At 38.2% G+C, this 72,089-nt stretch overlaps 1 pseudogene; it reads left to right on the top strand.

Annotated features, from left to right (window-relative positions):
- The first annotated feature begins 51,563 nt into the window (after positions 1 to 51,563).
- Positions 51,564 to 53,320, top strand: LOC102177607 (annotated as a pseudogene).
- Positions 53,321 to 72,089: the final 18,769 nt, after the last annotated feature.

The raw sequence follows: 72,089 nt of genomic DNA, 5'->3' as shown, positions 1-72,089 counted from the left end.
AACCCTTTATTGTACAAAGCAGATTCTAAATATATGCTAATCCACCACTCCCTCCCCTTGAGACAGTTTTAGTGTGCCTAGTACATCTTTTACCTAAATTTACATATACTAAGAAGACAAAAAAGCCTGCTTAGCAATTCCTTTCCTAGCGATTTGCTTTCAGTTCCAAAGAACTTTTCCCTATGTATGCTCAGTTTAGTAGGGAAATATTCTTTCTTTTTTTAAAATTGGTATATAGTTGCTTTACACTCTTGGGTCATTTTCTGTGTACAGCAAAGTCAATCAAGCATACGTATCCATATATCCCCTCTATTTTGGATTTCCTTCCCATTTAGGTCACCACAGAGTATTGAGTAGAGTTCCCTGTACTATACATTCTGTTCTAATTAGTTATTAATATTTATTTTATGCACAGTAGTGTATATATGTCAATCTTAATCTCCCAATTCATTCCACTCCCACTTTCCCCCTTCGCACCCGTAAGTTTGTTCTATATGTCTGTGTCTCTATTTCTGTTTTGCAAATAACATCATCTATACCATTTTTATAGATTCCACATACATGTGTTAATATATCATATTGTTTTCTCTTTCTGACTTATGGGAAATGTTTATTTCTATTGCATAAATTATTGTATTTTAACATCACTAAGATTTAGAAAGTATTTTATTTTGGTGAAAGTAATTTCTGGCAGCCAACATTATTACAGAAGGTGTTGTGTGTGAATGAACTACAGAGATTTCAAAAGTAATAGCTGTAAGGGTTCAGATATTTGAGAAAATTATGTTTTCTGAGAGATGGAATATATTGACAAGCGCTTTCCAACCTACCGATCTTTACTACTCTGAATTTTGAAGTAACTGCCAACGTTGGTGCCGCAGATTCTATTGGGCTTGAGTCCATGTTACTTTAGTCTCATGGATAAAAAGCCTTTAGACACCTTATAAAACATGTTTAAAGTAGAAAAACACAGATAAAATTTAAAAAAAAAAACTTCAAAGGCATATATTTCTGGGTACAAAGTTTTCTGAAAATACCTCCTCACCTGCATGCTGCAGACTTAAAATACTTTTACTGTGGAAACTACATATTTTTAGGTCCACAGGGATGATGCTCCATAATTCCTAAGGAAAATAACATATGAGGGGCAATGGGAATCATAAGTAACTAATGACAGATCTATTCTTGGTACCAGGAGTGGATTATAAAAAGTTATAAAGTGTTAAGGCACTTTAACTCAATGGTTGAGAGTACAGATGCAGGATCCAGATCCACAAGCAAGGGAAAGTTATTCAGTGTCTTCCCAGCTCTGGTTTCTCAAATGTAAATTAGAGATATCAGTAATATCCATTTCTTATGAGAGATACCAAGGGAACATTTCACGCAAAGATGGGCTCGATAAAGGACAGAAATGGTCTGGATCTAACAGAAGCAGAAGATATTAAGAAGAGGTGACAAGAATACACAGAAGAACTGTACAAAAAAGATCTTCACGACCCAGATAATCATGATGATGTGATCACTAATCTACAGCCAGACATCTTGGAAAGTGAAGTCAAGTGGGCCTTAGAAAGCATCACTACGAACAAAGCTAGTGGAGGTGATGGAATTCTAGTGGAGCTCTTCCAAATTCTGAAAGATGATCCTGTGAAAGTGCTGCACTCAATATGCCAGCAAATTTGGAAAACTCAGCAGTGGCCACAGGACTGGAAAAGGTCCGTTTTCATTCCAATCCCAAAGAAAGGCAATCCCAAAGAATGCTCAAACTACCACACAATTGCACTCATCTCACATGCTAGTAAATTAATGCTCAAAATTCTCCAAGCCAGGCTTCAGCAATACATGAACCGTGAACTCCCTGATGATGTTCAAGCTGGTTTTAGAAAAGGCAGAGGAACCAGAGATCAAATTGCCAACATCCGCTGGATCATGGAAAAAACAAGAGAGTTCCAGAAAAACATCTATTTCTGCTTTATTGACTATGCCAAAGCCTTTGACTGTGTGGATCACAATAAACTGTGGAAAATGCTGAAAGAGATGGGAATACCAGACCACCTGACCTGCCTCTTGAGAAACCTGTATGCAGTTCAGGAAGCAACAGTTAGAACTGGACATGGAACAACAGACTGGTTCCAAATAGGAAAAGGAGTATGTCAAGGCTGTATCTTGTCACCCTGCTTATTTAACTTATATGCAGAGTACATCATGAGAAATGCTGGACTGGAAGAAACAAGCTGGAATCAAGATTGCCCGAAGAAATATCAGTAACCTCAGATATGCAGATGACACCACCCTTATGGCACAAAGTGAAGAGGAACTAAAAAGCCTCTTGATGAAAGTGAAAGAGGAGAGTGAAAAAGTTGGCTTAAAGCTCAACATTCAGAAAACGAAGATCATGGCATCTGGTCCCATCACTTCATGGGAAATAGATGGGGAAACAGTGGAAACAGTGTGAGACTTTATTTTGGGGGCTCCAAAATCACTGCAGATGGTGACTGCTGCCATGAAATTAAAAGATGCTTACTCCTTGGAAGAAAAGTTATGACCAACCTAGGTAGTATATTCAAAAGCAGAGACATTATTTTGCCAACTAAGGTCCATCTAGTCAAGGCTATGGTTTTTCCTATGGTCATGTATGGATGTGAGAGTTGGACTGTGAAGACGGCTGAGTGCTGAAGAATTGATGCTTTTGAACTGTGGTGTTGGAGAAGACTCTTGAGAGTCCCTTGGACTGCAAGGAGATCCAACCAGTCCATTCTGAAGGAGATCAACCCTGGGATTTCTTTGGAAGGAATGATGCTAAAGCTGAAACTCCAGTACTTTGGCCTCCTCATGCGAAGAGTTGACTCACTGGAAAAGACTCTGATGTGGGAGGGATTGAGGGCAGGAGGAGAAGGGGACGACAGAGGATGAGATGGCTGGATGGCATCACGGACTCAATTGGCGTGAGTCTGAGTGAACTCCAGGAGATGGTGATGGACAGGGAGGCCTGGCATTCTGCGATTCATGGGGTCGCAAAGAGTCGGACACGACTGAGCGACTGAACTGAACTGAATATTTTAATATTTGCTTTAATATTTGTCAAAAATTTAGAACAGTGCCTTCGACAACAAATGTCAGTAAAATTTAAAAAGATAATAATGCGTAAGGGAAAGTTATTGATACAAAAGGAACTGGTGCAGGAAAATAACTTGGGGGTGGGGTGGGAGATATCACTGCCTCAAACTGTGATGTAATAAGGACAAAAAGTAGGGAAATTCACAACCGTATTTTTTTCCCCAGGTCATTTCTACCTCATTCTAGCTACAAGTACAGCCAGAATTTCTAAGATGCTTAGTGTTAGATTAATTCTATCCCTTTCTTCAGAATAGAAATTTTGTTTTCCTATCTCAGAGCTTTTAGCATTATTATTTAACTTTTTAAAGCAAACATTGCATGACTTCAATGTGTTATGTTGATCTTCACTGGTATCAAGTAAACTAGAATGCCAATAACTCAGTTATTTTTTTATTTCTATTAAGAAATGGTGGGAACGTAAATTGATACAGCCACTTTGGAGAACAGTATGGAGGCTCCTTAAAAAACCAGAACTACCATATGACGCAGAAAACCCACTCCTGGGCATATACCCAGAGAAAACCATAATTCAAAAAGATACATGTAACTCCAGTGTTCACTGCAGCACTATTTATAATAGCCAGGACATGGAAGCAACCTAAGTGTCCACTGACAGATGAATGGATAAAGAAGATGTGAGATATATATACACACACACACACAATGGAATATTACTCAGCCATAAGAAGGAATGAATTATGTCATTTGCAGAGACATGTCCTAGAGGCTGTCATACAGACTGAAGTAAGACAGAAAGAGGAAAACAAATATTGAATATTAATACATATATGTGGAATCTAGAAAAATGGTATAGATGAACTTATTTGCAAAGCAGAAATAGAGACACAGATGTAGAGAACAAACATGGATGCCAAGGGGGGAAAGTGGGGTAGGATGAATTGGGATATTCAGATTGACACATATATACTACTATGTATAACACAGATAGGAGAAGGCAATGGCACCCCACTCCAGGCCTCTTGCCTGGAAAATCCCATGGACGGAGGAGCCTGGTAGGCTGCAGTCCACGGAGTCGCAAACAGTCGGACACGACTGAGCGACTTCACTTTCACCTTTCATTTTCATGCATTGGAGAAGGAAATGGCAACCCACTCCGGTGTTCTTGCCTAGAGAATCCCAGTAACTGGGGAGTCTGGTGGGCTACCATCTATGGGTTCGCACAGAGTCGGACACGACTGAAGCGACTTAGCAGCAGCAGCAGCAGCAGCAGCAGCAGCAGCAGCAGCAGCAGCAGCAGCAGCAGCAGCAGCAGCAGCAGCAGCAGCAGCAGCAGCAGCAGCAGCATAACACAGATAATTAACGAGAACATACTATATTGCTGTTGTTTTGTTGTTCAGTTGCTAAGTCATGTCCAACTCTTTGCAACCCCATGGGCTACATCATGCCAGGCTTCCCTGTCCTTTACTTTCTCCCAGAGTTTGCTCTAACTCATGTCCATTGAGTCCATAATGCTATCCAATCAACTCATCCTCTGCCAATCCCTTCTCTTAGGGAATTCGACTGGGTGCTCCATGGTGATATAAATGAAAAAGAAATTCAAAAAAGAGGGGATGTATATATATACATACACACACACACATATATATATAGCTGATTCACATTGCTGTATTGCAGAAACTAACACAACATTGTACAGCAGCAACTTCAATCAAAGAAAAAATAAAACAAGAAATTTGACTAGATTGTACTGAAACAATTTATCTGATCCTGTTAGGAAGCTGCACTATTAGAGAGGTCCATTAACTCTTTCAGGATGTTGTGGAATCAGTAGGGAAATCGCTAATTGCTATAGGCACAGGTGAGTGCCATGAGTACCAAATTATGCATGGCAGCAGCAATTTCCTAAAAGACCTGTGATTTCTTAGTGGTTAAAAGCTTTAATGTGCCTCCAGTGCCTAAGTCATTAACAGTGAATGATTTAGGCACAGGGAGTATCTAACCAAATGTGAAACCGTCGGGCATAACAAGTAATAGTGTACCCAATAAAAGCACTTGTGTTCATGTCAGATGTAAGCATTTTCCCCATTAACGCTGATATGTCATGAAAGATATAAAGCAATTGAAAAGCACAAAGAGAAACCTTATCATAAAATGGGATAAGAATAATGGGAAACAATTTTTAAAATATATTTTCATTATATATTTGCATCTTCCTCATATTTATACAAGCTTCATTTTTTAAGAGTTTAAAATAATGCCACAGTCTCTGTGTATCACTGGTTTTCCAACCTTGAAGCTCCTTTGGGAGATGCGTCTTTCAGTTTTTAAAATGGGGGAAACTGAGACTAGATGTTGGCTGTATTAATGAGGTTATAGAACCTGTAATATCTAATTATTTTATTTCATTTTAGACTGCATTTATCACAATAATTTAAATGAAAATCTTTTAAACTTTTTATTTTGTATTGGGGTATAGCCAATTAACAGTGCTGTGATAGTTTCAGGTGAACAGTGAAGGGACTCAGCCATAAATATATACGTATCCATTCGCCCCCCCCAAATATTTTCATTCAGTATCTTTTTTTCTTTTTTTTTTTCTTTAGTTGCAGCATGTGAGATCCAGTTCCCCGACCAGAGAGCAAACCCAGGTCCCCTGCATAAGGAGCACAGAGTCTTAGCCACTGGACCATCAGGGAAGTCCCTGAATTTTTAAATATATACTTTTCCATTTCCTTAAAACAACTATTTGTGAATGCATATGCTCCCCTTTTAGTTTCTTTTGAAATGTGTGATTTTTTTGGAATAGTTTCAATCACAGCATACCAACCATGTATGATTCCAACTATCTGTTAAATTCTATCATTCTCATGAGGGCATAATAGTTCATTCAACTGAAATGTCTTAATGTAACTATTATAAAATATTCTATTTGTACTTTCACAAACAATGCTCTAATTAGCATTTTTTCTCTAGCTTCCTTGACAGTTTACATACAATAAAATACATCTACATTAAGTGTATAGTTTGATAAGTTTTGCAATTATATATGTTTTTCTAGCCATTCTCATGAATATGATAGACAATTTTTAAATCAATTCAGAAAGTTCCCTAGTGACACCTTGTATTTGTTTCCGTCATTCATGGCCCCAAGCAACAACTACTGCTCTGCTTTATATCACTAATTTTTTTCTTTTTTAGAATTTGATATAAACAGTATCATATACTATGCAGCCTTTTGTGTTTTACTAAGTTAGTTTAGTAAAACTTAGCATCATGTTTTTAAGACTCGTCCATGTTATAATCAAAATATTGTAATATTATATATCGGTATTTTCCTTTTTTATTACTATTATTCCATAGTATGGATATACCATAGTTTGTTTATTCAATCACCAGTTATGGAATACTTAGTCTTTTTCTTCCAGGTTGGAGCTGATATAAATAATGCTACTTTGGAAATCTGTGCGTTAGTCTGTGATGGTTAATTTTTGTGTGTCAACTTGACTGGACCATGGAGTGCACAGATATTTGGTGAAACATTATTCTGAATGTGTCTGTGAAGGCATTTTTCAATGAGATTAATATTTGAATCTGTACACTAAGGCAGATTGTCCTCCTAATGTGTGTGGCTCTCATCCAATCAGATGAAGGCCTGAATATGACAAAACTCCTGTCCTTCTCTCAAATAAGAGGGAACTCTGCCTGCCTGATTGAGCTGAAACATCGGTCTTCTCCATCTTTGGACTCAGAGTGAAACATCAGCTTTTCTTGAGTCTCAAGCCTGCCAGCTTTCCAGCTAGAACTTATACCTTCTGCTTTCCTGGGCCTCCAGCTTGCTGACTGCAGGTCTCGAGCTTTTTCAGACTCCACAATGATGAGACAATTGCTTATAATAAATATCTATCTATCTATATACACACACATACATATACATACTAATGGTTCCATTTCTCTGGAGAACCCTAATACAAAGTCTTTTTTCACCTATTTTTTAAATTTATCTTGGATAAATACCTAGAGATGGGATTTCTGGGTCATAAGTGTATGCTTAATGCTGATGCTTAACTGATAATTTTTTTTAATGGCTATAACAGTTTGCATCCTTACTAGCAATGTATGAAAAATGCAATTGCTTCATATATTTGTCAAAATTTATTATTGTTTTTTTAAGTTTTAGCAATTCTAGTGAGTATATCATTCTCACTTTAATTTTAATTTCTCTGATAACTAGTGGTATTGATAATTCTTTCATATAATTATTGCTCATACATATATTTTCATTTGTTACATATTTCTTTAAATCTTTCACCTAATTAAACAAATTGGTTTTTCTTCTTAGTATTGCTTCAGATTTTCTGAATACAAGATGTCTGTCAAAAATAAGACTTGAAAATATTTTCTCCCATTCTGTGGCTGACAATTTCATTTCCTTAACCATGTCTATCAAAGAACAAGAGTCTATTTTTGTCTTTTATTTTCTTTTATGAATCATGCTTTTTGTACTATTTAAGAAACTTTATCAAAGCCAATATGACAGAGATTTCATCCAATATATCCTTCAGGAGGTTTTACATACTTACCTAACATTTAGGCCTATAATTCCTTTTAAGCTGAATTTTGTATATGATGTGAAGAGTAGGCTATTATTTTTTTTTTTTTTACCATACAATTGTTCCAGTAACGTTTATTGAAGTGTATCCTTCTCCCATTCAATTGCCTTAACACCTATGCCAAAAACAAACTGTCATATATATGTGGACCTATTTCTGAAATCTTTATTTTATTCAAAAAAACTTGACGTAACAAGATTGTAGCTCAGTCGGTAAAGAATCTGCCTGCAATGCAGGAGACCTGGGTTTGATCCCTGGGTTGGGAAGATTCCCCAGGAGAAGGAAATGGCAACCCACTCCAGTATCATTGCCTGGAAAATCTCATGGACAGAGGAGCCTGGTGAGCTGTGGTCAATGGGGTCGCAAAGAGTCGGGCACGACTGAGCAACTAACACTTACTTACTTACAAACAAGATAGTGGAGGTGATAGAATTCCAGCTGAGCAACTTAACATAATAAAAGACGATGCTGTTAAAATGTTGCACTCAATATGTCAGCAAATTTGGAAAACGCTGCGGCCAGGGGACTGAAAAATCTCAGTTTGCATTCCAATCCCAAAGAAGGGCAGTGCCAAAGAATGTTCAAACTACTGCACAATTGCATTCATTTCACAGGCTAGCAAGGTAATGCTCAAAATCCTTCAAGCTAGGCTTTAACAGTATGTGAAAGAGAACTTCCAGATATACAAACTGGATTGAGAAAAGGCAGAGGAACCAGAGATCAAATTGCCAATATCAGCTGGATCACAGAAAAAGCAAGGGAATTCCAGAAAAACATTTACTTCTGGTTCATCAGTTCAATCAGTTCAGTCACTGAGTCATGTCTGACTCTTTGCGACCCCATGAATCACAGCATGCCAGGCCTCCCTGTCCATCACCAACTCCAGGAGTTCACTCAAACTCACATCCATCAAGTCTGTGATGTCATCCAGCCATCTCATCCTCTGTCGTCCCCTTCTTCTCCTGCCCCCAGTTCCCTCCCAGCATTAGAGTCTTTTCCAATGAGTCAACTCTTTGCATGTGGTGGCCAAAGTACTGGAGTTTCAGCTTTAGCATCATTCCTTCCAAAGAACATCCAGGACTGATCTGCTTCAGAATGGACTGGTTGGATCTCCTTGCAGTCCAAGGGACTCTCAAGAGTCTTAAGCTGTGGTACATATACACAATGGAGTATTACTCAGCCATTAAAAAGAATACATTTGAATCAGTTCTGATGAGATGGATGAAACTGGAGCCAATTATACAGAGTGAAGTAAGCCAGAAAGAAAAACACCAATACAGTATACTAACACATATATATGGAATTTAGAAAGATGGCAATGACAACCCTGTATGCAAGGCAGCGTAAAAAGACACAGATGTATATAACAGACTTTTGGACTCAGAGGGAGAGGGTGGGATGATTTGGGAGAATGGCATTGAAACATGTATACTATCATGTAAGAATCGAATCGCCAGTCTGTGTCCGACGCAAGATACAGCATGCTTGGGGCTGGTGCACGGTGATGACCCAGAGAGATGTTATGGGGAGGGAGGTGGGAGGGGGGTTCATGTTTGGGAACACATGTACACCCGTGGTGGATTCATGGCAATGTATGGCAAAACCAATACAGTATTGTAAAGTAAAATAAAGTTAAAAAAAAAAAAGAGTCTTCTCCAACACCACAGTTCAAAGCATCAATTCTTCAGCGCTCAGCTTCCTTCACAGTCCAACTCTCACATCCATACATGACCACTGGAAAAACCATAGCCTTGACTAGATGGACCTCTGTTGGCAAAGTAATGTCTCTGCTTTTGAATATGCTATCTAGGTTGGTCATAACTTTCCTTCCAAGGAGTAAGCGTCTTTTAATTTCAAGGCGGCAATCACCCTCTGCAGTGATTTTGGAGCCCAAAAAGATAAAAGTCTGATACTGTTTCCACTGTTTCCCCATCTATTTCCCATGAAGTGATGGGACCGGATGCCATGATCTTCGTTTTCTGAATGTTGAACAGACTATGCTAAAGCCATTAACGGTGTGAATCACAACAAACTGTGGGAAATTCTTCAAAAGATGGGAATACCAGATCATCTTATCTGTCTCCTGAGAAACCTGTATGTGGGTCAAGAAGCAACAGATAGAATCTTACATGGAACAATTGACTGGCTCAAAATTGGGAAAGGAGTACAACAAGGCGGTATATTGTCACCCTGCTTATTTAACTTATATGCAGAGTACACCATGCAAAATGCCAGGCTGGATGAATCACAAGATAGAATCAAGACTGCCAGGAGAAATATCAACAATCCCAGATATGCAGATGATACCACCCTAATGGAAGAAAGCAAAGAAGAACTAAAGTGCCTCTTGATGACTGTGAAAGAGGAGAGTGAATAACCTGGCTTAAAAGGTCAGCATTCAAGACACCAAGATCATGGCATCTGGCCTCATCACTTCAAGGAAAATAGATGGGGGAAAAATGGTAACAGTGGCAGATTTTATTTTCCTGGGCTCCAAAATCACTGCGGATAGCGGCTGCAGCCATGAAATGCAGCCATGAAAGACGTTTGCTCCTTGGAGGAAAAGTTATGACAAACCTTGACAGCGTATTAAAAAGCAGAGACACTACGTTGCTGACAAAGGTCCATATAGTCAAAGCTATTGTTTTTCTAGTAGTCATGTATGAATGTGAGAGTTGGACCATAAAGAAGCCTGAGCGCCAAAGTACTAATGCTTTCAAACTGTGGTGCTGGAGAAGACTCATGAGAGTCCCTTGGACTGCAAGGAGATCCAACCAGTCCATCTGAAAGGAAATCAGCCTTGAATATTCATTGGAAGGACTGATGCTGAAGCTGAAACTCCAGTACTTTGGCCACCTTTTGCGAAGAGTTGACTCACTGGAAAAGACTCTGATGCTGGGAGGGATTGGGGGTAGGAGGAGAATGGGACGGCAGAGGATGAGATGGCTGGATGGCATCACTGACTCAATGGATGTGAGTTTGAGTGAACTATAGGAGCTGGTGATGGACAGGGAGGCCTGGCATGCTGCGATTCGTGGGGTTGCAAAGAGTCGGACACAACTGAGGGATGAAGTGAATTGAACTGATTCATCAGGGAGGGAGGATAGAGTTCTTAAGGTGTTAGCCTACTCTATTCTTTGCATGGCAAAGGAATGAAGCCACTCTTTCCTTCTCCTCCATAACTGTCTCCATATTTGAGTTCAGCATCAGTGCACAGAGAGTCAAGATTTTGGCAGCAAAACTAAACAAATCGTAGGTGAACAGCAATAGCAATTAACTGAGTGAATATATGTACGTAAAGCACGTTCATGCTTGTTCAGTTACTAAGTAATATCCACTTCTTTGCGACTCCATGGACTGTAGCCCATCAGGTTCCTGTGTCCATGAGACTTCCCAGGCAAGAACACTGGAATGGGTAGTCATTTCTTTCTCCAGGGGATCTTCCTGACACAAGGATCAAACCCGCGTCTCCTGCATTGACACAAAGACCCAGTAATACTGTATATTCATTACCCCAGAGACTCCACTAACTTTTCCTAAAAGATAATGACTATCCAACAAAAGATTATGTGCCTGTTTTTTCACATAGAATCATACAGTATATATTCTTTTATATCTGGTTTCTTTTGTTCCATGTGTTCCGTGTTTTCCATAGTAGCAGTCCCTCTTTCTTTCCTGTATATGCCATTGTATAAAGAGATAACTCATTTATCTACTCATTGTTAAGTGGCATTTGGGTTGTTTCCAAGTTTGGGATATTATGAATAATGCTTTTACCAATTTTCTTTTCTACATGTTTTACTAAATATACATGTGCCTTTCTGTTGGGTATGTATAACAGTGGTACTGTAGGATCAATGGATATGCATATAGGCAAATTTGTTAGATACTGACAAATATTTTTCCAAGGTAGTTGTCCTATCAATATACACCTTAATAAGGAGCATATGAAAGCTCTATTTCTCTATATCCTTGCCAATAATATTGTACATTTTCAGTCTTTCCAGTTGTATTCTAGGGACCACCTACATCATAGATTTAATCTGAATTTCTGTAGTTACGAATGAGGTTGTGCATCTTTCTATAGGATTATTAGGTATTTTTATATTCACATTTATCAAGGTTATTACAAAAATCTCTTGTCCCTTCTTGAGCTTTCAATCCTTTCTCTTTAATTTATAGGTACTTTTCACATATTCTGGATACACTGCTTTGTCAGTTATATGGGTTATAAATATACTGGCTTTTTGAATCTTAAACTAGTATCTTTCAATGAAGAGAATTTCCTACTTTTAATATAGTCCAACATGTCAATTTTTTTTTCCTTTGCAGTTGGTAAAATGTTCCCCTTTAAGCTCATGAAGATATTCTTCCAAGACCATTTTAGTGACCACTTTTTCAAAACTTGAACACTGTTACATGCTTGTGTATGCTTCTGGACTTCCTGTGTTGTTTCACTGATCTATTTGTCTCTGTAGCAACACCAGAGCATCACAATCATCAATTTGATATCTATAAGCATAAATCCTCCTATTTTGTTTTTCAAAGTTTTTAGCTGTACATGAATTTTTTATAAATTTTAGAACCAATTGTCAATTTCCACATTCCCCTTACTCCCTACACATACTGATACACATCTTCCAGGGAATTTTATATAGATTTCATTGATTTTACACTTCATATTTAGGAACATTTACATCTTTTAAAAAGTGAGTCCTCCAAACTATGAACATGTATATGCCTTCATTTATTATCTGTCTTTTAAAATCTCTTTTCCTAGTGTTTCATTCAGTTATAGATTTCTCTGTAGAGATTTTGAATATCTTTAGGTATATTTTCCTAGGTATTTGGTACCTTTGACACTATCATAAATGGCATAATTGTTATATTTTATATTAAAATTGTCACTTGCATATAGGAACACAATTGCAATGACCAGTTTTACCTGGGATCCCACCAACTTCATGCAGCAGCAATTTGTTAGCATTTCATTTCATATTTACTCAGTGTATCCCATACCTCCTGACTTGGGCTTCTCTATGAAATCCTGGCACGGCATGCAACAGTAACACACAACACAAATATGCAAATGACTTAATACCCTTTTAGAGAAGTTCAACCAAGAAATGGTATAATCTCAGGGACAAAAGGTTTCCACTTTGGCCCCCCAGAGAAGACCTCTGAGAAACACTTAACACAGTTTTAAGATGATCTCATGGATGAATTAACCAGTCACTCGTAGCAGTGGCCAGCTCATATATATATATGCATATTTTACTTTTTTTTTGCTCTCCCTTCTTCTCTGCTTGGACCACTCTGTTCCTCACCACTGCTTCCTGAGTCACATTCCCAATAAAGAACTCACACATAAGCCTTTCTTTCCCCCAAAGTCTGCTTTCTTTTTGAGAAATCTCACCATCACATTTAAGGGAAAGTCACAGACCTTTCAAATGGGCCATATGGTTTTAAATATTCTGACATTCTGCTACCTGCCTGACCTCATCTCTACTTACTCTTACCTTTTGCAGAGGGCTGGTCCAGTCATTCTTGATCTTGTGCTTCTTCAATCATTCCAAGCATCCCTTCTACTTGGAAAAGTCATACTTGCTGCTTTCCCTGGAAAAGATAGATAGATGATAGATAAATAGGGATATATCTCTATGTACATTATTCTCCCCCTTAAAATCTATGTTCATTTAGTATATCCTTCATGTCTTTTTTTGCCCAGACTTTGCAAAAAATACCTAACTCTTATCCCACCATTCTGATCCTTATCTCCTGCAAATTTTTTCTACTTATCATATCATCTAATATTAACATATCAGGACATGTTTGTTTGTTTGTTTTATCTTTCTCCTCTTTTATCTTTTATGCCTATAACATTGTTTGACATTTACTCTGTTGAGTGATTTTTAAAAAGTGTGAAGAGCATGCTTCCATATATGCAGAGGGAAAAATGAGAAAATATCTGAGTTAATAAGTATTGAAAGGTCAATTTATTAAATTTAAATTAAAACATAAATGTAAAAATAGGTGGAATATAAAGCTCCCTGGACATACGAGGAGAGATCTACAGCACACTTCAGGTTTAGGAAGATGAAAATGAGAAGTCTGGCTCTCTAGGGTGAGGGAAGAAAGAAGAATGGGAAGAAGTAGCTTTAGGGAGATGTATTTCATATGAAAAGTAATTCATTCATTTTAAGTGTACAGTTTTCTGAGTTTTAACAAATGTATCCAATCATATAACTACCACAGCAATCCTGATAGAGATTATTTCAATGATCTCTCAGAAATTCCCTAATGCTACTTTTCATTCATTTAATCCTCTCCCATGACGCCAGCTCTAGGCAAGCAATGACTAATCTTTTTTTAACTTTAATTTTTTAAATTACTGTCTTAAGCAAGTTTTGGTGCTATATCCCTAGCTGGTCTAGGATGAAAAAAACTACCTACTTCTGCTTTACTGACTACGCCAAAGCCTTTGTGTGAATCACAACAAACTGTGGAAAATTCTTCAAGAGATGGGAATACCAGACTACCTGACCTGTCTCCTAAGAAATCTGTATGCAGGTCAAGAAGCAACAGTTAGAACTGGACATGGAACAACAGACTGGTTCCAAATTGGGAAAGGAGTACATCAAGGCTGTCTGTTGTCACCCTGCTTATTTAACTTATATGCAGAGTACATCATGTGAAATGCAGGGCTGGATGAAGCACAAGCTTCCCATAACTTCACTGCAAATAGATGGGGAAACAATGGAAACAGTGAGAGACCTTATTTTCTTGGACTCCAAAATCACTGCAAATGGTGACTGCCACCATGAAATTAAAAGACACTTGCTCCTTGGAAGAAAAGCTATGACCAACCTAGACAGCATATTAACAAGCCAAAACATTACTTTGCCAACAAAGGTCCGTCTAGTCAAAGCTATGGTTTTTCCAGTAGTCATGTATGGATGTGAGAGTTGGACCATAAAGAAAGCTGAGCACCGAAGACTTAATGCTTTTGGACTGTGATCTTGGAGAAGACTCGAGAGTCCTTTAGACTGCAAGAAGATCCAACCAGTCAATCCTAAAGGAAATCAGTCCTGAATACTCACTGGAAGGACGAATGCTGAAGCCGAAACTCGAATACTTTGTCCACCTGATGGAAAGATCTGACTGCTTGGAAAAAAACCCTGATGCTGAGAAAGAGTGAAGGCAGGAGGAGGAGGGGATGACAGAGGATGAGATGGTTGGATGGCATCACTAACTCCATGGACATGAGTTTGAGCAAGCTCCAGGAGTTGGTGATGGACAGGGAAGCCTGGCATGCTGCAGTCCATGGGGTCGCAAAGAGTTGGACACAACTGAGTGACTTAACTGAACTGAAGAAGTATATCCACGGGTACTCAAAACAGAGCAATCCATGGGTGAGCTAAGTACTTCAGGAATGAATCTGCCTCCCTTGAAGATTCTCACTAGTGGCTTTTGTAAGATTTTAATTATTAAAATGTCCTCAGGTGGCAGGGTTAAAACAAAACATTAACAAATTTATCACATAATCCTTACTGGGGTTTAGAAGTGATACTGACCTTCCTTCCTCATGACATTTGCCAACATTTAAGTCTATATAAGCAATGTGTTTTCAACAAACTGAAATGTGAGAGGTGGTTAGGGCATGGAAAGAAATGTTGGATTTTCTGCTAATTTAGTTCTATGATATATGAAACTGCATACCTTATTTTTTTAAGAAAATCTAAAGTTTGTTTAACTGTATTTGCAATTCAAGCTGTGTAACAAATCACAGCATGATACTCATACATTTAAAGTAAATACATAATCAAAGTGAAAGTCATCTCCGACTCTTTGAGACCCCACGGACTGTATAGGCCATGGAATTCTCCAGGCCAGAATATTGGAGTGGATAGCCTTTTCCTTCTCCAGGGGATTTTCCCAGCCGAGGGATTGAACCCAGGTCTCCCACATTGCAGGTGGATTCCTTACCAGCTGACCCACAAGGGAAGCCCAAATATATCTTAATGCTGGCAAATATTTGTCTCATAAACCTTTGCTTTTTTGAGCCTAAATATATTTTATTTCATAGGCTTTAGCCTGTCATTAGATTTATAACTCCTGATTTTATGTCACTGTCCTTTAATGTCATGATTCAAGTCGTTGATACAAATGTTGAAATGCATAAAATCAAGCAGAGATCACTCACTGAACCTTGTGACCACAGAATTTACTTTACGCCAGCACCAATAATAATGACAGCTAACGTTTACATGGTGCTCACTATGTACCATAAAATGTTCTAAGCATTTCAAAAGTGTAAATTTATATAAAATTCGTTAAATATTGGAGATGCTGGTTCAATCCCTAGGTGGGGAAGATCTCCTGGAGAAGTGAATGGCAACCCACTCCAGTATTCTAGCCTAAAAAAATCACATGGACAGAGGAAACTGGAGGGCTACAGTCAAAAGGGTTGCAAGGAGTCAGACACAACTAATTGACTAAGCATGATTAAATATTTAGTATCAATTTTCACTAATTTTTTATCACACAATTCTGAGATAGTTGCAATAAATAATCCCACTTTATATATAGGGCCATAAAAGCAGAGAAATGTCAGCCATCATGCTCAAGATTATATAACTAGAAAAGGGCAGGGTCAGGAGTCCAACTCAGCCCTAGATTCCAGTTTCAAATCTGACAGCACGTATCATTCCATTGTCTTAGCTCCTCCATCTTAGTTCAGGAATAATTTGAAGATGCTGTGAAGTGCTCTATTGAGATTAATATACACAAACATCAGCACAGTAGTTTCCTACTAAAGCTGTAATAAGTCACCACAAGTTTAGTGGCTTACAACAACACACATTTATTATCCTACAGTTTTGCAGGTCAGAAGCCTAAAATGAGTAGCCAAGGCTGCATTCCTTCTGGAGGCCCTAGTGGACAATGTATTAATATTTATTTCCATTTTCCAGCTTCTAGAGGCTTCCTACACCCCTTGCCTCATGGCCCCACATCACTCTGACCTCTGTTCCCACCAATAAGTCTCTTTCTCTAATTCTGACCCTCCTGCCTCTCTTTCTTGCAAGGTCCATTTGGATAATCCAGGATAATCTCCCTATCTTAAAATCTTTAATTTAATCACAACTGCAATTCCCTTTTATTATGTAAGTTAACAGTATTCACTGATTTGGGGAAATTCCAAAGGTGTAGTATTCCACCTGCTACAATTCCCCTGTTCATATGAACAGAGACTTCATCACTCACAAAAATCATGTTCCATGGTCATGCACTTAAAACCTTTGTTTTGAATAACAGTGCATTGTTGGGTTTCCCTAGTGGCTCAGTCACTCCAGTACTCTTGCCTGGAAAATCCTATGGATGGAGAAGGCTGGTAGGCTGCAGTCCACGGGGTCGCTAAGAGTCAGACATGACTGAGCGACTTCACTTTCACTTTTCAGTTTCATGCATTGGAGAAGGAAATGGCAACCCACTGCAGTATTCTTGCCTGGAGAACTGCAGGGACAGGGGAGCCTGGTGGGCTGCCATCTATGGGGTCACACAGAGTCGGACACGACTAAAGCAACTTAGCAGCAGCAGCAGCAGCAGTGGCTCAGTGGTAAAGAATCTACCTGCCAAAGCAGGAGACTTGGTTTCCTTCCAGGGTCCGGGAAGATCCCACCTGCTTAGTGGAGCAACTAAGCCCATGCTCCAAAACTACTGAACCTGTGCCCTAGAGTCGAGGCCGCAACAAGAGAAGCCATCACAAGGAAAAGCCCATCCATTGAAACAATGAGTAGCCCTCCCTCACTGCGACTACAGAAACCCTGCGCCCAGTAAGAAGGACCCAATACAGCCAATAAATAAATAAATAAAATTATATTTTAAAAGTGCATCATCTCTCTATAGCTTCAAGAATATTTAACATTGAATAATCTCATCTTCATATGACTTTTATTGTTGTCCTTATAAGTGAAGCACCAGTCTTATGAAAAAGTGTCTGTTCCTATTCTGAAAGAAACAAGCTTTGTGTGTTCTGTCTTGCGGCTTTTCAACCTTTGCCAGTTTTGTGTGGATCACAACAAACTATGGAAAATTCTTCAAGAGATGGGAATACCAGACCACCTGACCTGCCTCTTGAGAAACCTGTATGCAGGTCAAGAAGCAACAGTTAGAACTAGACATGGAACAACAGACTGGTTCCAAATCAGGAAAGGAGTACATCAAAACTATATATTGTCACCCTGCTTATTTAACTTATATGCAGAGTACGTCATGCAAAATGCCAGACTGGATGAAGCACAAGCTGGAATCAAGATTTCTGGAAGAAATATAAATAACCTCAGATATGCAGATGACACCACAGTAATGGCAGAAACAAAGAACTAAAGAGCCTCTTGATGAAAGTGAAAGAAGAGAGTGAAAAAGTTGGCTTAAAACTCAACATTCAGAAAATGAAGATTGTGGCATCTTGTCCCATCACTTCACGGCAAATAGATGGGGAAACAACAGAAACAGTGAGAGACTTTATGATTTGGGGCTCCAACATCACTGCAGATGGTGATTGCAGCCATGAAATTAAAAGACGCTTGCTCCTTGGAAGAAAAGCTATGACCAACCAAGACAGCATATTAAAAAGCATTACTTTGGACATCATTTTGAGACATTATTTTGCAACAAAAGTCCATCTAGTCAAAGCTATGGTTTTTCCAGTAGTCATGTGATCTGGATGTGACAGTTGGACTAAAGAAAGCTGAGCACTGAAGAATTGATGTTTTTGAACTGTGGTGTTGGAGAAGACTCTTGAGAGTGCCCTGGACTACAAGGAGATCCAACTAGTCCATCCTAAAGGAAATTAGTCCTGAATATTCATTGAAAGGACAGATGCTGAAGCTGAAACTCCAATACTTTGGCCACCTGATGCGAAGAACTGACTCATTTGAAAAGACCCTGATGCTGGGAAAGCTTGAAGGCAGGAGGAGAAGGGGACGAAGAGGATGAGATGGTTGGATGGCATCACCGACTCGATGGACATGAGTTTGAGTAAGCTCCAGGAGTTGGTGATGGACAAGGAAGCCTGGTGTGCTGCAGTCCATGAGGTTACAAAGAGTCGTACACGACTGAACTGAACTGAACTGAGTTGTTCAACTAGTCTCTTTCTTTCAACTCTTTCAAGTTGTTTCTCAATTCTCCACACCTTTGGGACCCTTCCTTATTCTGGCTCTCTATTTATAACTTTCTTTACAGCTCACTCAGTAATGAATATATGCTATTTGAGTAACTTCCCCTTAGGATGTAAATGGTGTAACTAAAATGAATGACAATATGTACTAATTTTTAACAAACTCACTAAATACTTTCTGTTCCTAATGAGCACTACCCTTCTAAGTAGTCACCATGAAAGCAATACATTTATTTCAAAGAATATGATATTAAGCTACATTTGTAGTCTTATTTCTGAAATTGACTTTAGGGTTTATTTAGAAGCCATATAAGAAAATCAGCAAATTCCCTGGTGGTTCAGTGGTTAGGACTCCACACTTTCACTGCCAAGGGTCTGAGTTCAACCTCTCATAGGGGAAATAAGATCTCACAAACCGCATGGCTTGCCCCCCCCCCCCAAAAAAAGGGAAAAAAATCAGCCATGTTGCTTCACAGCTTCACCTTGTGTTTGGTTAAAACTGGCCATTGAAATTGTGTATTCTAGCCCTCTCTTTTGCATTTTATCAAACTGAATCCAAGCAACCAAATCCTACCATTCACCTTTTTCCCCATCAAATGGGTTCATTAATTTTTAAAGGACTTTATAACCACCATTCTCCCAAACCCCAGAACAATATTCTCAAGCAAAGGTGGACAAGAAAACATGGTTAAAGTTGGAAGCTGAAGTGGGGATCTTTTAACTCACCCAAAATCTCTATCTTTGAACTGAATATTCATGGAAAGTGGATGGGTTGGTGGAAGGAATGGAGAGAAAGGGGGAAGAAAAAATATATATAAACAGAGAGTTGATGTGACCCACAGAGTATTTAGTCTATGTCACCAAACAGTGCATAGACAAGGATGCCAGATCCAACTAACACAGAGATTTAGTGGTGAAAGAAAACACTAGCAAGAAGGATGGCCAGCATTTCTATTAAAGACAGGCCCTCCTCACTGTCCATGCATACTTAATACCTATTGACAAGAAGCCCAAGAGTGCCCACCATGTCTGAACAAGGAGGCAAAAGTTTGGACAACAGCACGTGTCACATGTGAGCAGTGAATTTGCTCAGCAGTGAAATGTGGCCTGCCGTATGTTTCAGAGTCTGAATTATCACAGTAGGAGTAAAGGCAGAAGTATTTCAAGAACAGAGAAGCATAGAAATTCCCTTCTGCATGTAAATGAGAAGAGAAATACATAGTGGCACTACTCCCAAGAGTATGTTTAATAAAGTATATATCTTTGATTACTTTTAGATCTCTTGTGCTTAGTTCTCTATCATGGGGAAGGGTAAGAATTCTATGAGATTACAACAGAATCTTTCTGTATTTTAGTTTTATAGCTTTATTTCACACATTATCATGAACAACCATTTTACAGATGCTTAGAAATAATGTTCTAATAGCTTCACTTAAATTATATTTCTGTTGAGATACATGGATATTCAGTGTTCTACGTTGACTACATGCTTTATTAATGGATAATAATTGATGAAAATAAAAGATTATCTAGCTTTCAATTTATATATATACACATATGTGAAAAGTGTGTATATATATATTTTTTGAATGGTACAATGTATATATACACATTTCAGTTTATATATATTTATATATATATATACACACACACACACACACTTTTTTGAATGGTACACTTTCTGTAACTCACTGAATTATGCAACTAACAGAAATATCTGATATATACCAAGAGACAAATCTTCACCAATGTGATTTTGCTTTCATTTGAAGCGAAGAAAATAATTAAGAATTAGGGGGCTACATTCAGCTTTTAGGCAGGTGGTAGTCCTTCATTTTTTGAAGTTATTGATACATTTCTGGCATAAGTAAAAGAAAGACAAATATACTAATTATAATTAAATGACTGCCATTTTGTATCCATGCAGATTCTTCCCTTTCTAACTTTAAAATCATTCACATTCTCCTGGGAGAGGGCAACAATTAGGCTTGCAGAATAGATTGCAAACAAAACGTAAAGACAGGATGTTACTAAACAGGAAAGTACTGGATAAAATAGCAACTCTGGCCAGATGGAAAGACAAGCGGGCAAAAAAGGAGATGAGAATTGAATCCCTTTAGTGTTTAAAGTGTTCTTCCCTGTCTGTTGGGGCTACTTTCTTGAAAATATGAAGCCAGATTGTTTTGTCACGTTCTGAACTCATTTTAAGTTGTTTAGAACACATTCTTTGCATGATGCTTCTTCATTTTCAATCACATGATGTCTATTTAGTGAATTGTGACTTACAAAAATCCATGCTTGCTGATAGGCATACTTTTAAATTTGTCATCAACCCTAGTTGGGGACTACAAATTAGGAGGATGGTGAAAAGCAATCTTATTAGTTTCTGTGAATAAGTCAAATGCTGTGTCTCCTGATTTCTACGAGGCATTCAGACTCAATGTGGGGTCAGCAGGTTCCCTCACAGAGCTGTAAGGGTAATTCAACTTCCCACATTATGGATGAAATTTAGAAGCAGTGAATTCGAAAACAAGCCATTGTGCAACAGCCAAATTAATCCCACTTGGTTGGCAGTAAATCAGCATCCACTAATAGAACTGGAAATTTAGGACAGCAAAAATCCAAGAATTCTGATTAAATATTAAAATACTAAGACATTAAAAATAAACATTAAGACATCAAAAGTATTAAAAACATACTAAAATATTAAAGCACTGAAAACATATTAGGATATACTGTGATCCTGGCTTAATTAAATAAGACATTACGTAGCCTTAAAACTGCTTAAGGAGTTAGGAGAGGCTCAAATCCCACAAACATCATATTCAAAATGAAACCAGAAATCATCCCTTCAAACCTCAACTCATTCTATCTTTCCTATCCTCCCTCAATCAGGGTCACAGAAGGTAGATGAACCAAATAATGATGTTCCTTATCTTTCTTTCACAGTCCTTATTCAATAAGTAGCTACACAGCATTACCAGTCAGTAAACAGTAAACTAAGTGTATCTCTCAAATCTACTTCATCTTTAGTGCCACCACCTTCAAGTTCAAGACTAGATCATCATTGTTTCCATTGTTTCCCCAGCTATTTGCCATGAATCGATGGGACCAGATGCTATGATCTTTGTCTTCTGAATGTTGAGTTTTAAGCCTGCTTTTTCACTCTCCTCTTTACTTTCATCAAGAGGCTCTTCAGTTTCTCTTTGCTTTCTGCCGTAAGGGTGGTGTCATATGCATATCTGAGGTTATTGATATTTCTCCCAGCAATCTTGATTCCAGCTTGTGCTTCATCCAGTCTGGCATTTTGCATGATGGACTCTGCATAGAAGTTAAATAAGGAGAGTAACAATATACAGCCTTCATGTACTCCTTTCCTGATTTGGAACCAGTCTGTTGTTCCATGTCCAGTTCTAACTGTTGCTTCCTGACCTGCATATAGATTTTTCAGGAGGCAGGTCAGGTGGTCTGGTATTCCCATCTCTCAAAGAATTTCCACAGTTTGTTGTGATTCACAGAGTCAAAGGCTTTGGCTAGTCAATAAATCAAAAGTTTTCCTGGAACTCTTGCTTTTTCAATGACCAACATATGCTGGCAAACTGATCTCTGATTTCTCTGTCTTTTTTAAATCCAGCTTGAACATCTGGAAGTTCTCAGTTCACATACTGTTGAAGCCTGGCTTGGAGAATTTTGAACATTATTTTGCTAGCGTGTGAGATGAGTGCAATTGTGCAGTAGTTTGAACATTCTTTGGCATTGCCTTTCTTAGGGATTGGAATGAAAATTGACCTTTTCCAGTCCTGTGGCCACTGCTGAGTTTTCCAGACTTGCTGGCATATTGAGTGCAGCACTTTCACAGCATCATCTTTTAGGATTTGAAATAGCTCAACTGGAATTCCGTCACTTCCACTAGCTTTGTTCATAGTGATGCTTCCTAAAGCCCACTTGACTTCGCATTCCAGGATGTCTGGCTCTAGGTGAGTGATCACACCATCATGGTTATCTGGGTCATGAAGATCTTTTTTGTACAGTTCTTCTGTGTAATCTTGACACCTGTTCTTAATATCTTCTGCTTCTGTGAGGTCCATACCATTTCTGTCCTTTATTCAGTCCATCTTTGCATGAAATATTCCCTTACTATCTCTAATTTTTTAAGAGATCTCTAGTCTTTCCCCTTCTATTGTCTTCCTCTATTTCTTTGCATTGATCACTGAGGAAAGCTTTATCTCTCCTTGCTATTTTTTGGGACTCTGCATTCAGATGGGAATAGCTTTCTATTTCTCTTTTGCCTTGTGCTTCTCTTCTGTCCTTGGCTATTTGTAAAGCCTCTTCAGACAATCCTTTTGCCTTTTTTGCATTTCTTTTTCTGGGGATAGTCTTGATCACTGCCTCCTATACAATGTCACGAACCTCAGTCCATAGTTCTTCAGGCACTCTATTAGATCTAATGAATTGAATCTGTTTGTCACTTCCACTGTATAAGCGTAAAGGATTTGATTTCGGTCATTCCTGAATAGTCTAGTCATTTCCCCCACTTTCTTCAATTTAAGTCTGAATTTGAATAAAACAAATTTTCTTGGGCTTATTTTCTTTCTTATTTTCTCTGGCTCCAATTTCACTGAAGACGGTGACTGAAGCCATAAAATTAAAAGACACTTGCTCCTTGGAAGAAAAGCTATGACCAACCAAGACACCATATTAAAAAGCAAAGACATTACTTTGCTGACAAAGATCCATCTACTCAAAGCTGTGGTCGTTCCAGTAGTCATGTATGGATGTGAGAGTTGGACCATAAGGAAAGCTGAGTGTGGAAGAATCGATGCTTTTTGACTGTGGTGTAGGAAATGACTCTTCAAAGTCCTTTGGACAGCAAGGAGATCCAATCAGTCAATCCTAAAGGAAGTCAGTCCTGAATATTCATTGGAAGGAGTGATGCTGAAGCTGAAGCTCCCAATACTTTGGCCACCTGATGCAAAGAACTGACTCATTTGAAAAGACCCTGATGCTGGGAAAGATTGAAGGCAGGAGGAGAAGGGTTTGACAGAGGATGAGACGGTTGGATGGCATCACTGACTAGATGGACATGAGTTTGAGTAAACTCCAGGAGTTGATGATGGATAGGGCGGTCTGGCATGCTGCGGTCCATGTGGCCACAAAGAGTCAGACATGACTGAGCGACTGAACTGATACTGATGTGAAGAACACTTCATAATTGTCAGGGAGCAACTGAACTGAACTGAGATAATTTATCTGCAATATTCTGATAATCATTTAGTTAGTTATTTTCTTTATTTTTAACAAATCTTTACTGGGTTCCTACTCTGTATACTCTACCAAAAGCTGTAGTTACAAAGATGAGTCAAAGTAACTTACTTTTGAGTAAAGGAAATGAAACACATCAAAAACTATAACCAGTATTCTACATAAGTTTGTAAAACAGCCCTTCTAGATAGGATGTGGGAAATTTCTCAAATTTAATTAATTTCCAAACATCTAACCTTGCCTTTATCCAACTTATTTCCCATACTGGGAGTAACGATTTTAAAAAGCCTAGAAGCCCACCTAAACTCTATGTCTACCCTGAAGCAGTCTCTCCCATCATTCTACTTTCACTGGTTCCTCTGTTAATTCAATCAAATCCTTGATTAAATGATTTTTTTCTACATATCATCTACTAGATAAAATCCAACTTGTTCTCTATATGCCTTTATAAGAAAGCAGCAGAGGAGGCGGTCCTAAGATGGTGGAAGAATAGGACAGGGAGACCACTTTCTCCCCCACAAATTCACCAAAAGAACATTTGAACGCAGAGTAAATTCCACAAAACAAATTCTGAATGCTGGCAGAGGACATCAGGCACCCAGAAAAGCAGCCCATTGTCTTCAGAAGGAGATGTTTTATCAATGGTGTTGTATAGATGGAGAAGTCTTGAGGCTACTGTAAAAATAAGACTGAAAACCAGAAGCAGGAGGCTTAAGCACAAATCCTGAGAACATGAGAGAACTCCTGACTCCAGGGAACATTAATCAACAGGAGCTCATCAAACGCCTCCATACCTACACTGAAACCAAGCACCACCCAAGGGACAACAAGTTCCAGAGCAAGACATACCACACAAATTCTCCAGCAACACAGGAACACAGCCCTGAGCTTCAATATACAGGCTGGCCAAAGTCACTCCAAACCCACTGACATCTCATAACTCATTACTGGACACTTCATTGCATTCCACAGAGAAGAAACCCAGCTCCACCCACCAGAACACCAACACAAGCTTCCCAAACCAGGAAACCTTGACAAGCCACCTGTACAACCCAACCCACAGTGAGGAAACTCCACAATAAAGAGAACTCCACAAACTGCCAGAATACAGAAAAGCCACCCCAAACACAGCAATATAAACAAGATGAAGAGACAGAGGAATACCCAGCAGGTAAAGGAACAGGATAAATGCCCACCGAACCAAACAAAAGAGGAAGAGATAGGGAATTTACCTGATAAACAATTCTGAATAAAGATAATGAAAATGATTCAAAATTTGAAAACAAAACAGAATCACAGATAAATAGCCTGGAGACAAGGATTGAGAAGATGCAAAAAAGGTATAACAAGGTCCTAGAAGAAATAAAAAAGAGTCAATATATAATGAATAATGCAATAAATGAGATCAAAAACACTCTGGAGGGAAAAAACAGTAGAAAAATGGAAGCAGAAGATAGGATTAGTGAAGTAGAAAATAGAATGGTAGAAATAAATGAATCAAAGAGAAAAAAGAAAAAGCAAATTTAAAGAAATGAGGACAATCTCAGAGACTTCTGGGACAATGTTAAATGTCCCAACATTTGAATCATAGGAGTCTCAGAAGAAGAAGACAAAAAAAAGACCATGAGAAAATACTTGAGGAGATAATAGTTGAAAACTTCCCTAAAATGGGGAAGGAAATAATCACCCAAGTCCAAGAAACCCAGAGAGTTCCAAATAGGATAAACCCAAGGTGAAACACCCCAAGACACATATTAATCAAATTAATAAAGATCAAACACAAAGAACAAATATTAAAAGCAGCAAGGGAAAAACAACAAATAACACACAAGGGGATTCCCATAAGGATAACAGCTGATATTTCAATAGAAACTCTTCAGGCCAGGAGGGAATGGCAGAACATACTTAAAGTGATGAAAGAAAATAACCTACCACCCAGATTACTGTACCCAGCATGGATCTCATTCAAATATGAAGGAGAAATCAAAAGCTTTACAGACAAGCAAAAGCTGAGAGAATTCAGCACCACCAAACCAGCTCTCCAACAAATGCTAAAGGATATTCTCCAGACAGGAAACACAACAAGGGTGTATAAACTCGAACCCAAAACAATAAAGTAAGTGGCAATGGGATCATATGTTTCAATAATGACCTTAAACGTGAATAGGTTGAATGCCCCAACCAAAAGACAAAGACTGACTGAATGGATACAAAAACAAGACCCTTATATATGTTGCCTACAAGAGACCCACCTCAAAACAAGGGATACATACAGACTGAAAGTGAAGGGCTGGAAAAAGATATTCCACGCAAATAGAGACCAAAAGAAAGCAGGAGTAGTGAAACTCATATCAGATGAAATAGATTTTAAAACAAAGGCTGTGAAAAGAGACAAAAAGGACACTACATAATGATCAAAGGATCAATCCAAGAAGAAGATATAACAATTATAAATATAAATACACCTAACATAGGAGGACCACAATGTGTAAGACAAGTATGAAATGTGTAACAAGTATGAAAGGGGAAATTAAAAATAACACAATAATAGTGGGAGACTTTAATACCCCACTCACACCTATGGATAGATCAACTAAACAGAAAATTAATAAGAAAACACAAATTTTAAAAGATACAATAGACCAGATAGACCTAATTGATATCTATAAGACATTTCACGCCAAAATAATGAATTTCACCTTTTTCTCAAGCATACACGGAACCTTCTCCAGGATAGATCACATCTTGGGCCATAAATCTAGCCTTGGTAAATTCAAAAAAATTAAAATCATTCCAAGCATCTTTTCTGATCACAATGCAGTAAGATTAGATTTCACTGACAGGAGAAAAACTATTAAAAATTGCAACATATGGAGGCTGAACATGCTGCTGAATGACCAACAAATCACAGAAAAAATCAAAAAAAAATCAAAATATGCACAGAAACGAGTGAAAATGAAAACACAACAACCCAAAACCTGTTGGACACTGTAAAAGCAGTGCTAAGGGGAAGGTTCATTAGCAATACAGGCTTACCTCAAGAAACAAGAAAAAAGTCAAATAAATAACCTAACTCTACACCTAAAGCGACTAGAAAAGGAAGAAATGAAGAATTCCAGGATTAGTAGAAGGAAAGAAATCTTAAAAATTAGGGCAGAAATAAATGCAAAAGAAACAAAAGAGACCATAGCAAAAATCAACAAAGCCAAATGCTGGTTCTTTGAGAGGATAAATAAAATTGACAAACCATTAGCCAGACTCATCAAGAAACAAAGTGAGAAAAATCAAATCAATGAGAGATCACAACAGACAACACAGAAATAAAAAGGATCATAAGAGACTACTATCAGCAACTATATGCCAATAAAACTTTGGACAATGTGGAAGAAATGGACAAATTCTTAGAAAAGTACAACTTTCCAAAACTGAACCAGGAAGAAATAGAAAATCTTAACAGACCCATAGCAAGCATGTAAATTGAAACTGTAATCAGAAATCTTCCAACAAACAAAAGCCCAGGTCCAAATGTCTTCACAGCTGAATTTTTGGTAGAATTTTGGTAGCTGAATGCTACCAAAAATTTAGAGAAGAGCTAACACCTATCCTACTCAAACTCTTCTAGAAAATTGCAGAGGAAGGTAAACTTCTGAACTCATTATATGAGGCCACCATCACCCTAATACCAAAACCTGACAAAGATGCCACACACACAAAAAAGAAAACTATAGGCCAATATCACGGATGAACATAGATGCAAATATTCTTAAAAATTTTTAGCAATCAGAATACAACACATTAAAAAGATCATACACCATGACCAAGTGGGCTTTATCCCAGGGATGCAAGGATTTTTCAATATTCACAAATCAATCAATATAACAGACCACAGTAACAAATTGAAAAATAAAAGCCATATGATTATCTCAATAGATGCAGAGAAGGCCTTTGACAAAATTCAACGTCCATTTATGATAAAATAAAAATGTTTGGGAACGCATGTAAGAATTAAAGATTTTAAAATTAAAAAAAATAAAAAATAAAAAAATATAAAAAATAAAAAATAAAAAGAAACCTCTCCAGAAACCAGGAATAGAAGGAACATTCCTCAAAATGATAAAAGCTATATATGACAAACCCACAGCAAACATTATCCTCAATGGTGAAAAATTGAAAGCATTTCCCCTAACGTCAGGAACAAGACAAGGGTGCCCACTCTCACCACTACTATTCAACATAGTTTGGGAAGTTTTGGCCACAGCAATCAGAGCAGAAAAAGAAATAAAAGGAATCCAAATTGGAAAAGAAGAAGTAAAACTCTCACTGTTTGCAGATGACATGATACTCTACATAGAAAACCCTAAAGACTCCACCAGAAAATTACTAGAGCTAATCAATGAATATAGTAAAGTTGCCAGATATAAAATCAACACACAGAAATCCCTTGCATTTCTATACACTAATAATGAGAAAGTAGAAAAAGAAATTAAGGAAATAATTCCATTCACCACTGAAACGAAAAGAATAAAATACTTCAGAATATATCTACCTAAAGAAACTAAAAACCTATATATAGCAAACTATAAAACACTGGTGAAAGAAATCAAAGAGGACACTAAGAGATGTAGAAACATACCATGTTCATGGATCAGAAGAATCAATATAGTGAAAATTAGTATAGTACCAAAAGCAATCTATAGATTCAATGCAATCCCTATCAAGCTACCAACGGTATTTTTCACAGACCTAGAACAAATAATTTCACAATTTGTATGGAAATACAAAAAACCTCAAATAGCCAAAGGAATTTTGAGAAAAAAGAATGGAACTGGAGGAATCAACCTGCCTGACTTCAGGCTCTACTACAAAGCCACAGTCATCAAGACAGCATGGTACTGGCACAAAGATAGAAATATAGACCAATGGAACAAAATAGAAAGCCCAGAGATAAATCCACACACCTATGGAAACCTTATCTTTGACAATGGAGGCAAGAATATACAATGGAGAAAGACAATCTCTTTAACAAGTGGTTCTGGGAAAACTGGTCAACCACTTGTAAAGAATGAGACTAGAACACTTTCTAACAGCATACACAAAAATAAACTCAAAATGGCTTAAAGATATAAACATAAGACCAGAAACTATAAAACTCATAGAGGAGAACATAGGCAAACACTCTCTGACATGAATCACAGCCAGATCCTCTACGACCCACCTCCCAGATTATTAGAAATAAAAGCAAAAATAAACAAATAGGACCTAATTAAAACTAAAAGCTTCTGCAAAACAAAGGAAATTATAGGCAATGTGAAAAGACAGCCTTCGAAATGGGAGAAAATAATAGCGAATGAAGAAACAGACAAAGGACTAATCTCAAAAATATATAAGCAACTACTGCAGTTCAATTCCAGAAAAATAAATGACTCAATCAAAAAATGGGCCAAAGAACTAAACAGATAATTCTTCAAAGAAGACATACAGATGGCTAACGAACACATGAAAAGATGCTTAACATCACTCATTATCAGAGAAATGCAAATCAAAATCACAGTGAGGTACTATCTCATGTCTGTCGGAATGGCTGCTATTAAAAAGTCTACAATCAATAAATGCTGGAGAGGGTGTGGAGAAAAGGGAACCCCCTTACGCTGTTGGTGGGAATGCAATCTAGTTCAGCCACTATGGAGAACACTGGGGAGATGCCGCAACAAACTGGAACAGAACTGCCATACAACACAGCAATCCCACTGCTGGGCATACACACCGAGGAAACCAGAATTGAAAGAGACACGTGTACCCCAATGTTCATCACAGCACTGTTGATAATATTCAGGATATGGAAGCAACCTAGATGTCCATCAGCAGATGAATGGATAAGAAAGCTGTGGCACATATACACAATGGAGTATTACTCAGCCAATAAAAAAATACATTTGAATCAGTTCTAATGAGGTGGATGAACTGGAGCTTATGATAGAGAGTAAAGTAAGCCAGAAGGGAAAACACCAATACAGTATACTAACGCATATATATGGAATTTAGAAAGATGGTAACGAAACCCCAGTATGCAAGACAGCAAAAGAGACATTGATGTATAGAACAGTAGTTTGGACACTGTGGGAGAGGGAGAGGTTGGGATGATTTGGGTGAATGGCATTGAAACATGTATAATATCACACGTGAAACGAACCGCCAGTACAGGTTTGATGCATGATACAGAATGCTAGGTGCTAGCGCACTGGGATGACCCAGAGGGACGGTAAGGGGAGAGAGCTGGGAATGGGGTTCAGATGGGGAACATGTGCATGCCCGTGGCGGATTCATGTTGATGTATGGCAAAACCAATACAATACTGTAAAGTAATTAACCTTCAAATAATATAAATAAATTTATTTTTTTAAACAAAACATAACAAAATAAAAATAAAAACATGTAACATAATTAAAATTAAAAGCTTCTGCACAACAAAGGAAACTATAAGCAAAGTGAAAAGACAGCCTTCAGAATAGGAGAAAATAATAGCAAATGAAGCAACTGATAAACAACTAATCTCAAACATATACAATCAACTCCTGTAGCTCAACTCCAGGAAAATAAATGACCCAATCAAAAAATGGGCCAAAGACCTAAACAGACATTTCTCCAAAGAAGACATACAGATGACTAACAAACACATGAAAAGATGCTCAACATCACTCATTATCAGAGAAATGCAAATCAGAACCACAAGGAGGTACCATTTCACACCAATCAGAATGGCTGCGATCCAAGAAAATGAAACCCTCTTACAATGTTGGTGGGTATGCAAACTAGTACAGCCACTATGGGCAACAATGTGGAGATTCCTTAAAAAACTGGAAATAGAACTGCCATATGACCCAGCAATCCCACTGCTGGGCATACACACCAAGGAAACCAGAACTGAAAGAGACACATACACAAATGTTCATCACAACACTGTTTATAACAGCCGGGATATGGAAGCAACCTACATGCCCATCAGCACACGAATGGATAAGAAAGCTGTGGTACATATACCCAATGGACTATTACTCAGCCATTAAAAAGGATACATTTCAATCACTTCTAATGAGGTGGATGAAACTGGAGCCTAATACACAGATTGAAGTAAGCCAGAAAGAAAAACATCAGTACAGTATACTAATGCATATATATGGAATTTAGAAAGATGGTAACGATAACCCTGTATGTGAGACAGCAAAAGAGACTACGATGTATATAACAGTCTTTTGGACTTTGTGGGAGGAGAGGGTGGGATGATTTGGGAGAATGGCATTGAAACATGTATAATGTAACATGTGAAGGAACCGCCATTCCAGGGTTGATGCATGACAGGATGTTTCAGGCTGGTGCAACGGGATGACCCAGAGGGATGGAACGGAGAGGGAGGTGTGAGGGGCATTCAGGATGGGGAACACGTGTATAACTGTGGTGGATTCATGTGGATGTATGGCAAAACGAATACAATATTGTAAAGTAATTAACCTCCAATTAAAATAAATAAATTTATATTAAAAAACAAAAATAAACAAATGTAACCTAACTAAAATTAAAAGCTTATGCACAACAAAGGAAACTATAAGCAAGGTGAAAAGACAGCCTTCAGAATGGGAGAAAATAATAGCAAATGAAGCAAGTAACAAAGGATTAATCTCCAAATTATACAAGTACACCTGTAGCTCAATTTCAGAAAAATATACGACTCAATCAACAAATGGGCCAAAGAACTAAACAGACATTGCTCCAAAGAAGACATACAGATGGCTAACAAATACATGAAAAGATGCTCAGCATCACTCATTATCAGAGAAATGCAAATCACACCCACAATGAGGTACCATTTCACCCAGTCAGAATAGCGGCGATCCAAATGTCTACAAGCAATAAATGCTCTAAAGGGTGTGGAGAAAAGGGACCCCTCTTACACTGTTGGTGGGAATGCAAACTAGTACAGCCACTATGGACAACAGTGTGGAGATGCCTTAAAAAACTGGAAATTGAACTGCCATATGACCCAGCAATCCCACTGCAGGGCATACACATCAAGGAAACCAAAATTGAAAGAGACACATGTATCCCAATGTTCATCACAGCACTGTTGATAATAGCCAGGACATGGAAGCAACCTAGATGCCCATCAGCAGATGAATGGTTAAGAAATCTGTGGTATATGTACACAATGGAGTATTACTCAGCCATTAAAAAGAATACATTTGAATCAGTTCTACTGAGGTGGATGAAACTGGAGCCTAATATACAAAGTAAAGTAAGCCAGAAAGAAAAACACCAATACAGTATACTAATGCATATATATGGAATTTAGAAAGATGGTAACGATAACATGGTATGCGAGAAAGCATATGAGAGACCGATACATAGAAGAGTCGTTTGGACTCTGCGGGACAGGGAGAGGGTGGGATGATTTGGCAGAATGGTTTTGACACATGTATAATAACATATGTGAAATGATCCGCAAGTCAAGGTTCGATGTATGATACAGGATGCTTGGGGCTGGTGCACTGGGATGACCCAGAGGGGTGGTACAGGGAAGGAGGTGGGAGGGGGGTTAAAGATGGAGAAGACGTGCATTCCTGTGGTGGATTCATGTTGATATATGGCAAAACCAATTGAATATTGTAAAGTAATTAACCTCCAATTAAAATAAATTTATATTAAAAAAATAAACAAAATGTAACCTAATTAAAATTAAAAGCTTCTGCACTACAAAGGAAACTATAAGCAAGGTGGAAAGATAGTCTTCAGAATGGGAGAATTAATAGCAACTGAAGCAACTAACAAAGGATTAGTCTCCAAAATATACAAGTTCTCTGGCAGCTCAAATGCAGAAAAATAAAAGGTCCAATCAAAAAATGGGGAAAGAACTAAACAGACATTTCTCCAAAGAAGACATACAGATGGCTAACACACACATGAAAAGATGCTCAACATCACTCATTATCAGAGAAATGCAAATCAAAACCACAATGAGGTACCATTTCATGCCAGTCATAATGGCTGTGATCCAAAAGTCTGTGAGCAATAAATGCGGGAGATGGTGTGGAGAAAAGGGAATGCTCTACACTGTTGGTGGGAATGCAAACTAGTCCAGGCACTATGGAGAACAGTGTGGAGATTCCTTAAAAAACTGGAAATTGAACTGCCTTATGACCCAGCAATCCCACTGCTGGGCATACACACCAAGGAAACCAGAATTGAAAGAGACACGTGTAATCATCACAGCACTGTTTAAAATAGCCAGGATATGGAATCAACCTAGATGCCCAGCAGCAGATGAATGGATAAGAAAGCTATAGTACATATACCCAAGGGAGTATTACTCAGCCATTAAAAAGAATACATTTGAATCAGTTCTAATGAGGTGGATGAAACTGGAGCCTATTATACAGAGTGAAGTAAGCCAGAAAGAAAAACACCAATACAGTATACTCATGCATATATATGGAATTTAGAAAGATGGTAACGAAAACATGGTATGCAAGAAAGCATAAGAGACACCGATGTATGGAACAGTTGTTTGGACTCTGTGGGAGAGGGAGAGGGTGGGATGATTTGGCAGATTGGCATTGAAACATGTATAATATCACATGTGAAATGATCTGCCAGTCCAGGGTCAATGCATGGTACAGGATGCTTGGGGCTGGTGCACTGGGATGACCCAGAGAGATGGTACAGGGAGGGAGGTGGGAGGGGGGTTCAGGATGGGGAACACGTGCAGGCCCATGGCAGATTCCTGTTGATGTATCGCAAAATCAATTGAATATTGTAAAGTAGTTAATCTCCAAATAAAATAAATAAATTTATTTTCAAAAAAACAGAAAACAAAATAAAAATAAACAAATATAACCTAATTAAAATTAAAAGCTTCTGCACAGCAAAGGAAACTATAAGCAAGGTGAAAAGACAGCCTTCAGAATGGGAGAAATTATGGCAAATGAAGCAACTGACAAAGAATTAATCTCAAACATATACAATCAACTCATGAGGCTCAATTCCAGAAAAATAAATGACAAAATCAAAAAATGGGTAAAGAACTAAACCGACATTTCTCCAAAGAAGACATACAGATGGCTAACATCACATGAAAAGATGCTCAACATCACTCATTATCAGAGAAATGCAAATCAGAACCACGAGGAGGTACCATTTCATGCCAATCAGAATGGCTATGATCCAAGAAAAGGGAACCCTCTTACAATGTTGGTAGGAATGCAAACTAGTCCAGCCACTATGGAGAACAGTGTGGGGATTCCTTAAAAAACTGGAAATAGAACTGTCATATGACCCAGCAACCCAACTGCTGGGCATACACACTGAAGAAACCAGAATTGAAAGAGACACATGCACCTCAATGTTCATTGCAGTACTGTTTATAATAGCCAGGACATGGAAGCAACCTAGATGCCCATCATCAGATAAATGGATATGAAAGCTGTGATACATATACACAATGGAGTATTACTCAGCCATTAAAAAAACACATTTGAGTCAGTTCTAATGAGTGGATGATACTGGACCCTAACATACAGAGTGAAGTAAGCCAGAAAGAAAAACACCAATACAGTAAACTAATGCATATGTATGGAATTTAAAAGGTGGTAACGATAACCCGGTATGCAAGACAGCAAAAGAGACATCAATGTATAGAACAGTCTTTTGGACTCTGTGGGAGAGGGAGAGGGTGGGATGATTTGGGATAATGGCATTGAAATATGTATAATATCACATGTGAAACGAACTGCCAGTCCAGGTTTGATGCATGATCCAGAATGCTTAGGGCTGGTGCACTGGGATGACCCAGAGGGATGGTATGGGGAGGAAAGTGGGAGGAGGGTTCAAGATGGGGAAGACGTGCATGCCCGTGGCAGATTCATGTTGATGTATGGCAAAGCCAATTGAATATTGTAGAGTAATTAACCTCCAATTAAAATAAATAAATTTATATTAAAAAACAAAACAAAAATAAAAAGTGTAACCTAACTAAAATTAAAGGCTTGTGCACAACAAAGGAAAATATAAGCAAGATGAAAAGACAATCTTCAGAATGTGAGAAAATAATAGCAAATGAAGCAACTAATGAAGAATTAATCTCAAAAATACACAAGCACACCTGTAGCTCAATTTCAGAAAAATATACGACTCAATCAACAAATGGGCCAAAGAACTAAACAGACATTTCTCCAAAGAAGACATACAGATGGCTAACAAACACATGAAAAATGTTCAGCATCACTCATTATCAGAGAAATGCAAATCACAATCACAATGAGGTACCATTTCACCCAATCAGAATGACTGCAACCCAAAAGTCTACAAGCAATAAATGCTAGAGAGGGTGTGGAGAAAAGGGAACCATCTTACACTGTTGGTGGGAATGCAAACTAGTAAAACCACTATGGAGAACAGTGTGGAGATTGCTTAAAAAACTGGAAATAGAAATGCCATATGACCCAGCAATCCCACTGCTGGGCATGACATCAATGAAACCAGAATTGAAAGAGACACATGTATCCCAATGTTCATCGCAGCACTGTTTATAATAGCCAGGACATGGAAGAAACCTAGATGCCCATCAGCAGATGAATGGATAAGAAAGCTGTGGTATACATACACAATGGAGTATTACTCAGCCATTAAAAAGAATACATTTGAATCAGTTCTAATGAGGTGGATGAAACTGGAGCCTAATATACAAAGTAAAGTAAGCCAGAAAGAAAAACACCAATACAGTATACTAATGCATATATATGGAATTTAGAAAGATAGTAATGATAACACGATATGCGAGAAAGAATAAGAAACACCAATGTATAGAACAGTCGTTTGGACTCTGTGGGAGAGGGAGAGGGTGGGATGATTTGGCAGATTGGCAATGAAACATGTATAATACCATATGTGAAATGATCTGCCAGTCCAGGTTCGATGCATGATACAGGATGCTTGGGGCTGGTGCACTGGGATGACGCAGAGGGATGGTACAGGGAGGGAGGTGGGAAGGGCGCTTCAGGATGGGGAACATGTGCATGCCCGTGGCAGATTCATGTTGATATATGGCAAAACCAATAAAATATTGTAAAGTAATTAACCTCCAATTAAAATAAATGAATTTATTTTAAAAAACAAAATAAAATAAAAATAAACAAATGTAACCTACTTAAAATTAAAAGCTTTTGCACAACAAAGGAAACTATAAGCAAGGTGAAAATACAGCCTTCAGAATAGGAGAAAATAACAGCAAATGAAGCAACTGACAAAGAATTAATCTCAAACACATACAATCAACTCATGAGGCTCAATTCCAGAAAAATAAATGACAAAATCAAAAAATGGGTAAAGAACTAAACCGACATTTCTCCAAAGAAGACATACAGATGGCTAACAAACACATGAAAAGATGCTCAACATCACTCATTATCACAGAAATGCAAATCAGAACCACGAGGAGGTACCATTTCACGCCAGTCAGAATGGCTCTGATCCAAGAAAAGGGAACCCTCTTACAATGTTGGTAGGAATGCAAACTAGTCCAGCCACTATGGAACAGTGTGGAGATTCCTTAAAAAACTGGAAACAGAACTGCCATATGACAATCCCAGTGCTGGGCATACACACCGAGGAAACAGGAATTGAAAGAGACACGTGCACCTCAATGTTCATTGCAGTACTGTTTATAATAGCCAGGACATGGAAGCAACCTAGATGCCCATCATCAGACGAATGGATAAGAAAGCTGGGGTACATATACACAGTGGAGTATTACTCAGCCATTAAAAATATACATTTGAATCAGTTCTAATGAGGTGGATGAATACTGGAGGCTAATATACAGAGTGAAGTAAGCCAGAAAGACAAACATGAATACAGTATACTAACACATATATATGGAATTTAGAAAGATGATAACGATAACCCGGTATGCGAGACAGCAAAAGAGACACTGATGTATAGAACAGTCTTTTGGACTCTGTGGAAGAGGGAGAGGGTAGGATGATTTGGGAGAATGGCATTGAAATATGTATAATATCACATGTGAAACAAACTGCCAGTCCAGGTTTGATGCATGATACAGGATGCTTGGGGCTGGTGCACTGGGATGACCCAGAGGGATGGTACGGGGAGGGAGATAGGAGGGGGGTTGAAGATGGGGAACACATCCATGCCCATGGCGGATTCATGTTGATGTATGGCATAACCAATAGAATATTGTGAAGTAATTAACCTTCAATTAAAATAAATAAATTTATATTGAAAAACAAAACAAAAATAAACAAATGTAATCTAATTAAAATTAAAAGCTTCTGCACAACAAAAGAAACTGTAAGCAAGGTAAAAAGACAGCCTTCAGAATGGGAGAAAATAATAGCAAATGAAGCAACTAACAAAGAATTAGTCTCCAAAATATACAAGTATACGTGCAGCTCAACTGCAGAAAAATAAACGATCCAACCAAAAAATGGGCTAAAGAACTAAACAGACATTTCTCCAAAGAAGACAAACAGATGGCTCACAAACAACATGAAAAGATGTTCAACATGACTCATTATCAGAAATATGCAAATCACAACCACAATGAGGTACCATTTCACGTCAGTCAGAATGGCTGCTATCCAAAAGTCTACAAGCAAGAAATGCTCGAAAAGGTGTGGAGAAAAGGGACCCCTCTTACACTGTTGGTGGGAATGCAAACTAGTCCAGCCACTATGGAGAACAGTGTGGAGATTCCTTAAAAAACTGGAAATAGAAATGCCATATGACCCAGCAATCCCATGCTGGGCATACACACTGAGAAGACCAGAATTGAAAGAGACACATGTACCCCAATGCTCATCATAGCACTGTTTATAATAGCCAGGACATGGAAGCAACCTAGATGCCCATCAGCAGATGAATAGGTAAGAAAGCTGTGGTACATATACCCAATGGAGTATAGTCAGCCATTAAAAAGAATACATTTGAATCAGTTCTACTGAGGTGGATGAAACTGGGGCCTATTATTCAGAGTGAAGTAAGCCAGAAAGAAAAACACGGTAACAGTATACTAACGCATATATATGGAGTTTAGAAAGATGGTAATGATAACCCAGTATGCGAGACAGCAAGAGAGACATAAATGTATAGAACAGTCTTTTGGACTCTGTGGGAGAGGGAGAGGGTGGGATGATTTGGGAGAATGGCATTGAAACATGTATAATATCACATGAGAAACAAACTGCCAGTCCAGGTTTGATGCATGATCCAGGATGCTTGGGGCTAGTGCACTGGGATGACCCAGAGGGATGGTACAGGGAGGGAGGTGGGAGGGGGTTTCAAGATAGGGAATACGTGTATACTTGTGGCAGATTCATGTTGATGTATTGCAAAACCAATAGAATATTGTAAAGTAATTAGCCTCCAATTAAAATAAATAAATTTATATTAAAAACAAAACAAAATGAAAAAAATAAACAAATGTAACCTAATTGAAATTAAAAGCTTCTGCACAACAAAGGAAACTATAAGCAAGGTGAAAAGATATCCTTCTGAATGGGAGAAAATAATAGCAAATTAAGCAACTGACAAGCAACTAATCTCAAAATTATACAAGCAACTTATGCAGCTCAATTCCAGAAAAATAAACGACCCAATCAAAAAAATGGGCCAAAGAACTAAATAGACATTTCTCCAAAGAAGACATACGGATGGCTAACAAACACATGAAAAGATGCTCAACGTCACTCATTGTCAGAGAAATGCAAATCAAAACCACAATGAGGTATCATTTCACACCAGTCAGAATGGCTGCGATCCAAAAGTCTACAGGCAATAAATGCTGGAGAGGGTGTGGAGAAAAGGGAACCCTCTTACACTGTTGGTGGGAATGCAAACTAGTACAGCCACTATGGAGAACAGTGTGGAGATTCCTTAAAAAATTGCAAACAGAACTGCCTTATGACCCAGCAATCCCAGTGCTGGGCATACACACCAAGGAAACCAAAATTGAAAGAGACACATGTACCCCAATATTCATCGCAGCAATGTTTATAATAGCCAGGACATGGAAACAACCTAGATGTCCATCAGTAGACCAATGGATAAGAAAGCTGTGGTACATACACACTCAGCCATTAAAAAGAATACATTTGAATCAGTTCTAATGAGGTGGATGAAACTGGAGCCTATTATCCAGAGTGAAGTAAGCCAGAAAGAAAAACACCAATACAGTATACTAACACATATATATGGAATTTAGAAAGATGGTAATGATAAGCCTGTATGCAAGACAGCAAAAGAGACACAGATGTATAGAATGGTCTTTTGGACTCTGTGGGAGAGGGAGAGGGTAGGATGATTTGGGAGAATGGCATTGAAACATGTATACTATCATGTAAGAAATGAATCGCCAGTCTATGTTTGATACAGGATACAGCATGCTTGGGGCTGGTGCATGGGGATGAACCAGAGAGATGATATGGGGTGGGAGGTGGGGGGGTGAGTTCAGGATTGGGAACTCATGTACACCTGTGGCGGATTCATGTCAATATATGGCAAAACCAATACAGTATTGTAAAGCAAAATAAAGTAAAAATAAAAAATAAAAAAAAAGAATGGGAGAAAATAATAGCAAATGAAGCAACTGACAAGGAATTACTCTCAAAAATATACAAGCAACTCCTGCAGTTCAATTCCAGAAAAATAAACGACCCAATCAAAAAATGGGCCAAAGAACTAAATAGACATTTCTCCAAAGATATTCAGATAGCTAATAAACACATGAAAAGATGCTCAACATCACTCATTATCAGAGACATGCAAATCAAAACCACAATGAGGTACTATTTCACACCAGTCAGAATGGCTGCAATCCAAAAGCCTGTGAGCAATAAATGCTGGAGAGGGTGTGGAGAAAAGGGAACCCTCTTACACTGTTGGTGGGAATGGAATCCAGCTCAGCCACTATGGAGAACACTGGGGAGATGCCATAACAAACTGGAACAGAACTGCCATACAATACAGCAATCCCACTGCTGGGCATACACACCGAGGAAACCAGAATTGAGAGAGACATGAGTACCCCAACTTTCATCACAGCACTGCTGATAATAGCCAGGATACGGAAGCAACCTAGATGCCCATCAGCAGATGAATGGATAAGAAAGCTGTGGTACATATACACAATGGAGTATTACTCAGCCATTAAAAAAATACATTTGAATCAGTTCTAATGAGGTGGATGAACCGGAGCTTATGATACAGAGTGAAGCAAGCCAGAAAGGAAAACCCCAATACAGTATACTAACGCATATATATGTAATTTAGAAAGATGGTAACGATAACCCTGTATGCGACACAGCAAAAGAGAAACAGATGTATAGAACAGTCGTTTGGACGCTGTGGGAGAGGGACAGGGTGGGATGATTTGGGGGAATGGCATTGAAACATATATAATATCACATGTGAAACGAACCGCCAGTACAGGTTTGATGCATGATACAGGATGTTTGGGGCTGGTGCACTGGGATGACCCAGAGGGATGGTACAGGGAGGGAGCTGGGAATGGGGTTCAGGATGCAGAACACGTGCATGCCTGAGGCTAATTCCTGTTGATGCATGGCAAAACCAATACAATACTGTAAAGTAATTAACCTCCAATTAAAATAAATAAATTTACAAAAAACAAAACAAACTAAAAATTAACAAATGCAACCTAATCAAAATCAAAAGCATCTGCACAACAAAGGAAACTATAAGCAAGGTGAAAAGACAGCCTTCAGAATGGAAGAAAATAATAGCAAATGAAGCAACTGACAAAGAATTAAACTCAAACATATAAAAAAATCAATGAACATATAAACATATAAAATAAATGACCCAATCACAAAATGGGACAAAGAACTAAACAGACATTTCTCCAAAGAAGACATACGGATGGATAACAAACACATGAAAAGATGCTCAACATCACTCATTATCAGAGAAATGCAAATCAGAACCACAAGGAGGTACCATTTCACGCCAGTCAGAATGGCTGCAATCCAAAAGTCTACAAGTAATAAATGCTAGAGAGGGTGTGGAGAAAAGGGAACTGTCTTACACTGTTGGTGGGAATGCAAACTAGTACAGCCACTATGGACAACAGTGTGGAGATGCCTTAAAAAACTGGAAATTGAACTGCCATATGACCCAGCAATCCCAATGCTGGGCATACACACCAAGGAAACCAGCATTGAAAGAGACGCATGTACGCCAGTGTTCTTCACAGCACTGTTTATAATAGCCAGGACATGGAAGCAACCTAGATGCCCATCAGCAAATGAATGGATAAGGAAGCTGTGCTACATATACACAATGGAGTATTACTCAGCCATTAAAAAGAATATATTTGAATCAGTCCTAATGAGGTGGATGAAGGTGGAGCCTATTATACAGAGTGAAGTAAGCCAGAAAGAAAAACACCAATACAGTATACTCATGCATATATATGGAATTTACAAAGATGGTAATGATAACCCTGTATGCAAGAAAGCAAAAGAGACACCAATGTATAAAACAGTCTTTCGACTCTGTGGGAGAGGGAGAGGGTAGGATGATTTGGGAGAATGGCATTGAAACATGTATAATATCACATGTGATACAAACCACCAGTCCAGATTTGATGCATGGTACAGGAAACTTGGGGCTGGTGCACTGGGATGACCCAGAGGGACGGTACGGGGAGGGAGCTTGGAGGGGGGTTCAGTATGGGGAACACGTGCATGCCCGTGTCGGATTCATGTTGATGTATGGCAAAACCAATAAGATACTGTAAAGTAATTAACCTCCAATTAAAATAGATAAACTTATTAAAAAAAACAAAGTAACCTAATTAAACTTAAAAGCTTCTGCACAACAAAGGAAACTATAAGCAAGGTGAAAAGACAGCCTTCAGAATGGGAGAAAATAATAGCAAATGAAGCAACTGACAAACAACTAATCTCAAACATATACAATCAACTCCTGTAGCTCAACTCCAGAAAAATAAACGACCCAATCAAAAAATGGGCCAAAGACCTAAACAGACATTTCTCCAAAGAAGGCATATAGGTGGCTATCAAAAACATGAAAAGATGCTCAACATCACTCATTATCAGAGAAATGCAAATCAGAACCACAAGGAGGTACCATTTCACGCCAGTCAGAATCCAAGAAAAGGGAACCCTCTTACAATGTTGGTGGGTATGCAAACTAGTACAGCCACTATGGACAACAGTGTGGAGATTCCTTAAAAAACTGGAAATAGAACTGTCATATGATCCAGCAATCCCACTGCTGGGCATACACACCAAGGAAACCAGAACTGAAAGAGACACGTGTATGTCAATGTTCATCGCAACACTGTTCATCATAGCCAGGACATGGAAGCAACCTAGATGCCCATCAGCAGATGAATGGATAAGAAAGCTGTGGTACATATACCCAATGGAGTATTACTCAGCCATTAAAAAGAATACATTTGAATCAGTTCTACTGAGGTGGATGAAACTGGAGCCTATTATACAGACTGAAGTAAGCCAGAAAGAAAAACACCAATACAGTATACTAATGCATATATATGGAATTTAGAAAGATGGTCACAATAATCCTGTATGAGAGACAGCAAAAGAGACACCGATGTATAAAACAGTCTTTTGGACTCTGTGGGAGAGGGAGAGGGTTGGATGATTTGGGAGAATGGCATTTAAACATGTATAATATCACATGTGAAATGAACCACCAGTCCAGGTTCCAGGTTCTATGCATGATCCAGGATGGTTGGGGCTGGTGCACTGGGATGACCCAGAGGGAAGGTATGGGGAGGGAGGTGGGAGGATGGTCAAGATGGGGAACATGTGTGTACCGTGGTGGATTCATGTTAATATATGGCAAAAACAATATAATACTGTAAAGTAATTAACTTCCAATTTAAATAAATTTATTTACAAAAAACAAAACAAAATAAAAATAAATGTAACCTAATTGAAATTAAAAGCTTCTGCACAACAAAGGAAACTATAAGCAAGGTGAAAAGACAGCCTTCAGAATGGGAGAAAATAATAACAAATGAAGCAACTGACAAACAACTAATCTCAAATATATTTAATCAACTCCTGTAGCTCAACTCCAGAAAAATAAACGACCCAATCAAAAAATGGGCCAAAGAACTAAACAGATATTTCTCTAAAGAAGGCATACAGGTGGCTATCAAACACATAAAAAGATGCTCAACATCACTCATTATCAGAGAAATGCAAATCAGAACCACAAGGAGTTACCATTTCACACCAGTCAGAACAGCTGCGATCCAAGAAAAGGGAACCCTCTTACAATGTTGGTGGGAATGCAAACTAGTACAACTACTATGGGCAACAGTGTGGAGATTCCTTAAAAAACTGGAAATAGAACTGTCATATGACCAAGCAATCCCACTTCTGGGCATACAGACCAAGGAAACCAGCATTGAAAGAGATGCGTGTACCCCAATGTTCATCACAACACTGTTTATAATAGCCAGGACATGGAAGCAGCCTAGATGTCCATCATCAGGTGAATGGATAAGAAAGCTGTGGTACATATACCCAATGGAGTATTACTCAGCCATTAAAAATAATACATTTGAATCAGTTCTACTGAGGTGGATGAAACTGGAGCCTATTATACAGACTGAAGTAAGCCAGAAAGAAAAACACCAATACAGTATACTAATGCATATACTGTAAAGTCATTAGCTTCCAATTAAATAAATTTATATAAAAAATATTAAAAAATAAAACACCTCCAGCAAACAAAATTCCAAAACCTTAAAAAAAAAAAAAAGAAAAGGAAAGCAGCAGTTCTCAAAGTGTGTTGGGGACTCATGGGGAATGAAGATGTGTCCCGAGCCCCTTTTAATAGGTCTGAAGGGTCAAAATTATGTTCATGATAATACTAAACTGTTATTTGCCTTTTTGGTCTTCATTCTGTCACAAATGTACAGTTTCATTTTCTAGACACTGAATAACTTGATATCGCAACAGATTGCTTGAGGAAGCAAATATGAGAATGCCATGTCTTCTATTAATCCAGACTCCCCAAAAATGTAATATTGTAGAGCAATGCTAATTTTCTCACTTAGTTTATTTGGTTGGGAAAAATGAATTACCTTTATTAAAAATATTTATGTTAACATGTAATTAATTTACTATTCTTGTTCAAAATAAATTAATTAACAAATAGTTAATTTTTGACAGATTTCATTTCTAGGATGGCAAATATCAGTAGATGTATAAATCACATAAGTACAAGTACTTTGGGAGTCACCATAAATTTTAAGAATGAAAGGGGTCCTGAGGTCAAAAAGTTTGAGAACTGCTGCAATAATCCATTCCAAGTTACAGGCTGGCCTCATCACATACCATGTACACTGACTTTGTGCTCCAGTCATACTAAGACTTTTTATTCTCCACAATATGTCATGCTGGCTCCTCCCTCCTGTCAGAGGCCATGTGTTAATCTGCAACTGTTTACCTGCCTGACACCACACAAAAAAAGGACTGAGACAGAACAAGGATGAGGCAGTGGAGGGTGGGCATGCAAACACTAAGAGCCCAGAAGAAAACTCATGGGTGGTGGCTGTTCTTCCTTCAATGTTATGTTCAAATATCTTTCCTGGAAGCCCATCTAAACTCTTATGTCTACCTCAAAACAGTCTCTCCTATAATTCTTCTTTCACTGCGCCCTCTGTTAATTCAATTAACATACGTTTTGCTCTTTTAATTATTTGTTTATAATGGAATTTGTTTCTACAATATATATTTTTTCTCTCTCTTTGGTTCCAAATGGCATCCTAAAGTTTCGGGCCTCCTAGAAATTTGAATCTAGGAAGTATGTTTTAATGTAAGTTTTTCCAACATCTTGTGAAATCTTCACAGAAAAATCTCCACTAATCTTGATATGGAATTCACTTCATGAAACTGGTTTACAAATCTGTATCCTTAAAGGGGGTCTTATATTCACAAGGGTAGAAAACCAAACAAGTCTATTATGTGACAGAGGTCATTTTATTTTTCCAGAGTTCATTTTAGAAATGACTGTCTCCTGAGACCCCACACTTTCACTTTCCACTTCAGAATCAGGCTGGTATACTGCTGGTCTGTAAGAGCAGTGACAGCAATCTCCTGGGGTATTCAAATGGCTCTGGAAGGTTTCTTCTAAAAAAAATATGTCTTAGAGTAGGAAATTTCTTTTAGATTAAGGAAGTATCTTCTGGAAAAATTAAGCTTATCTTTCAATCAAATTGCTTTTAATAGCTTGCGTATAGATTATAGGACTCTGAGTCATCCTGATCTTCCAAACTTTATATGTACTTACAGGCCTTAAGGTTGTGAAGCAGAAGGGAACTCTGGATCCTCTATGGTTGAACATAATTCCTGATCACATCACAAGCTGACTCCACTGGGACCTCCAATCTGCTGACCTTATCAAATTTGCCCTCTTCATCTTCTCCTTTTTGTCCTCAATTCTCTTTTTTATACTTAAATTTCAAGTTTCATTATTATAATAATTTCATTCTGTAGAATCTAAGCTCCTTTGCCCCCCAATTCTCCATTAACCTCAACTAGCAAAAAATTCAGTATTTTTTTAGTTGAATCCAGGAATTTGCCTACTCTACTTTTGTCCTCAAGCATCTAAAATAGATAAAAACAAACAATTATGTTGTCTAATTTACTTTTAGGGTATGAAACCACAAGTGGACCCTCTCTGCTTCCAGACAACACTTCTCCATACCTCTGTGGGACTCATTCTCCCATTTTCTGAGTTGACTCCTTCACAGCTTTTTCTGTCTCAATGACCCAGCACAGTTTTAGTCTTTCTCATTCATAGCTGATATTCTTCCTTCTTTATTCTCTGGGAGAATGGAAGTAATTACAAGAGAGTATGCATATTCTTCCACCACCAGATCTAACAACCTACTTACCTCTGCACTAAATATTTTGTCTCTTTTCCTGTTACAATTCTTCTATCTGTGTATTGAAACCTATTCCTTCTTCCTTATTCAAGACTTTCCTCCCGAAATTTCTCCTACCTTCCTTGCATTAACAGTTTTCACCCTACCTACTAAACCATTATCACTAGCGTATAACATCCTTGGTAAGGTGTGGTAACAGAAAAGTAACAAGTCACTTGTTATTTATTTTCCTGTTTCCAAATTCAGTGGTCTGTTCTCAGGCCTTAACCTCTTAGGAATATCTGGCACAGTTGATTAATCCTTCCTTTGTAAAATAGTTTCTACACTTTCTTCATGTTCTCATTGTTTTTCTCCTAAATAACTGACCACTTCTTTTGCTCCATGTGGTTGGATTCTCCTTTTCTTCTTAAAATAAATAGATAAGTGTTCCAGCACCCAATCCTCAGATCCTTGTTCTTCTCACTGTATACTCATTCCCTTTATTTCCAGCAGTTAATGATTTCCAAAGGTATATTATAATCTCTCCTATAAATTCGAGACATCTATATCCAATGGTCAACTCAATGTTTCCCAATGTTTAGTGTGTAATTTTATACTTGATATATTAATAAATAAAACAGAATTCTTGACTACTCCATCCCCATTCCTAGCCCTCATTTTAGTGAATTTCATGCCACTCACTTACTGTTCCTAGATAACACTTAAAAGCTATCACTGATTCCAATTTACTCTCCAAGGACGAGGTAGCTTACATTTGCCCATTCAGATTTATTCTCTTCCTCTCTTTTTTAAGATTGTTTCTTTTTAATTTATGTGTTTTCATTTTAGTAAGAATACAACATAAGCATACCCTCTTGACCAGTCCTCAAGTGTAAAATACAGTATTGTTAACTATGGATCCAATAGTTAGAACTTGAACTCTAGAACTTTCCACATGAATCTAAGGTTTGGTCTTTCACTTATGAAAAAGAGACTGTTTGAATTTTGATAGGATCTGCATTGAAACTAGATCATTTTGAGTAATATGGATATTTTAACAATACTAAGTCTTCTAATACATGAACATGGGATATCTTGCCATTTGTGTCTTAATCAAATTCTTTCATTAATGTTCTATAGCTTTCATTATACCTCCTTGGTTAAGTTTATTCTTGCGAATTTTATTCTGTTTAATGCTATTGTATATGGGATTATTTACTTATTTTCCTTTCTGAATATTTCATTGTTATTTACCCTGATACCAAATCCAAACATACAAGAAAACTGTAAGCCAATATTCCCAGTGAACACAGATGTGAAAGCCTTCAACAAAAAGATAGCAAACTGAATTAAACAGCACATTAAAAGAACTGTATACCATAAACATCTGGGACTTATCTTTGGGATGCAAAGATGGTTCAACATAAGCAAATCAATCAGTGTCATATGCTATATCAACAGAATGAAGGATAAAAAGTACATGATCACAATAGATGCAAAAATTTTTTGGACAAAATCCAATATCTTTTCATGATAAAAATTCTTAATATAAGTTACAGAAGGAATCTGCCTCAGTGTTATTAAGATGATATATGTGAAAATACCATAGCCAATATCAATTACACTCCACAGTGAAAAACTGAAAGCTTTTTCTCCAAGATCAGGAAAAAGGCAAGGATGACCAGTCTTGACACTTCTACTCAACATAGTACTGGAACTCTTAGACAAGGAAATTAGGCAAGAAAAAACAAAAGGCATCCAAGTTGGAAAGGAAGAAATAAAATTATCTGTTTGCAGATAACATGATCTTATATATGAAAATTTCTAAAGACTCCACACACACACACACACAAACACACACACACACACACACACACTCACAAGTTGTTAGATATAATTCAGTAAAGTTAGGGGATACAAAATCCTACATCTCCTACCTTTGCCAAAAAAAACCATATATGTATAATAATAATCACTTATTGAGCTGCTTCAAACTGCTTAAGTGACATGTGCTTCTTGACAGTAGCTTGACTATGCCACACTCAATTCATTAGTAAATGCTATAATTTCTACTTTTATAACTGATTCCAAAGTTTACCAGTTTTCACAACATGCCCTATCGTCATCTAGATTAAGCTGCCTCAACTTCTCACCTGGATTAAAGCAATAGTTTAGTACTTCTGCTCTCTCCTGCTATGCCATTCTATTCTCCATATATAAGCCATAATCATCTCTTTCAAAAGCCAGTCAGATAATGCAACTGACCTATTCACAAGATTTTAAAATTCCTAAACTTTCCAGTACACATAGAATGAAATAAAAATTTATTATGGACAACGAGTCTTTGTCTCTTTCAGTCCCATTGCCTGACACTCTCCCTAGTGCTTATTTGCACTGTAAGTCATACTGGCCTTCTTGAAGTTTCAAGAACACTCCTATTGTCTTAAAATTTTAGAGCATTTGCACTCAGTGTCAATGTATAAGGAATGTTCTTACCCTAGATATCTGCATGCTCCATTTATCTTTTCATTCAGCCTCTACTTATATGTCACCTCATAAAGGAGACCTTTCCTGAATGCACTATTTAAAATAACCTCCAGTCTATATCTACTTACATACCTTAGTTATCTCCATATCTTTATTTTTTTCAACACAATTCATCACTGCCTCATATGTTCTATCTATATATTGGCTTGTCTATTGTCTCTTTTTTCTACTGTATTATAAACTTAATGGGGTTTCCCTCATGACTCAGACAGTAAAGAATCTGCCTGCAATGAAGGAGACCCAGGTTCAATCATGGCTACAGTCCATGAGGTGGCAAAGAGTTGGACAGGACTGAGTGACTAACATTCACACACATATAAACTCCATGAGTGAAAGAATTATCACTTTTATTCTCAACTGAATTGTCAGGACCTAGAACCATACATGGTGTATAGAAACGCTAAATAAATTTCTGGTGAATAAAGGGATGAATGGGAATGGAAATACACCAAATGGATCAATTAAATTAAAAACAAACAAATGAAAATTAAATTGATAAGCCAATTCATAGCCAAAGTTTGATCTCTTTAAAAAGAACTACTATGCAATGTGTATAATACACAGAAAAGGGTACATAAATGTATATGCCAGGCAGTAAATAATAAAAAGAATAACAAAGTCGCTCAGTCAGTCTGACCCTTTGTGACCCCATGCACTGTAGCCCACCTGGCTCCTCTGCCCATGGAATCCTCCAGGCAAGAATACTGGAGTTGGTAGCCATTCCCTTCTCCAGCAGATCTTTCTGACCCAGGGATTGAACCCAGGTCTCTTGCATTGCAGGCAGCTTCTTTCCCATCTGAGCAACCAGGGAAGCCCACCTATATCCACAGTAAGCTATAAATATTACCAAGAATTATTAGAGCTTCCTCTCTACCAGATTTTAACTTCCTCCTTTCCTCCATAGGTAATATTTATTCTGAATTTTGAATCAATTATTTACTTGCCTTTTAAAGTACTTTTATTATATATGAAAACTATAAACATCAGTATAAAAATGAAATTATTAACTATTCTGTCATTTGTATTTTCACTCATCACTGTGTTAAGATTAATCCAGGTTGATATATTTAGTTTTAACTCATTAATCCTCACTTTTTTGCATAACTCCATTATAGAAATATATGGTAGTCTACTTATCCATGTTACTTTTGACAGGCTCTCACGTAGTTTTCAAGCTGCTGTGCTATTCTTTACAAATTGCTATGAATATTCTTTTATGTGTCTTTCCATTACTATTAGCTTTGGGACCATTCTTTCTCTTTAGAAAACTTTATACATCTATGTTTAATCAATTTTGCATTGACCCTGCAATCACTCGGGGAAATCTTGTTTTCTTCATTCTGGCATTCTTAGTCAGCAGTTTGCTATAGCCCTTTGAAAATTTACTGACATCACCTTAGATAATTCGTTTGGAGAAGCTCTGGAGTTAACACCGCAATACCAATTAACTGCCTCTGAAAGCACTTTTTTTCCCTAAACCTTCCCCGCCTGCAGCACCACCTCCTACCCCTCACCCCATGACAGGCAAAAAGCCTCTGACATATTTGGGGAGACGTTTAAAATATTTTCATAGTTCTATTACATCACAGATTGTTTTTTTCATAATATTGTGTTGGCATTTCCTAAATACCTTAAATTGAATTAACTCCAAATAAATATATAGAATCTATGCCGGAAAGAGAAAAATGGTGTATTTCTTTTTGAAATTGGCAAAGCAGTTACTCATTTCAATGTCAACTTTAACTTGACCAGTTAATTTCAGCTTTGATTACATTGAGGGACTAAATTACTCTTCTAAGAATATCTGCCAGATATAACAAATAAAATTATTGTACATGACATGGTTAAATTTGCATTTCAGATAAATAATGATTTTTTCTAGTAAAAGTATGTGTAATGCAATACTTGGGATCTATTCATACTAAAAAAATATTCATTTTTTAATCTAAAATGCAATTCACTAGACAGCGTGTAAGAACCTGCCTGCCAGTGCAAGAGACAAGAGGCACGTTTCGATCCCTGGGTAGAAAGATCCCGGGGTCGGAATATCCCTTGGAGAAGGAAATGGCAAACCCCTCAAGTATGCTTGCCTGGAGAATCCCATGGAGAGAGTCTGACACGACTGAAGCGACTTAGTACACACATGCCATTTCCACCAATTAGGACTCTCAAGGTTTCCCTCAAGGTCTTTGATTTACTGAAATATTTCTTTCATGTCCAAAACTCACTAACTCGGGACCTTAGCAATCTTTCCTTGCAGTTGCGTATTTCTTCATTTCATACTGTACATGAAGAAATTGGTTCAGAGGGTAAAGCATCTGCCTGCAGTGTGGGAGACCCGGGTTCAATCCCTGGGTTGGGAAGATCCCCTGGAGAAGAAAATGGCACCCCACTCCAGGACTCTTGCTGGAAAATTCCATGGACTGAGGAGCCTGGTGGGCTACAGACCATGGCGTCGCAAAGAATCGGACACGACTGAGGGACTTCACTTTCACTTTCCATACTGTACATTATCTTTAAGAAGAGCACTGAGAGTCTTACCACAGCCGTTTTGCCTGAGGAATACCTTTGCTGATGACTTTCTAATAAAAATGTTCTTCAAAACACCATCTGTATCAAACTTGAGTACAACGGTATGCGCAGCAACGAACAATACAAGATGTCTTCTGGGGGCGTGGCTTAGGTTCTGGAAAAATCTAAGCAGTCTCGAAATGCCACAAGACGCTAAATGAGATGAAGTCTTTTGAACCTTTCGGGCTCCCGTACTGGTAATGCCTTAGGCAGCGCTTGCCCCACCCCTTTGCATTTAGCTGTTGCATTTTGGTGCTGCTAGTTGTAGCTTTTTCACTGCCGGCCTACTGTCTTCTGCAGGGTTCAAAGACTTTTTTTTTTTTTTCCAGACAGACTACAGAGCATGCATCCTTAAGAGATGTCTGACTACAACAGCATCAAAGACAGCCAATCGGAGATAAACTCCGAGGAGCATTCCGGAGCGGAGGCAGGTGGCGCCAGTGCAGAAGTGACCAGAAATGGTGGCGGTGCCGGCGATGGTGGCAGCCCTGGCCAGCCCGGCAGAGCAAATCAAGGTGCCGACACAGCAAGTACCAATAAAAACATTGATTTGGAAAGCACGGGAGATGCTGTACATTTCTTAACGAGTGATAGAAACCAGTTCCAGTACCAGTTAGGAGAGCCAGGAGAGGAGGGAGAAGTGGAGAAAGCATTGGCACAAGAAAAGTGGCCTCAGGTACAGTGCCATGAGGCTAACCAAGCCCAAGCCCAGTATTTATATGCCGAGGATCGCGCCCTGGAGGAATGGGCAGCTTCCGAGATATCCGCCCTCCCCAACCCACGCTGGAAAGTCCTGAATGCTCTTTGAGAGTGGCAGCTGGGTTCAAGTGCCCGCTTTGTGTATGAGGCCTGTGGGGCAAGAGTGTTTGTGCAGCGTCTCCACCTGCAGTATTGGCTTGCAGGCCACAATGTTTGTGTCAACACTATGCCCTTTAACCAGCGTGGCACTGGTTGGCCACTAGCAGTGATGACCTGAAAGTGATATTGTGGGACTGGGTGCATCGGCAGCCAGTACTAGAGTTTGAGAGTGGTCACAGAAGTAATGGTTTTCAGGCCAAGTTCCTTCCCCACTGTGGTGATACCACCCTGGCCATGTGTGGCTGCGATGGGCAGAGCCGCACAGTCAAGCTGTCTGCTCTCCCGCACCGCGAGAAAACTAAATGTGTGGCCCAGCACAGAGGAGCCTCCCACAAGTTGGGTCTGGATCCTGACTCCCCTTTTAAGTTCCTCACTTCAGGTGAAGATGCAATTATCTTTGCCATTGATCTCAGACAAGGCCGGCCAGCTTCAAACGTGGTGGTCACCAGAAAAAAAGGAGAAGAGAGTGGGGCTGTATTCAATCTATGTGAATCCTGCCAATAATTACCATTTTGCAGTGCGGGACGAGATCAATTTGTAAGAATTTATGACCAGAGGTAGATTAATGAGAGTGATAATAATGGAGTACTCAAGAAATTCTGTCGTCATCACCTGCTCAACTGTGATGCTAAAGCTCACATCACCTGCCTTGTGTACAGTCACAATGAGCTCCTGGGCAGTTACAATGATAAGGATATTTACGTCTTCAATTCCTCTCATGGTGATGGAGCCCAATATGTGAAAAGACACAAGGGGCACAGAAATAATGCCACAGTCAAAGGTGTCAATTTCTATGGTCCCAGAAGTGAGTTTGTCATGAGTGGCAGTGATTGTGGACACATCTTCTGGGAGAAGTCATCCTGCCAGATTGTTCAGTACATGGAAGGGGATAAAGGAGGGACTATTAACTGTCTTCAACCCCATCCTTACCTACCTGCGATGGCGACCAGCAGCCTAGACCACAATGCTAAGATCTGGGTACCCACAGCTAAAGTTATCACTTGCCTTGCTGGCTTAAACAATGTGGTTAAGAGGAACAAGCAGGGACAAAATAAAGACAGACAGCACCATACTAATCTGTTTGAAAGCCACATGCTTTGGTTCCTCACGCATCACCTGACACAGAGAGGACATTGCCCACACTGGGGAGCTACTGGAATCGAGATGGTGGAAACCAACTCAGATGAGTCTTCCAGTACCTCAGATGTGTCAGAGGAGGAAGAGAACCAAGAATGTGTGCAGGGCCTGCCATCCTGAAAGCCTTGCACTCAAGCTCCAGCTGGGCTTCACCTCAGAAGGCTGGACTTTCAGATTTAGTTGACTAGATTAGCTTGTTGTCTTTGATCTGCTTTCCACAGTAGAAATTGCCTCTTCCATCTCCCTCCTGTGCCTCTCCCCTTTCCTTCTTCACATTCCTCCTCCTTCACTTGGTTTCTTTACTCCTCCTTCTTTACCCCTTATATCTATAGGAATAAATAAGGAGTTTAGCTATGCCTCTTTTCCTTTGTTCTCTTATGATTGACTTCTAAATTTCATAATTCTAGTGAAAAAATTAATAGCCTTATTGAATCTACCTTCTCATTTCTGATACTCTGAAAATGGCCATTTTTTCACTTTTAGAAGTTTAAAGATTAGTTTCTTCAGATGAGCTGAAAATTTCAGAAATATGTTTATTCTTTAAAATAAAACAAACCATGGTCTTGTTCCTTGAATATGTACACTTGATCATACACACATGCTTACACACACACATACACAGACTCTCATTCTCTATCACAGAAAAGGAAAAGGGGAGAGGTGGGTAGATAAATTCCTAACAAGATAATTCATCATTCTAGGAAAAATAACTTGCTATGTCCACATTTTCTGAACTCATATGTTAATAGTGATTAATTTGAGCACATAGAGGGTGGAAAGAATTAAACTTAATCACATAGCATTGTATACTCTGCACTTTATTTTCATGGCTTGAGAATTCCCACAGGATTACCTTCTAGAAAGTCGTCTTGGGACTACCATCTCCTATACCAGCCAGGAATATAAGAATTTCTAATATGTGAAAATATATATCTAACTTTAATAATAATTTAATGTTACACTAATGAGTTTTTTATACTTATCGATAACTTTGATAATATTGGAATAAATATCCCATTAGACACACATGCATTGCTTCACACCTTCTTCAACTGTTTATAAAAGGTTAAGTTGCAATTTAAAATATCTTGTTTTAAACCTTATTTAATGTCAGTTTGGGGTACTGGATTTCCAGTTACTGTTAAATAGTAATATTTAGTTTTGTTTTATGTCTGTTTTTTTGTGTAAGTGAATGCAGAGGCTTGCCTTTCCCCCAACACCCCGGTGAAGTATAACACACCCTTCTTTGCAAATATTTGCTGGGGATGAAGGGTATAATAAGACATTCTGTGGCCTGACCATGATTTTACTTTGATAATGCTCCTTAAAATGGATATTGTTGATGGCCCCTTGGGAGCAAGTTGAGAAATCTACATAATGAGATTAGACTTTGGAATGGAAAATAACTTGACCCAAGTTCCTACTCACTGAAATTCAAAGTTAGGAACAACTGCCTGGGGATCTGTGAGCAAGTGGCAGTCCCTACCAAGGTCTGCTGTCAGGAAAGGACCTTAAAAGTCCCCAAAGAACCCAGTGACTCTGAACCAAGCACTGTGGTTTAAAACAAGACACAAAACAGTTATTAACAAGAATCCCAAGTTTGGGGCAGCCCTGCACAGTTGGGTGGGATGTATACTAACAACAAAATCAACACAACATTGGAAAGAACACGTGGAACTTCTGGTGACACTCAAGTGGTGGTAAGAACAACAGCAAGAGCAGATTAATTAATTCTTTTTTCACCTGCTGTTTAGAAGCAGGTTTACCTCTGTGCAGGATTTGTACTATGAGCTAAAACTTTGTTCAGAGTCCTCTGCATGGTTCTGAGATTGCTTGTGCTGTAAGAGGCATTTGGAGTAAGATTTGGAAGCCAAACGTAAAGTATTTGTTTTATGCTCAGAAAGTAGGCTCAAAGGCACATGATCTGCTGGCTTACCTTAGTGTCAGGCAGCAAGCGCGGGCCACAGCTGCACCAGTGTCCCCTCCTATGTTTCAGTTTCACCAGCTCCATAAAAGAGAGTGCCCACTTCTGCAGGGCACTCACGTCATCAGAGTTGGAGGTCCAGGGGCAGTGAAAGATCAACACAAGTTCCCGTCTGTCCCTGTGGGGTCCAGCTATTCCTCATGGCTTCCAGTCCATCCTTGCTTTCCCACTTCACATCCATCTCTCCTTCCTAGATGCTGCTGGCTTTGGGCTCGAGCACCTGAAGCAAAGACAAAAAAAAAAAAAAAGTCTTACGAAGAATCTTTAAACAGCTCCTACAATAACACACTTATCAGGTCCCTATATAAGTCACCTGTTAATATTCATATCACCCCAGCGTTTCTGTTTTTTGGTTTGAACTCTGACTGATGCAACCGCCTCCAACTACTTTGAACTGTGTTAAGCCCCCAGATGACATGGGTAATTTGCCATTTGGAGGGGTAAAAGGCCTCTAAAGAGAAAGGTTGGATTTGATTAAGATAGGGAGTCAAATAATTAATTTGAAAAATAAAGTTATAATTATAGGTGAAAATCCAGCTGTTAGTGTAGTTCCACTGGGGCTTCCCAGGTGGCGCTAGTGGTAAAGAACCCGCCTGCCAATGCAGGCGACGTAAGAGAGGCGTTCAATCCCTGGGTCAGGAAGATCCCCTAGAGAAGGACGTGGCAACCCACTCCAGTATTCTTGCCTGGAGAAGCCCATGGACAGAGGAGCCTGGCAGGGTGCAATCCATGGGGTCCCAAAGAGTCAGACACAACTGAAGCAACTTAACATACACATACGCAGTGTAGTTCCCAGAAAATGGAAGTAATTGTTACAATTTTAATTTATGCAAATATTGGTCCTATTAGCATATAGAAGAGAGCAATACAATATTGCTCTAGTCTTCCATGAGATGGTGGGCAAAGTGAACAATTCTATCAAATAAGCAGGCAAAACTGCACCTTTAAATTTAATTTTTCAGCATCGATTATTTTCAGTCCAATACGGAATTTCTACAGGACAGTTTTGTATAGGCCCTCATGGCCTTTATGCAATATTATAATTGTCTCCTAACTATGCACAGAATTTAACTGCATTAAATTGTGACAGATGCCAAACTATACTTTTAAAAAGACATCTGGCAGCCGTTCCTTAAAAGGATAGGTGTGGAAAAGAAGAGAGGGGGAAAAAATATAATGGGAGCCTAATAGCATCACTGACTCGATGGATGTGAGTCTGAGTGAACTCCGGGAGTTGGTGCTGGACAGGGAGGCCTGGCATGCTGCAATCCATGGGGTCACAAAGAGTTGGACACGACTGAGTGACTGAACAGAACTGAACTGAATAGCTAAATGGCAGGCTAAAAAATTTTGGTGAGTTCTGTTCATCCAAAACCGACCTTCAGCAGTGCTCATTCTACCATGTTGTGAACAAAAAGAATAATCAATAAATTTACAATAGATTGGATCTTAGCCATCCTGTATCAGCTGCTATGAAGTTCACTATCTTAATTTACCTTGACTTCAGTCTCTTAACAGTAAAATGAGAGGTTTAGACTTTTAGTTTGTAAAGCCTATGGAGCACTTTATATCTATTTCTTAACTGAACAAGAGGTTTCAGAGATGCATGTATCACAGACCAAGTTCACAACACACTAGTCTCAAGCTGTGTTCTCGGGAGAACTAGGGGTATTGGATGTTCTCATTGGAGGGGCCTGGGAAGTTTCCTATCCTGCTGCTTTACTCAAAGTGTAATGTTAATTTTTCTTTCCTAGCTTCAGTAGCCTCTTTATCTCTAACCCCATTATTCAAGCAACCATCTATGGAAATAAAATACACATAAACACTATCAAGTATATCAAAGTGTAATTTCTCAGTTGTTCTACATAAAAACCATATTAAAATGGAAGACAGGAAACTTAAGTTCAGAGAAGTTAACTTTTCAAAGTCATTGAGCTAAAAAAGTGCAGAGCAGGGGCTCACATAGAGTTTAAAACTAAATTTTTGCAACAAATAGCTACATACAGAATCACTGTTTTGGTGCATGGTAACTTGGTTCAAGTGTGCCTTATGTACGAACAAAGCTAGTGGAGGTGATGGAATTCCAGCTGAGCTATTTCAAATCCTAAAAGATGATGCTGTGAAAGTGCTGCACTCAATATGCCAGCAAATTTGGAAAACTCAGCAGTGGCCACAGGACTGGAAAAGATCACTTTTCGTTCCAATCCCAAAGAAAGGCAATGCCAAAGAATGTTCAAACTACTGCACAATTGTACTCAAGTCACACACAAGCAAAGTAATGCTCAAAATTCTCCAAGCCAGACTTCAACAGTACATAAGCTGTGAACTTCCAGATATTCAAGCTGGATTTAGAAAAGGCAGAGGAACCAGAAATCAAATTGCCAACATCCACTGGATCATCGAAAAAGCAAGAGAATTCCAGAAAAACATCTATTTCTGCTTTATTGACTATGCCAAAGCCTTTGACTGTGTGGATCACAATAAACTGTGGAAAATTCTTAAAGAGATGGGAATACCAGTCCATCTTACCTGCCTCTTGAGAAATCTGTATGCAGGTCAAGAAGCAACAGTTAGAACTGGACATGGAACAACAGACTGGTTCCAAATAGAAAAAGGAGTATGTCAAGGCTGTATATTGTCACCCTGCTTATTAAACTTCTATGCAGAGTACATCATGCAAAATGCTGGGCTGGATGAAGCACAAGCTGGAATCAAGACTGCCGGGAGAAATATCAATAACCTCAGATATGCAGATGATACCACCCTTATGGCAAAAAGCGAAGAATAACTAAAGAGCCTCTTGATGAAAGTGAAGGAGAGTGAAAAAGTTGGCTTAAAGCTCAACATTCAGAAAACTATGATCATGGCATCTGGTCCCATCACTTCATGGCAAATAGATGGGGAAACAATGGAAACAGTGACAATCTATTTTCTTGGGCTCCAAAACCACTGCAGATGGTGACTGCAGCCATGAAATTAAAAGATGGTTGCTCCTTGGAAGAAAAGCTATGACCAATCTATAAACAGCATATTAAAAAGAAGAGACGTAACTTTGCCAACAAAGGTCAGTCTAGTCAAAGCTATGGTTGTTCCAGTAGTCATGTATGGATGTGAGAGTTGGACTATAAAGAAAGTTGAGTGCCAAAGAATTGATGCTTTTGAACTGTGGTGTTGGAGAAGACTCTTGAGTGTCCCTCGGACTGCAAGGAGATCCAACCGGTCCATCCTAAAGGAAATCAGCCCTGAATATTCATTGGAAGGACTGATGTTGAAGCTGAAACTCCAATACTTTGGCCACCTGATGTGAAGAACTGACTCCTTGGAAAAGACCCTGATGCTGGGAAAGATTCAAGGCAGGAGGAGAAGTGAACAGAGGATGGAATGGTTGGATGGCATCACCAACTCAAGGGACATGAGTTTGAGTAAACTCCGGGAGTTGGTGATGGACAGGGAAGACTGGTGCGCTGCAGTTCATGGGGTCGTAAAGAGTCAGACACGACTGAGCAACTGAACTGAACTGAACTGAACTTGGTATAGCTGATGATGGAAATTGAGAACCCACATCTCAAGATTCTTTCATGACATTTAAGAGTCACCTTTCATCTAGTAAGGCGGCTGTAGTCCCACCTTGGACTTCTGTCAAATATATGGCAGTTATGTTAGTAATTCAAGCCCTTGAAATTGAATCATAAGCCTCTGAGAAGAACAGAAAAAATAACAATGAATCAAAAAAAGTACAAAATATAAAAACAGGACATGCTGCAGTAGGGACAGTACTTCCACCCTCAGCTACCCAGTGATCTGGGTGATATTAGCTGAAAAGGCTGTTGCTTATGGATCTCTGTCTAGAATCAAAGTACAGCTTTGATTTTGAGTGACTGGTTCTTTTGATTACTCTTTACAAAGATATAATGACCCAGATATTTTAGGGACTATTTTTCTCAGCTGACACATATGACCAAAACTGTGAGGGACTGAGATCAATGATACACAACCCCAATAAGATCTTGGATCATATGGTGTAGCCTCTCTTTTCTTTTCTACAGTGAGTTGCTCTCTAAGTAAGAGATAAGGTTTGGTTCTCAGATGTTATCCCCTGAGATTGCATGCATGCTCAGTAGCTCAGTTGTGTCCAACTCTTTACGATCCCATGGACTGTAGCCCACCAGGCTATTCTGTCCTCGAAATTTTGCTGCCAAGAATACTGGAGACGGTTGCCAGTTCCTCCTCCAGGGGATCTTCCTGACCCAGGGATCAAATCTGCATCTCCTGTATTGGCAGATAGATTCTTTACCACTGGGCCACCTGGGAGGCTCATCCTTTGAGATTAGTAAGTAGTAGTTGATAGTCACACTCATGAATGTTGTTTAAAAGCTTATAATTATGAATTCTTGTATCTGCAAAATTTTAAATTTTTTTTAGAAATATGGAAATAAAATTTAACCTAACATCATCAGACAGAGCCAAATATTTGAGGGGAAAGATTTTTTTTTCCCGTGTGCTTTCTCATAGTGGTTTCTTCTCTCAAAACAAACAAACAACAACAAAAAAAAAACCCTGTAGAATTTTAGGGTGATAGATCTACTCTAAATGCTACTGGAGTGATGGATATATGATTTAATGCATTTGTCAAAACTCACAGCATTGTACATCTAAAAGAGCAAACTTTAATATATGCAAACTAAAAGAAATTCAACCAGGGTGTCAGGAGATCTCAAAAAGGAATACACACTATGACAAATGAAATTATTAAAAATGTGTGACATAACCTTACTGAAGCAAGTGAGAGGAAAAGAAGTTGGCTAAATAACTGTCAAACAGTGTTCTGAAGAGCAACTGTAAGGCTAAAGACAAAAGAAGTGTATCTAAAAACTGGATTGGTAAATTTCTTTCTCACAAGGATTCAGGTTAACTAATAATTCTCAATCTGCTTTATATATATATGTCTCAGGATGAATAAATAAATAAATGGATGAAGGATGGTGAAAACCAGGTTTCTTATTGTTAGAGGAGGAAATTATAGCTATTCAAGGAGGAAAGATTAGACAAACTCTGTAGTACTGAATTAGAGTTGGAGATATCAGTATGAATCCCTATTTGGTTAGCATAAATTATACAGTGGATAAATGCAGACATAATTGTGGCCAAGTGTGTATACATGTGTCAGTATTGTTGTTGTTTAAGTCTCTCAGTCATGTCCAACTCTTTGCAACCCTATGGACTGTAGCCTGCCAAGCATCTCTGTCCATGGGATTCTCCAGGCAAGAACACTGCAGTGGGTTGCCACTTCCTACTCCAGGGGATCTTCCCAACCCAGGGATCGGACACACGCCTCCTGTACTGGCAGGCAGATTTTTTACCACTGAGCCACTTGGGAGACCCACATGGATCAGCATGCTGACTTATGTTTCATAGCCCTCTCCACTGAGAGGCCATGGCAACAGTGACAACCCAGAAGTAATGAGCACCCAGCACCCAGACTTCTAATACCATTCTCCAATAAAAAGAACCAGGGAACCTTGGAGAAATGTCTGATAAAAACTGTATTCTAGTTGGCCCCTTCAAGGCAGGGTATATACAAGATAAACCTGTAGCATCTTGTAGTTTATTGCAGATAGCAAAGAAAAGGGATTAGGGTATATCAAAGTGCCATGTGAAACAACTCAGAGTGCCCAATGGCCAACACTGAAACAACTTGACCCCCCCAAAAGCACCCCCAAATAATGTGGTATGATATTACAGCCTAAAGTCTTAGATAAAGATTGAGTCCATGGGGTAAGAGATATATCTCCCTATAGAATAATTCCAAATAGCATAAATAAATATTCCTTTTCATTAAGAGATGGAGCTTGATTACCTTCCCGCTGTGAATATGGATGAATTTAGTGTCTTGTGTTCAAAAGACAGAATATGAGAAGAGGTAAAATAGAAACTTTACAGTAAAGAACTCCTATACCACTTAATCAAATGTTGGTAGTTCATATCATCAGTGATAAAGCCACACTGATAGCATGTGCCTCCAGTATGCTACAAGAAAAACCCATAACCATGAGGGAAATATTAGACAACCCCAAATTGAGGAGCACTCCACAAAACACCTAGCCAGTACTCTTTAAAGCTTTTAAGGTCATAGGAAACAAGGAAAGGTTGAGAAACTGTCACAGACCAGAGGTGCCTAAGGAAATACAGTGATTAAGTGCAATTTGGCCTCCTGCATAAGATCCTGGAACAGAAAAAGGACATTAGTGGACAAAGTGGTAAAATCTGAATAAAGTCTACAGGTTGCTGAAGTATTAGTTGCTCAGTCATGTCCAACTTGTTGTGACTCCATGGACTGTAGCCCACCAGGCTCCTCTGTCCATGGGATTCTCCAGGCAAGAGTACAGCAATGGGTAGCCATTCCCTTCTCCAGGGGATCTTCCTGACCCAGGGATTGAACCTGGATCTCCTGCATTGCAGGTGGATTCTTTACCGTCTGAGCCAGGTTAGTTAATAGTAAAAATCAATGTTGGTTTCCTAGTTTCAACAAATAATACCGAGGTAATATAAGATGTTAACATCAGGGGAAACAGTGAGGGGTAGGTGGAAACTCTCTGTATTATCTTCGGAACTTTTCTATAAATCCAAAATTATTAAAAAAAAAAAAAAACCTAAGTTTTTTTTAAATTAAAAATCCAGGATAAAATCTCTAACTTTAGTAGCCATAATAATTCTGGTAACATTAATTGTATCAGTAGAAATAATCCAGTTCCCTTGGTTTTTTGAGTCTCTACTTATTTTGTGATTCATGCTGAGTAACTTTCATTATTTGTGATCTTTAGAAAATGTTCTTTCTTTCATCATTTCTTTGACTGTTTTGTTCAACGCTGTGCTTCTGGTAAGCTGCTTCTAATAAAAGTGCAATAAAAAGTGTAAATTGAAATAAAGATGAAATTTTAAAGGACAACATTTAGTAAATTTTTAAAAGAAATAAACTTCTTACTGGGAGACATTTTACCAAACTAAATTGTAAAGTGCTTAGTATTTAAGAACTGTACAAAGTATTCATGCATAGCTGCTTTCTTTAAGCCACTGATTGTTTAACAGGAAACTTATCCCTGCAGTAAGTAAAATTTTATTGACATCTTTAGAACACAGGTAGAGTGTAGGTCATATTTGCACTGCTTGAGGGGTATATAGGAGGAAAACAAGTCAAGTGGTGAGCGTAGGCAAGTCTTTCCAGTTTTGCTATTAAGAGTTAAAGAAATGGAGTGATAGCTGGAAGAAAGTGTACAATTAAGGAATTGTTATACTTTATTTTTAAAGTTAAGAATATTAGAAAAATTCATACTGACAGTAAACGTCTACGGGTGAGAAAGAAACGATGTAGTGAATTGTGGTGGAAATCTCTATGATTCAAGCCCTTAAGGAGACGTGACCTCGAAACCAGTAGAGGAATGCCCTTTCTGAGGATCAGACAAAGATGGTATGAATTCAGTCAAGCAAACTAACGGGTTTGGTGGTGTAAAAATGGGTGGTGTGAGAAGTTTGATGTGATGGTTTCAGCTTTCTGTCCTGTAAAATATGAAGTGAAGCCATCAATTTAGACCCCTGGAGGAGGGAATTTTGCAGTTTTGAGAAGAGAGAAGACAATTGGGCTTAATTTTCTCAGAAAGTAGGAAAAAAAAACATTCTAGGGAAATAGAACTTTTGCAAGGAGTTTAGAGTTTTTAGAATAAAACAATAACTCAAGAGATTTGCCTTGGCTAACACTGGAGTGATACACTACTGGAAATTCAAATGAAGTATGTAAATGGATAAAAACCAATGTGCAGCAAAACCTCACTCCACTGGAGACAAAAGAGGTGCCTCTATATGATTTCGATAACAGCCATGATCATGGCATCCATGACTTCTGCACAGTTCCAAGTCAAACTCATTTAAGATCCAATCTGAAATCTGCACTTCATATCAAAATACTTATAAAACTTTCTGTTGATTATACTTACAGATGTACATAAAGTGCTTACAACTTCAGTGCTACACAAATCTAGGCTCTTCCTAGAATGATCAAGGAAGGAGTCTCCTGCAGAGTACCACAGTGGAAAGTCATGCTCTTATACTCTTTTATTACCTGAGAAACCTCTGTAATGAGTATTAGATGTCCTAACATGAGAAAAGAACCATTCCAACACAGTCTGGGACGGTGTATAAAGAAATAAATATTAGCAAAACAGTTGCCTCAATTTCTAAGTGAGTAAAAATATGTTTTAAAGTACAGAGTGAGGTCTAGTGGGATCATTAAAGGCTGAAATTGTCTCTATGAAATCAGATTTAAAAATTTTTAGATTCCACATATAAGTGGTGGCAACAGTATTTGTCCTTTTCTGTCATGCTTATTTCACTTAGCACAATGCCCTGCAGGTTCATCCATGTTGTCACAAATGGCAGAATTTCCATCTTTTTCATGGCTGAATAATATTCCATTGTCTATACTGGTGGTTGCCAGGGGCTAGGAGTGGGGAATTAGGAGGATGTAGGTCACATGGTAAAAACTTTCAATTATAAGTTCAGAGGATCTTAAAGTACAGCATGGTGACTATATTCTGTGTCTCCCAGATATTCTAACAGAGGCTTTTGGAACTTTTGGAGAATCACTTTCACCAAGGCGCGGGTGAGAATTTTCTGATGGCTGCTCATCTCCTTCCCCAAGGGAGTGCATACCCCATAGGCTCACCAAAGGGCTGTTTTTGTAACCCTGTGTATTCACAGAAGAAAGAGCACAGGTTGAGAGCAGGGTGAATCACACAGCCAACTGTTAGGAGGTGCTCAAGGACTTCCCCAACTTCAACAATCTCTCTTTCTCACCCCCAACTCCAGCACACAATTAGAGAGTAAAAAGTGAGTTTTTTTGCCTGATGTATAGCCTGGCCTTGGGATATATGTTCTGCTTTGCAGGAGCACTAAAGTAGGTCAGGGTCAAAGACTCTCATCAAGTCACCAGCTGAATGGGAACAGAATTTTGCATGCCATGAAGGAAAGTGTTAAAGTTTTGAGTTTCTTTGGCAAACTCACTCTTATCTGCTCTCTGTAGTGGGTAGGGGAGGAATATATGTAATGTATATATGTACATTAAAAATATATATAATTATATTTTCAATTATTCCTCAAAAAATTTAAATGAATGAATGAAGAAAAAAAGAAAGAAAGACTTCTTGTCCATCCTCCTGAAAAAAGACTAATATTGTCCACTGAAATGAGAAGCCACTTTAGGGCAGTTGCTATACTAGAGCAAAGACAATTAAGTATCATTCCTTTAGTGCAGGAATTACATATGAGCTTTTTGTAAATAGTCATTTTGTTAAATGCTCATATTCTACTCACTTATTAATGAGATGATCAGATTGTGTGCTATCATATCACACTGGCTGCAGAATGGATGTTGTATTATCAGGCATGACAACATTAACCTCATTGTACATCTTCATCAGAGCTCTTGGGTGACCAGGTGTATTAGGCCCTCATAAGAGAGACAGATTGGCCTTACAAGCTTTGAAGCCAGGCACTGACTTCTCCTCTCCCAGACGGCATTTTCTTCCAATACAAAGCTGTTCATTTATACTGAAAATCTGCTGTTTAATACAGCTACCTTCAGTACTTATCTTAGCTAGAATTTCTGGATAACATGCTGCAGTTTCTACATTCATACTTGTTGCTTTACCTGAACTTTTATGTTATGCAGATGACTTTTTTTCTTTACTTTTAAAAATTTTATATATATATATATATATTTAACATTTGAACATTGTATTTTATATTGCAGTATAGCCAATTAACAATATTGTGATATTTCCAGGTGGACAGAAAAGGGGCTCAGCCATACATATACATGTATCTATTCTCCCCCAACATCCAGGCTGCCGCATTGAGCAAAGTTCCCTGTGCTATACAGTAGGTCCTTGTTGCTTATTCATTTTAAACATAGCCGTGTGTACCTGTCCATTTCAAACTCCCTAACTGTCCCTCACCTGCCTCATCCTTCTCCACTACTCTGACAACCGTAAGTTCGTTTTCTAAGTCTGTGAGTGGAGACAACTTTTCTTAAGCCTCATGAACCAATCTCTGCTAGTTCTAAACTTTTCTTCTGAAACTTCATCACCTCTCTCAGCCTTTATAGAGTTGAAGAGAGTTAAGGCTCTGCCCTGGATTTAGGCTTTGCCTTAAGGGAATGTTGTGGCTGGTTTTCTCTTCTATCCAGACCACTCAGACTTTCTCCATTAGCAAGCAGGATGTTAGGGCAGTGCTTTTAATTTTTTTTTAAATTTTTTTATTTTTTTATATTTCATTTAATTTTTTAATTTTTATTTTTACTTTATTTTACTTTGCAATACTGTATTGGTTTTGCCATACATTGACATGAATCCACCACGGGTGTACATGCGTTCCCAAACATGAAGCCCCCTCCCACCTCCCTCCCCATAACATCTCTCTGGGTCATCCCCGTGTACCAGCCCCAAGCATGCTGTATCCTGCATCGGACACAGACTGGCGATTCGATTCTTACATGATAGTATACATGTTACAATGTAGGGCAGTGCTTTTAATTTACTTCAGGAAACTTTCCTCAGCTAACTATTTGGTGCAAGAAGTCTAGCTTTCAGCCTATCTCAGCTTTTGACCTGCCTTTCTCACTAAACTCAATCACTTTTAGCTTTTCATTTAAAGTCAGAGATGTGCGACTCTTCATTTGAACATTTAGAGGTCATTGTAGGGTTATTAATTGACCTAATTTCATTAATAGTGTGTCTTAGGGAATAGGGAGGCCTGAGGAGAGAGACTCGGGACTGGTAGGTAGAGAAGTTAGAACACACACATTTATTAGTTTGCCATCTTATATAGGTGCAATTTGTGGCACCCCAATACAACTACAATGGTAACATCAAAGATCAGTGATAACAGACCACCTTAACAAATATAATAAGAGCAATGAAAAGGTTTGAAAATTCTGAAAAATACCAAAACGTAACTCAGAGACATGAAATGAGCAAATGCTGTTGGGAAAATGGCATCTATAGAGGCTCAACACAAGGTTGCTACAAAACTTCAATTTGTAAAAATCACAATATCCCCAAAGACAAGAAAATAAAGTATGCTTGTACATGTGATCTAGTTTGCCTTATATCTTTCAGTATTCCTTTACAGACTCTGTTCCATTGTGAGTACTCCACGTGTTTTCCAGCAAAATTGCAGATTTGGGGGGGTAGTTTTTGTACATTGTTTTCTTATACATAGCATTTTACCAGTAACCTCTAGACTGATATTTTAACAGTTCTCTAGTTTGCTACACCATAATTGCAAATATTTTCCTCTATTAAATAAAATAATTAGCATGACAAGCTGAAGACTTCTTTTTCGTGGAGTAACCATTCATATTTTTATCTCTCTGGGGAGTTTTAAAAATTTCATAATTGGCAACACTATCACTTTAAATTGTGAAATTCTACATTTTTCTTGTCACTGCCTTCCTCCAAGTACTCTTCAAGAAACTGAAATTCCACCAACCTTTCATCAAAACAGACCAAGATATACAAACGATTCTCTCGATTTCTATATTTTTCTAACTTATGAAAAACACATTCATAACGTTTTTCCTATTATGATTTTTCCACAAAGAAAATATTTATAAACCCAAGGTATATTATGGTCATGACTCAAAAAAGATAGGCATAATCCTTTCCTACTATTATTGTTAAGTGGAAAACTACAACTGAGAGAGCTGGGATAAGAATAAAGGTGAACATGTGCTCTATATTGATCATCTGGCTTCAGCGTGCCCGTAACAGATTAGACTTAGTGCCTATGAAACAACTAAATGAGGACCTTCATTTGTTTGTATTTTTTCAGTTTGTAATCATCTTTTATATAACTGACATCACCATCCAAACAAACAAACAGGCTTAAAAATATTTTTTAAAGGTAGCCAAATGTAGATCTTAAACCTGAAAAGGACTAAGTGAAAATTACCTTGTAAGTATAACATCAGAAGAGAAAAGCAGGTGAGAGTAGGTTAAAAAAAAAAGAGAGAGAGAGAGAAAGAGAGAGAGAGAGAGAGAGAGAGAGAGAGAGGGATGTATCTCTGTTTCATCAGTGTAAACAAGAAAAATGTCAGAAAGAGTGTTAAATGTGTTTGGAGCTCCCAAAATAATCACCTAAAGTGGCTGAGGCTGGGCATCTCATGTTTGAAAAGTTCTGGGGGATTTTGATCCTCTAGATTAGATAGCTACAATGAAAGCATGACGTGCTGAACTTAACGGCGATTCACCCTGAGGCATCATCTTTAAAGACCTCAAGAAGATGTCTGAAAAGGGAGAAGATAACTTAGGACTGAAATTCTTAGGGAATCACACTATTTAAATGTTAGGAAGCCTGCTGAGTCTTATAGCTGTTGGATAAGGCTGCATCCTCTATTTTTGAGGCTGATAGGATTTTCCTGAAGAACTTCAGAAGATCATATGGAAGAAGGATGGTTGGTGTCTACAAATAATGGTCCTTTGGAATAACTGTCCAGACATACTTTCATTACACAGGAGAAAAAGGAAATCCCAGGTCATGCTGCACCTCTAAGTTTTCTTACTTGATTTCTTGGAGAAATACTGAAGATAATAAACTTAATCACTTTCAGAGGTATCATTCACAAAACGTCATTACTTTCAAAATTTGTGAAAAAAAAAGTTTATAAGATTTATAAAAACTTATTTAAAGGAAATCTGCATCATCCCAGATAATTACTATTTCTTTGAGTTATTTTATGATAAATAAAAATATCACAATATCACTTAAAATATTTCCTCTGGCCTAATTATTCGTGCTCATGCTCAGTTGTGTCCAATTCTTTACAACCCCATGGGATTTTCCAGGCAAGAATCCTGGAGTGGGTAGCTACTTCCTCCTCCAGGGGATCTTCTGGACCTAGGGATTGAATCCGATGTCTCCTGTGACTCCTCCACTGGCAGGCAGATTCTTTACCACTGCACCACCTGGGAAACCTGGCCTAATTATGAGTAGTTGCTTTTCCCACATAATAAATGAAAATGGGATTTCAGTAGTACATTTTGCATTTAAAAATTTTCCCTGGGAAAATTAGTATGGCAAGCCATTCAAATAATGACTATACTGCATATAGGAAGAAAATAGGAAGATCCCCTGAAGAAGGGAACGGTTACCCACTCCAATATTCTTGCCTGGAGAATTCCATGGACAAAGGAGCATGGTAGGCTGCAGTCCATGGGTTGCAAAGAGTCAGACACGACTGAGCAACTAACACTTTCTCTCTTTCATATGTATATACAAGCACAAACAAGGGTGGGCCCAGGTTGGGTAGATCCCAAAGTTTATCCAACATGATGGCATTATTTTACAAAAAGAAAACAAAATTATGTAATTATAAGTATGTTCAAAAGTATATGTGTGTGTGTGTGTGTGTGTGTGTGTGTGTGTAAGTAAAAAGAGAACCTGCAACAAGTAGCTGGATCCTTAAAAATTCAGATTTATTTCCTTTGAGGTCTCTTTAGACAATTTTATAGACATACTTATAGATAAATGCTATCTGTACAATCTGGTTTACAGAAAATACCACACCCGCATGCACTTCTAGAAACCAGGGACTTGTGCAAGAGAGACCCTGAAGCATAAGCTCCATATTACTTTCATAGAAGACCTGTCATTGGGTATATATAGTGTGGGTAGGCAGTGTATACAGCTTAGTTGTGCAAAAAATACAATTATTTTCATTTTTTTCTCTTACCCACTTAATTTTCATTTAAGATACTCATTTTACTGGAACAGTAGAAACTTATTATCAGTCACTTGGGGATTTATTTATCTCTTTTCTTAGAGATTTGATTGAAGTTCCCAAGGACTTAAAGATGTACAGGAATTAGAACAGACTTGTGGTATGGCCACTTTGGCCACCTCATGCGAAGAGCTGACTCACTGGAAAAGACTCTGATGCTGGGGGGGATTGGGGGCAGGAGGAGAAGGGGATGACAGAGGATGAGATGGCTGGATGGCATCACTGACTCGACGGACGTGAGTCTGAGTGAACTCTGGGAGTTGGTGATGGACAGGGAGGCCTGGTGTGCTGCGATTCACGGGGTCGCAAAGAGTCGGACACAACTGAGCGAGTGAACTGAACTGAACTGTGGAATGGCCACTGAAGACCCAACACATGTGCTTGACAGGTCAACAGCAGATTTGTACTGGTTATCCTGTATTGTGAGACTCACTCTACCATTTTCTTCCCACTCCTACTAAACTTTTCAGATATTTAGTACAGGGAAAATCAAGAAAATGAAGAAATGTTCTTCATTCTTATGATTTTTTCCCCTATTTTCATCAATGCTTAACATGTCCTCTACCTAAGGGCTTTAGATGTGAGGTGTCTTCATCCAGAATAAACTTGAATTCTCTTTTCTGCTGTCTCAATCCTCCCTTGAAACAGTGAACTTAGGGATTTGAGTGTGGTAAGTAGGGGGAGACAGTGGTATGGGAAGTAGAGTATAATTATCAGGGAAATAATAGTTAAATTTTAATAAATAACCTAACTATCTATTCCAACATACAAAAGATGCAATAAATGCCATTGATTTTTTAAATTTTTATCACTTGATTACATACATTCATGTATTCAATGCCTTACTGATTTTTTTTCTGTATCACAATCAAAGTTTGAGTATTAAGTAACTTCAAATGGAGACTATAAAGATCCTACTGCACCACTTTTGGCCCCCAGCAGTGAATGTATCATATTACTCCTTTGGTATATACTGAGAATCTATCCCATGACACACAATGGGTGATGGGAGTGCGGTGGTTTGCAAATAAAAAGTCTCTCTCCTAATAAAGCTTAGATTTCATTGGAAAGGAAAACAATAAATAAGTATGCATTTTATATAATGTCAGCTACAGGGGAATGCTATAGGAAAAAAAAATGAAGGGGGTAGTTAGGGAAAGCCTATTTTCAGGAGCTCTGAAAAAACTTAAGGGAGTAGGTCATGTGACTGTCTGGGGGAAGTACCCTGCTAGAGGGAACAAGTGATGAAGGGATGATGAAGAAGATAAAGGTACTGGGAAGATGGAGCACAGGCAAGAGTGACAGAGACAGACTGGAGAGGTCCAGGAGCCAGCTCATGCAACCAGGGGCAGTGTTATAGGATGGATAAGCGCTTGGGATTTTATTTTCAACAATTTGATGGCCTTTGAGAGCTTTTCTTTCTGTTTCTATTGTTTAGCTTTGTTTCTTTTAACCAGAGTATCAAGTTTTTTTGTAAACAGTGCAGTGTCACTACTTTTAGGACTGACAGCTTAATTTCAAGGCATACATATTGAAGGATAACCAGGTCTCATTTGCATTCTAAATTTAATCAAAATAGGATAAAATAAAAGTAGAGTTTATAATTTTATTCTTAAGGCTAGCAGTTTATAGCACATGAATTTGGTCACAAACATGTTTTTAGCTTGGAATACGCTGTGCTCTATATCAAGCAAATAAACAATTTTTCCTGCTTTTAATCACATTGCCTGACAGGTGACAGACACATTCTATAAAAAAATGTAATTAAAAACCCTTTCAAAACTTTTTTTTTTTTAAAAAAAGAAGAACCTTTCAAGTCAGTGTAGTCACTGCTGCATGGTGTTTATGAAGACATTTCTAATGGAAACTGCAAATTCAACAATGCAGAGGTTTTCCAAGTTAAATGACTCAACTGGAGAGACAATCAGAATATCAGATAAACTTTTTTTGCACGATTAAGTTGTGTTGTTCAAAAAACGATAAATATGTCACAACTTACTCCTCTAACTGGCCACTGGAAATCACTTTTATATCATCTATATTAAGTATATCAGTTAACCTCTTGGACTGTGTCCTAAGGAAATGATCTGAGATATGGAGAAAGATCTATGTTCAAAGAAGCTTATTCTAGTATAACAAAATTTGAAAAAAATGTAAATACCGACACTGAGGCAATAATCAATATCTTGTACTATTTCTTATAAAGAAGTAGTACTGTGATAGTGAACATTTAATAATATTCAACATGCTAAATATAAAATGAAAGAATGAAACTTTCTTTAAATGTGTGTGTGTGTGGTTTTCCATTCTGGTATACCAAGCTGTCAAGTGTGATTCTTCAAGTTTGTCTTTTAATTTGACAAATCCAACATTTGCTTTTTCCAATGATATTGTTATTATTCTTAATTTTAGAAATACAAACACTATTCATTGATTTACTTTACTTGGGGTCTTTGGGGGTACTTCTTGTATTATTTTTTGTCTACATGTATTTCATTTTACTTTAAAACTTAGAAAGCTGAGTAAGGACTTCCTGTTTCTGTTAAAACAATATGTACTATTGGTTCTCTTTCCCTCTACACTTGTTACCAGTTTTATTTGATAGTACCTAATCTTTTTCTCAGTATCCAGTCAGATTATATTGAAGATATGAGTGCCACACCAGACTATGGAACTATTGTTTTACTTCTGTCACTTAATTTCAATATTATTTTGTCTTCTTCTCTGTATTTAAATTAAAAGGAATGGCCAAACATTAGTTTCTGAAATTATCACTACACTTAATCACTGATAAATTTATAATTTCATGATATATCAGATTATAAATTTATAATTTTATTTACTGCATAAATAAAAGTTACATGCTTTTTTAGATGGTTTTCATGTTCTTGGTAGTAAAATGTATGACAAGAAAAAATATGATAAATTATCTTTTCTCTAAAATGAATAGTAAACTGAAAATTCAATCTCTGTGTAAATTGTAAACTTGTTATTGCCAAATTTGCCTACATCAATGTCTTATGTTCTGGTATTAAATCTTGGAATGGTAAAATAAAAGACTAAAAGGTTATAAA

This window comes from Capra hircus (assembly GCF_001704415.2).
Source record: "Capra hircus breed San Clemente chromosome X unlocalized genomic scaffold, ASM170441v1, whole genome shotgun sequence".
Lineage (NCBI taxonomy): Eukaryota > Metazoa > Chordata > Mammalia > Artiodactyla > Bovidae > Capra > Capra hircus.
The sequence above is the reverse complement of the archived record's forward strand: the minus strand, read 5'-3'. Positions and strand labels throughout refer to the sequence as shown.